At 43.8% G+C, this 69,918-nt stretch overlaps 4 protein-coding genes across 12 annotated transcripts; 1 reads left to right on the forward strand and 3 right to left on the reverse strand.

The window, feature by feature from the left end:
- Positions 1-1,076: 1,076 nt before the first annotated feature.
- CNGA4 (cyclic nucleotide gated channel subunit alpha 4) lies at positions 1,077-7,250 on the reverse strand. The gene is made up of 6 exons (XM_066360603.1): positions 7,101-7,250; positions 6,867-6,968; positions 6,583-6,689; positions 5,615-6,260; positions 3,558-3,907; positions 1,077-1,903 (listed from the first exon to the last, which is right to left on the reverse strand). Exons 1-6 carry the CDS (start codon positions 7,160-7,162, stop codon positions 1,443-1,445), a joined length of 1,728 nt encoding a protein of 575 aa, XP_066216700.1. The 5' UTR covers positions 7,163-7,250; the 3' UTR covers positions 1,077-1,442.
- Positions 7,251-12,375: 5,125 nt separating this feature from the next.
- Positions 12,376-38,903, forward strand: FHIP1B (FHF complex subunit HOOK interacting protein 1B). 9 transcript variants are annotated; one of them, XM_066366633.1, is made up of 13 exons: positions 12,384-12,471; positions 16,520-16,630; positions 24,492-24,820; positions 24,953-25,591; positions 25,943-26,101; positions 26,293-26,379; positions 26,587-26,787; positions 31,092-31,171; positions 31,364-31,569; positions 31,949-32,728; positions 35,565-35,743; positions 35,901-36,063; positions 38,378-38,903. In XM_066366633.1, exons 3-13 carry the CDS (start codon positions 24,683-24,685, stop codon positions 38,737-38,739), a joined length of 2,994 nt encoding a protein of 997 aa, XP_066222730.1. In that variant the 5' UTR covers positions 12,384-12,471; positions 16,520-16,630; positions 24,492-24,682; the 3' UTR covers positions 38,740-38,903. The 9 variants fall into 9 exon arrangements, with proteins under 9 accessions (XP_066222711.1, XP_066222755.1, XP_066222746.1 ...); XM_066366614.1 differs by lacking the exon at positions 16,520-16,630 and having other exon boundaries at positions 12,376-12,482; XM_066366658.1 differs by lacking the exon at positions 16,520-16,630 and having other exon boundaries at positions 12,376-12,482; positions 31,364-31,527.
- A 317-nt stretch (positions 38,904-39,220) lies between these two features.
- C1H11orf42 (chromosome 1 C11orf42 homolog) lies at positions 39,221-43,845 on the reverse strand. Its single transcript, XM_066360604.1, has 3 exons — positions 43,774-43,845; positions 39,607-40,402; positions 39,221-39,351 (listed from the first exon to the last, which is right to left on the reverse strand). Exons 1-3 carry the CDS (start codon positions 43,843-43,845, stop codon positions 39,221-39,223), a joined length of 999 nt encoding a protein of 332 aa, XP_066216701.1.
- Positions 43,846-48,106: 4,261 nt separating this feature from the next.
- Positions 48,107-49,069, reverse strand: OR52W1 (olfactory receptor family 52 subfamily W member 1). The gene has a single exon (XM_066360605.1). It carries the CDS (start codon positions 49,067-49,069, stop codon positions 48,107-48,109), a length of 963 nt encoding a protein of 320 aa, XP_066216702.1.
- Between the last annotated feature and the right edge of the window lie 20,849 nt (positions 49,070-69,918).

Consider the following 69,918-nt stretch of genomic DNA (forward strand, 5'->3'; position numbering starts at 1 on the left):
CTAGAGTTGTGACTGGGGTGAATGTGATTCAGAGATGACACCAACCCCTCCCTCCCCCAACGCTTTCTCTGCCTCAAACCTGCAGACCTTCCAAGTATGTCAAAGCCCTCAAAACTGTCCTTTCCAGTTGTCTCCAACCATGATATTCCACTCCATCTAGTCTTTATTCTTCACCCTATGCTTTGGAATATGACATAGAGAATTAGACCTGGGTGCCTGCCAGCATTAAGGCCAGCTCCAACAATTGGCAGAGTAGGACAAGGCCAGGTGAAGAGTCCTGGGAACTCATCTTCCCTTGGAATCAGTCCCGAATGCAGGCTACCCCTGACCTCAGGTCCCAAGGCGGGGTCAGAGGAAGGAAAAAGGAGCAGAGGTATCTGCACTGGCTCACTAAGCTAGACCAAATCCCGCTGAGCTCACAAGGTTGGGGCTACATGCTCTGCTATGAGCTGCAGAGGTCAGTGTGTGCATGTGACTATAAGTACGAAAGCATACACACTCTACAGCAGTGTGGTATATAAGCCTGCCTCGCCTTGCCTCAGTACTGATTCCTGATTCATCAGCTACCCCAGCCCCTTCGAATCCAACCTACCAGCTACTACACAGCCATGCCTTCAGCCTTGTGACTCAGAATTTAGAGAGAAGTCATCTGGCCCAATAGCCTTTTTCCATCAATCCCATAAATGCTTAGTGAGGAGGCAAATACTTTATTGAAGTGTAACTTGCAGGGTACATTTGTGACTCCATATTGGGGGCATTTAAAGGATATCTTGAAACAAGAGGGCTCTGGAATGCTTTTGTGTATCTACAAGTGTGTGCACACCTGTGGAGAGTATCTGTGTGTCAGTTGGTTTATGTTTGTCAGTCAATGTGTGTTCATGAGATACATGACTGAGTGTGTATATATTATCATATGGGTATAAAACATAGCCATGTTTGTGAGAAAGCATGTGTGCTTTGAGAATAAAATTTCCAGAGCATTTTATTTTATTTTTTATTTTTTATTTATTCATTTAAGAGAGGAGAGAGAGAGGGACAGAGAGAGAGAGACAGGGGGGAGGAGCTGGAAGCATCAACTCCCATATGTGCCTTGACCAGGCAAGCCCAGGGTTTCGAACTGGCGACCTCAGCATTTCCAGGTCGACGCTTTATCCACTGTGCCACCACAGGTCAGGCCAACCAGAGCATTTTATATGGGATGCACAGTCTTGGGGCCAGTGTATGCATGTGCAACTGGAGTGTGCATGTGTGTGTGAGTCGGGATATGTTGGTGAGTAGGGGATGAATGTATGCTGTACGCCTACCTCTCCAGTCGGGCATCTGCGGACCCAATTGACTCCCATCTCTGTAACCTAGCAGACAAGCGGCAGAGTTTCTGCTGGCAGGATTTCCTAGAACTTTGGATTCACTTGGAGGTGGGGGTCCTTGGGATAGGAATAGGGTCACTCTGGGTCTGGGCATCCCTCCTGGCCGGCCCCTCCCTCCTCATCCTTGGAGGGTCCCTCGCCAGGCTCGCCTTCATCATCAGCCTCGGTCAATTCCGCAGGCATCGGCCACTCTCGAGTGTGCCACTCCAGCCGCTCAATGCGATAAGCGATCTTGAGTGCGCTGGACTCCAGCTCAGCCAGGAGGCGAGCGAACTTGGTCTGCAGTTGGTCGAGTTGTTGGTCGAGGCCTCGCAGCCGGGACTCTGTGGCCTCCTGTAGGGCGATCTCAGCTGCCTCAGCATTTACGTCCAGCTTGTTCATTTTGAGCAGGATCTCACGACCCTTTTGCTCCATGATGGCCTGGGCCTGTGGATACTCACTCAGCACTTCCCGCAGGTCTTCTTTGCTCAGGCAAAACAGGTCCGAATAACCTAGACTTTTGATGTTGGCTGTGCGGTGGTTTCCAGACATATTCCCTGTGGCACATGGGCAGACAGATGAGAAGATAGTCAGCTGGGGATGTGAGGGTGGCATTTCACATCTGAACAAGGACCCCACCTCCCATATTTGTGCTTCTGAGTCTTTTTGCTTCAGTAATTCTTTTATTCAGTTATTTACTGAGGACTAATCTCTGTGCTTGGAGGGCATTAGTGACCTACCTCCAAGAAGTCACAGTCTAAAGGAGACAGATATTTAATTGGATAGTTACATAATGGTATAGCTGGAGCAGTGTGTACATATGCATCTGGTTCTGCGGGCGAAGAGCCCCTAATTGTAAGGTGGAGAACTCAGGGAAGCCTGGAGGAAGTGATGCCTGACTGAAGAGGAGGTAACTAGGGAGGGTGAGGTTGGAGCAGCTATGCAGAGGGAGGAACATCAACAAAAAGATGGAGGTTAGAGTTAGGTTCAAGCAGAAAACAGGAAGCAGTCTGAGTGGCTGAAGTGCGGGGTGTGAGGACAGGGGAAAGAGGAGGGAACAGCCAGATCTCATAAACCATGGCAAGAGTTCAGACCTTATGCTTAGGGCAGTGGGAAACTACTGAAATATCCTAGCAGGGGAGCTGCATGGCATCATTGGTATTTAGAAAGATATTGGTGGGGGGAGGGTGGGGGGGGGGAAGGGTAGGTTAGGTTGAATGCTGCAAAGTCTCACAGCTAGAAGGACCTTAGAAGAGTTAAGGGAGCTACCGTTTGTTGAGCACTTGCTACCTGCCAGGCACTACTCTGGTTGCCTCACTGATATAGCTCATTTAATCCTCACAAATTCCTTTTTGGATTTTTAATATCATTCCTATTAGATAGACGAGGCCTAGAAAAGGGACACAACTTGCCCAAAGTCAGGTAGACTGAGTCCAGAATGCAAGCTTGAGGGGGCCCTTGGAGTAAGAATGAGACCCCCAGGCTGAGATCGCATCTAGCCTGTCAGTCATGGGGCACTCATGCCCTTTCCAGGTCTCCCACCTCCTGTGGCCTCAGTGCCTACCTGTGATTAGGTATAACAGCTCCTCCTGCACAGGCTGATAAGAGGGATAAATGAACCAACGTACAGTATCTGGCCCCAACTGGAGTTGATGTTCAATAAATGGAAATTTTTTCCTTTCCATTGGCTGTGAGAAAGTGGTTCCCTTCCTTGTACTGACCCCAAGTGTGTATATTTACTACCTATGTAATCTTGGACAAGCTTCTAAACCGCTTTGGGTTTCAACTTCCTTACCTTTAAAATGCATACAATAGTACCTACATTCAAGTTGCTGTGAGAATTTAATGAGTTGGTACATTTGAAGTACTTTAAACAGGCATATAGTGAACAGACAATATGTATTATTGTTATTGTTATTATCATCATCTCTGCCACTTCCTCCTGGTTTGTTGGTGTCTTAGGTCAACATCCACAGAGCAGGTCTACTCTCTCTTCCAAGGACCCACCTACTCAATTATGTTGGCTCAGCTTCTTCTTAGGAAACAGACACTATATGTCCTGCTTCTGTCCTGAGCCCTCTAGTGATTCAGGCAAAGGCTACATCTTCTTAATCTGTAGGCTCTGAAGTATCACCTTGTCTCAGTACTGGTTTCTGCTGTCTCCCTCCCCCTCTTCTAGCCCTCTCTCGGAACAAGTGCTGGGGTGCCCACCTTTGATGTTGATGATGCTGATCTCCCCAAAGTAGAGCCCTGCACCAAGCACAGCATATTGTGTGACACCATCATCTGCCACCACAGCCAGTTGGCCCTCGCGGATGATGTACATCTCTCGGCCAACGTCCCCCTTGCGGCAGACGTATTCTCCTGGTGAGTAGGTCTGGGGCTGCAGCTTCAGCACCAGCTCCTCCAGCAGGCTGGCCTCACAGTTCTGGAAGATCTGCACCCGGCTCAGTGTAGACAGGTGTACAGACACAGCCACTTCTGCCCGCAACCGCTCTGGTAAGTGCTGTAAGATGGCTATTTCGTTGGTCATCTTCTTGTTGATCTGCAGGTGCTGGTACCTGGAGACAAGAGCAGAACCAGTTCCTCACCAGCTTCCTATGTGCCTCCCTCCATCCCTTCTTTCAGGGTTCAGTTCAGCTTCAGCCAAGAGCCCAACTACACTGAGATCTGATGGGGTCATGGGAATACTTGACAGTAGGCTGATGAATATCTCAGTCCACAGTTTCCTTTGGTCACAGATATGTTTTGACCTTTTTTCCCTTACCTGGGGCCTGACGACCTCCACCAGCAGACAATGAATAAGACACCTTTTATCTCCTGTCAGTTCTTACCCTATCCACCAATCAGTGATATCTTGTACCATCTGATATCCACTTCAATCACCAAACTTCATTTTCTTTCTTTTTTTGTGTGTGTGTGACAGAGACAGAGTCAGAGAGAGGAACAGATAGGGACAGACAGAAAGGAAGGGAAAGAGATGAGAAGCATTAATTCTTTGTTGCAGTCTCTTAGTTGTTCATTGATTGCTTTCTCACATGTGCCTTGACTGGGGGGGCTACAGCAGAGTGAGTGACCCCTTGCTCAAGCCAGCAACCTTGGGCTCAAGTCAGCAAACTTGAGCTTCAAGCCAGTGACCATGGGGTCATGTTTATGATTCCACGCTCAAGCCAGCGACCCCGTGCTCAAGCTGGTGAGCCTGCGCTCAAGCTGGTGACCTCGGGGTTTTGAACCTGGGTCCTCTGCATCCCAGTCCAATGCTCTATCCACTGTGCCACCATCTGGTTAGGGAAGCCCCATTTTCTCTAAAGACTTCTGTTCTAGTTGGTGACACTTCCTTTTGTTCAGCCCACTGTGTGAACTACCATGAGATAGTCAACCATTATATTTTTGGCTATTCCCTGGGGGAATTGCTCTTCTCTCTTCTGCCTTCCAGGGCCTTCTGAGCCCTACCCGGCAGTGGCAGTTCCCATCATCTAGGTCAGGGGTGGTCAATCTTTCTATACCGACTGCCCACTTTTGTATCTCTTTTAGTAGTAAAATTTTCTAACCACCCACCGGTTCCACAGTAATGGTGATTTATAAAGTAGGGAAGTAGCTTTACTTTATAAAATTTATAAAGCAGAGTTACAGTAAGTTAAAGCATATAATAATTATTATTTACCAAGTACTTTATGTCAGATTTTCACTAAGTTTGGCAGAATAAATCTTTATAAAACAACTTACTATAGTTAAATCTATCTTTTTATTTGTACTTTGGTTGCTCTGCTACCGCCCACCATGAAAGCTGAAACGCCCACTAGTGGGCAGTAGGGACCAGGTTGACTACCAGTGCTCTAGGTTATCTTTCCCTGTGCAGGAGTTTCTCTCCTTATCAGTCTCCCAGGCATTCCCAAACTATGGCCCCCTGAGGCCATTTACCTGCCCCCCAACGTACTTCTGGAAGGGTCACCTCTTTCATTGGTGGTCAGTGAGAGGAGCACTGTATGTGGTGGCCCTCCAATGGTCTGAGGGACAGTGAACTGGCCCCTGTGTAAAGAGTTTGGGGACCCCTGCACAGTCTAACCCAACCTCTCCCCTAAGTCCAGATCCGATTAGTGGGTGACATCATTTCCCAAGCCTTATCCAGTGAACTTCCCCCCACTCCCACCAATGAATGCCATGTTTTGATTGCCTTCCTGGCCCACCAGGCAACAAGAACACAGCCACTGCTTTAGAGTCTATCCAATACACCTTTCCCTGTCTTGGTCTGGTTCCCCAGCCCTCACCAGTCAATAACTCGCCGCTGGAGCTGGGGATTGACGTGCTGCAGCTTCATGTACTTCTTCACCAGCGCGTGGTCAGGGAAGAAAGCCGCATCTGCAGTGTTCATGTTGTAGATGACAGAGCTCATGCTACCCATAATGGTGGCAAAACCCATGACAGCCAGCAGAAAGTCGCCCACCATGAAGAGGTACTCCTCCTCCCGTGCTGGTAGCGGCGTATCGCCCACCGTGGTCAGTATCAGCGTGGAGAAGTAAAAGCTGTAGAGGTACTGGCGCCGCAGGCGCTCAAAGCCAGGTTGTGAGGGGTCTGGGTACACCCAGGCATCCCGCCCGAAGCCCAGGTATTGGGACAGGGCAAAGTAGAGGCAGCTGTTCCAGTGGATGACCACAAAAATGTAGAGCATCAGCTTGGCAATGCGAAAGGCGTTGGGGTAAGCTGTGCGGGTCTCTGTGCGGTCAAAGGCTTCAAAGAGGCGGGGCACACGCAGAAAGCGGTTCAGCCTTAGCGTGGGTGTGTGCGGGCCTAGCCGCATGTAAGCAATGTCGGTGGGTACCAGGGAAGCCAGGTCTAAGCAAAAGGTCCATGTGCGAACATAGCGACCTGCAATTCTACCCTTGTCTACCACCAGGATGCCCTGTTCCAAGAATCCTGGTGAGAGGAAGAAAAGGAAGGGGTGGGGTCAGGTGTGAGACAGGATCAGGTGTAGGGCAGAGTCAAGGCCTGCCTGCTCCAGTAATAAGGGTAAGTGTCTGCTGGCCAGGGCAGGGCAGGGCAGGGCAGGGAGGCAGTCATGAGGAGAGCATGGGGACAAGTATAATGCTGCTCCAGGGTTTCTGGTATGTGTAAGGAAGGTTGTCAAGCATAGAGGCACGTGAAAGTTTTGTCCGGGAGCGGGTCACTTTCTCGGTAATAAGATACTCTCTTTAGGAAGGGAACTTGGAACAAAAGGTCAGTTCTGGGACTCACTGACCTGTGTGGAAGTGTACCAGGATGTCCAGTACATACAGCAGGTCACTGGTGTAGTCGAGCACTAACCAGGCCACCAGATAACCATGCTGCAAGTCAGGAAAGCAGGCTCTGTGTGGCAGAGACAGAAAGGATTGACTCAGAGGCAGCCTCTGTGTGTGAGGCAGTCTCCCCAAGCCACTGAGCACTCCCCACTGCGCCCTTGCTTAGACCCCACTGCTCCCCCAGGCCTTACCCCCCTTTAGCCCTTGTCTCTGCTAAAGCCCTTCCCTTAGGATCTTGCCAGACCTGCACACGATGATGATGAGATTATACATTACTGGGAAGAGCATTGTGTTCAGCCACCAGTAGTAGTAATCCCCAGATGGGTCCAGGACAGGTAGCCTCTTCCTGTGGGCAAAGGAGAAATCGTGTTTCATTTATTTATCATTCAATGTTGAGGTGTGATGGGAGGCACCAAGAGAAATCAGGCTCCATCTAGTGAGGCAGACAGGTCTGACACAGGAGACCAGGATCTCTCACCTGTCCTTGGGTGGGGCAGGCGGGCTGGACTCTGTTGTCTTCACTTTGCTGTCCTGGCTCATGGTTCTGTGGCCTGGTGCCTGGGTGTGAGATATCCAGGGCCTCTGCTGGTAGGCGGCTTCGAGAGGTGGGAGCTATTGCCTGGGAGAGGCCGCCCTTAGTCTCTAGCTGTGACTCCTCTGTTTTTGGCTTCTGAAGATCTTAGCAACACAACTAGGGCCAGCTCTACTGAAGGGGAAGAGGCAGTGTGGCTCCAGCGCCCCGCCCTGTCTCCCAGGACCTAGGTTTACACATGCCTAACTAAACATCTCTAATGAGGTCCCTGGAGAAGGTGGGGGTGCATGCCTCAGAGATAAGGCTAGGCCTTGTCTCTACACTGCCCTCTCCAATACCAAACTGTACTACAGAGGGGTCTTCTAGTCAGAAGACCTTGGTGACAGTGTAGGTCCAGGCATTCTTTCTGTTTTACTTTGTGCTATTGCAGGAATCAAAGGAGGACAAAAACGTCTAGACAATTTGATGAAGGAAGTAGTATTTATTAAAGCCGATGGAGCACATGAGACTTATAGCTCCAAAACACAGGCTCCCTGAAGTTGATTTTCTTATGGGTTATATACCTTTACAGTATCCAAGCAATGGGCATGTGATTTCTTTGTTTAAGGTTTTCCAGGACTCAAGAAAAGGGGAGGTAAAGTTTCGGTGGGTCAGCAAGGGGGAAGGGGTTTCCAGATCACTGGCCATAGTTACATACAGATCCTACTATTCTTGCTTTATATTATAACTATGGGATATAGTTAATTTATTACTGTCTGACTTGGTTACCCCTGTTAGCTCCTTTCCCTTGTATTCTTTTCATTTTTTCCTTCTCAGGGAAGAGGGGCCTTGTCCCTCCTTCCTCGGTGCAAGTTCCCAGCTTGAATCTCATTATTTATTCATTTAAAAACTATTTATTGAAGGCACCTGCCTGCAATAATAATTCAAAAATAAATATTCATTTGTGTTAGGTATTGAACTTGTCTCCAGGGACAAATGTCTGTCACATCAGATGTGAGTTCTGTTTTCATTATCTGTACCCTATTTTATACCCACACCCACCTTATCTAATTCCTGCTGGATGAGTGGGATGGAGGCCATCTTGTGGAGTCTTTGCCCCTTTCCCTTCTTGTTACCTTTAGTACCTGGTCCCACCACCTATTCCATGTGTTTTCTAGATCTTCCAACTCTTTCATTTCCTTTTTGGTGAATATGCTAAAATCTCTCCCATAACAAAACAAACAAAAATCCTAAATCTTCTCTCTCAACTTCATGCCCCTTTTACTACTATCATTTTTAGTGCAGTCATAATGAGAACACCTGCTATGTGCCAGGCCAATATTATACTAAGTATTGGTATAATATTGGTAAGTGAGAAACACTCTTTGCCCTCTAGAAACTCATAGTCTTGTAGGGGAAATAGTTGAGTAAACACGTAATTATGCATCTATCTATCTGACAAGTACTTTATTAGGTGGGCACTCAGAGGGCAATTATAGTACATAGGAAGGTTCCCAACTGAGCCTGAGTGCTGCAGAATGAGTAGGAGTATAGAAATGGGAGGGTGAAGAACACCAGAGGCAAACTGCATAGAGCAGGGGTCCCCAAACTATGGCCTGTGAGCACCATGTAGCCCCCTGAGGCCATTAATCCAGCCCCTGCCACACTTCCAGAAGGGGCACATCTTTCATTGGTGGTCAGTGAGAGTACTGTATGTGGCGGCACCGCAAAGCAAGGCGTCGCTCACGTTCAGTACTACTTCCGGTGACGCGGGACATACGTGTTATGGCTCTGGAAGCGCATCATATCACTTGTTACGGCTAGCAGTGACAAATATGGAACCAGACATTGACCATCTCATTAGCCAAAAGCAGGCCCATAGTTCCCATTGAGATACTGGTCAGTTTGTTGATTTAAATTTACTTGTTCTTTATTTTAAATATTGTATTTGTTCCTGTTTTGTTTTTTTTTTACTTTAAAATAAGATATGTGCAGTGTGTATAGGGATTTGTTCATAGTTTTTTTTTATAGTCCAGCCCTCCAATGGTCTGAGGGACAGTGAACTGGCCCCCTGTGTAAAAAGTTTGGGGACCCCTGGCATAGAGTGTGCAAAGGCATGGGTGAGGGGGGAACTTCTATTGGTTTTTGAAGAGAACTTGAGGGGCTGGTAGTGAGAGATGAGGCTGAATGGTGAACAGAGGATAGCTCAGGGAGAGCTTTGTCAGCCATATTACAAATTTAGGATTATATCTAAAGGCAATGGAAAACCTTTGAGGTGTTCTGCAAAGTTAAGTGATGTGATCAGATTTGTGTTTTTGGAGTGTTTCTTGGAAGAAACACTCCAAAAATGTCCTCAACATTTTTAGATTTTTGAAATCCTCTTTTCTCATGACTTCTGTGACACCATAATTTCTTGGTTTTGTTTATTTCTTCTTAGCTTCTCCCATAAGCCTCTTTGCCAATTCCTTGTGCTGGTGTCTTTTAGGATGCTGTCCTAGGCCTTCCCTCTTTCCATCCTTCCAACTCTCTCTGGCCAATTTCGGTCACATACAGGATTTTGTCTCATCTGGTGACTTTCAAGAACTCTCTCTTAGTTGCAGACTTATCTATACCACTAATTGCTCACTGGATGTCCTTGCTTGGATACCTCATGTAAAGCCAGTAGGCACAGCCACCATCACAGCTGCCTGGCCCATGCAGGTTCACATTTGATTCAGACAGTCGGTAATGAAACAGCAGAGTCAAGAACTGGTGGGCCATCATCTTTAATCCTAGCTTGCACCTGGTGGGCAAGTAAAAACACACACTGGGCTCCAAAACACACTCATTCAGCACTCACAAAGCTACTGACTTACCCGAATTTCCTAAAATCAAAGTTTCTAGCTCACCAGCCCCATTCACCTCTGTTCCCCATCTCCTTCTCTCTGCACAAACTGGCTTCTCCCTTAGCACTCCACCATCTTGGCTGCTTCTCCTCTCCTCCACGTGGCCTTTACTCTGCTCTCCTACAGCATGGGCTCCTCTTAGAACGTAATCCCTCTTCTCCTGGAACAATGTGATTTCACTTCCTTTTAAAACCTTTTGGCGCAAAAGCCCTCCCCCAACACATATTAACATAATCACGCCCATCCCAAGCAATCACCTGGGCGACAGGCTTCCATGTGGGCAGCACCATCTTTAACAAAGTGAGCATAATATATTTTATCTGCCCAATACCCCACAGTCACCTTCATCCCATTGGGTCTGTAACTGAGCTCATTATCTTCCCTCACCTGGTTTTTCTCTTATAATCTCCATCTCTGGCCTTTCAACCAAAACATCTAGAACCAGTATTTATTATTATTAGCAGACATATAAATGAAGAAGCCTCCAGATAATTCCAGTCACCATCCTCAAGTCATCCCCAGGCATTTTAGCTTCTAGACATGATGGAACAGAGATGCCATTCCTGCTGTGTCCTGTTCGAATTCCCAGAATATCTGTGCATAATAAAATATTGTTTTGCACTGCTAAGTTTGGGATGGTTTGTTACATAGTATAATAACCAGAATGAACATACATTTAGAAAAGTACACATTTCCTAATTATACCTTTGATGAATTTCACAAAAGTGAAATTACTCATATAACCAGCATTCATATCCAGAACCTTCTTCTGCCTGCTTCTTGGTAATGTTTTTCCAAGGGTAATCACTATCGTAACTTCTAATACCACAGTTTAATTTTGGCTATGTTTGAACTTATATAAAGTAGGCACCAGTTTTTAACCCTTCCTCTTATTTTAATGTCCATGTCCATTTCTCTTCATCCTCACAACTCTTACTTGGAACTTTACCAATCTGACCATGTATAAAATTCTTTTACAGTTCTCTACTATTGCAAGGATAAAATCTAAGTTCCTTAACATAGCCAACAAAGCTCTCTAGTACCTGACCTCTGTCCACATCTTCAGCCTCATTTCACAGTGTTTCTCTACCTGTTCCCTAGGCTCCAGACATGTCGTACTGATTGTAACTCCCAGAGCACTGCTGACATGTTCATTTTTTCTTGCTTTGCTATATGCTGATCCTTTGGGCTGAAACTTCCATTTCTTTTAAAATACTTTTTATTTTCAACTTATTTTAGGCTTACAGAAAAGTTACAAAACCAGTAGAGAAAGTTCCTGTAAACCTCTTACCTACGTTCTCCTTATGATCTTCATATAACCAGAGTACAATATTAGAACCAAGGACTTAACTTTGATACAGTTCTTTCAATTACACTACACCCCTTATTTGAAACTTCCATATCTCCTACTTTATCCAACTGTAGCTTGTTTCACAAGACTGCTCAGACATCATCTTCTCCTGGAAGTCTTCCCTAGGTCGCTGCGTCCTTCTTTTCCCTCAGCCTCTATACACACAAATCATGCTAAGTGCTGTTCCTCCATGGCATTTATTACACTGTTGCAATTGTCTGGTTAAAGAGCTGAAATGTCTGGATGCAGAAGCCGGTTCTGATTGATCTGGATCCCGCCTGATGTGGAGGGGCTAATTTTCTGTTCCTGAGTGACTGAATAAGAAGGCAGTGCCCAAGGGATCACGGGGCAGCAAGTGTTGAGTAGCTGAGAGGAGCGGTCATCGCCAAGGACTATCCGAGCCCTGTGCTCAGTTGGAGCAAAAAATCATCTAGGACTCCGCTTTTCCACAGGCCCCGCCCACCTACAGACCCCTCCCCCCCACTGATCCCCCGCCTCGACCTACTCTTTCGTGCTCGCCCTGCCCCTCCCACGCCCACCCTTCTATTCCAAGCACCGCCAGGACCCGTGGCCCAGTTCCCTTCTGTGTCAGTCCCTTTGAGCCCCGTCTCTCCCCTGAGCCCCAGCGCTCCGGTCTTCCCCCCGCTCTTCAAGTCGCGGCCCTCCTTAGGTCCCGCCTTCTGCCCTCTGGTTCGACCTTTTCTTCCTAGGCTCCGCCCCTAGCCCTTGCGCCTCCGCCTCCCCAGAGATCTTCCCTTCTGACACACCGAAGTCCTTCAGAGGGGCGGGGCGCACAGCACGAAGGGGCGGGGTTTGGGGAGAGGCGGTACTCCTCTCTCGGAAGGCCGTCGGCGACCCCGCCCCTGCGCTCGATCGTTGCCAGGAAACAGGCATCGACGCTCTGGCTTGGCCGGGTCCAGCCAATGAGCTGGCACGCCACTGCCCAGTAGTGCGTCTCTGGGCGGTTACGTGTGGTGCGCGGGGGCGCGGATTGCGTGGGGCGCGGGGCGGGGCGCGGCTGGTGCTCCTGAGGAGCTATGGCGGCGGCCTGAACTCACCTAGCGGCGCTGTGGCGGTCGGGCCTGGTCAGGGTCGGTGTTCTGTGAGTGAACGGCAAGTATGGGCCGGAGGGCCCCAGGACTGCGTGAGGGAATGAGGAACTGGGCCATGATGGCCCCGGGTTTGGTGACTGAACAGGTTGTGAGGGGACAGGTTTAGGGGCTGGCATATGGCGAGGGGCCGGGTGTGAGTGCCTCAGGTAGGGCAGCAGGGTTAGAGCCTAAAGGTGGGTGGGCACGTAAGGAACTGGCTTGTATGAGGGGCTGCGGTGCTTTCCGAGGGGGCAAGTGGCAGGACCTGTGAACAGGAGGTGCAGGGGCTCCTATGGGCGGGGGAGGTTCAGCCCCGGGACCCAGGTGTGGGGGCAAGGCCGGTACGGGGAGGGGGAGAGGAAAGGGCGAAGGCGTGTGCATGCCGGCCAGTGGTGAATTGGTGAGGGAGTTGAGGGCAGGGCAAGGGAGGAAAGGCTCAGGTTTGTGAGACTTGGCTAAGGCTGAGAGCTTGGTTCTGAAGCCTCCTTCAGTGGCTTGCCCTGGCTAGTGAGAGCAGTAGTTCTAGATGGAGTAGGACAGCTTGGGTGAAAGTGTCATGCACTTGGCACTTCTGCCCCCAGGGGCCTTACATATTTTGCAGGACAAAAAAAAAGTCACTATGAAATAATTTTTGAGGCTTAGTCTTCAACAGAGTAATAATCACGGGGATCCCCGTTCCCTCAGGTTCCTCCTTGGGACTGCAAACTTGAAGATGGTGCCTCTCATGGAGGTTTTTGGACTAGGATTGCCTATGTTTTCTCTCCACCTGCTTCTGCACAACCCTACCCCTCTGCTGCTTCTCATCTGTGCTGAGCTTGGGGCTCTGATGTTTGTCATATATATTGGATCAACCACGTTCAGTTGCTAATTATACTTTACGGAAGGATTGTTATATACACCACTATATTTAGGTTCTCAAACAGAAAGGCTTTGCTCTAATATACTTACAGTTAAATTAAACAACAAGAAAAAGCTATTAAGGTAAATTTATGTTTAATAAACTGCTGATATTTACCATGTACACATTTAATGAGTTTTGGCATGTTTACATATGTGAAATCATCACCACTTTCAAGATAATTGAACATTTCCACCACCCTCAATGTCTTCTCCTGTACCTTTGCAGTTGGTTCCTTCCTTCACAACCTGATACTGGGTTCAATTTTTTTAGCATTTTACAGGTCTCCATTTCCTACCCACATGCACATGGAAATTTTGAGAGTCCTGGAAAACTGGGTTGGCCCTCAATGATAATACCACTTTCACACCAATAAATTTTCCTCTGCTGACAGTCTGCCATAAAGCCTAGACACCTTCCCCAGCATCAGGAAAGGCTAGGCCTTTCTAGATCCTTCTCTAAGAATGGGGACACTCCAAGTTCCCATTCTGTTCCAGCGTCTCAGCGTCAGAACAGGCTACCATTCTGTCCCATAATATGTTTTCGTTGCTTCTCTCTGCATACCAAACAGGTTTTCATGCAGCAACCTGCCTACATAGTCAGGACCCTATAGAACCTATGTCTCATAACAGGGTTTAAAGCAGTGGTTCATAAACACTGGGCCAAGGATTTTGCCAGTCCTTGATAAAGTTTTTATCCATCCAAGGTGGAAGGATGAAACATGAGTTTTCATGAAGAAATTTATTTTGAGATTATTATTTTTATTCTTTTGGTGTTAAAGTGCTCTCCCACTGATGAAATAATGTTGATAAAAAATGATGGATTTAAGGAAATGGTCTTATTTTTATCAAAATAAGAAGTAACCCTATATTTTAATATTTAAAAAATATTTCTACTGATTAATGAATTCCAAGAATTTAGAGTGATGATGTGGTTATTGTATTACGTTGAGGAAATACATCTTTATATAGTAATTCTGTAGAACTCCTGATTTCGGGACAGCATAGGTTTTACATTGCAATCTCAAATTTTACTGGATTTACATAGATAATCTTATGAATTAGGCAAGGGCAGTACTTATTATAGATGAGGAATAAAAGTCAGAAGCCAGAGGTCACATAGTGATTAAGTGCCAAAGAAGAACCCAGTTTTGGTCTCCTAAGAGTGACTTGGAGAAAGAAAGTTTGTAGTAGAGAATGAAGGTGATGTGGACCTTTAAAAGGCACATGATGTATATAGGGAGGGTTGTGATGATATGGAGGACATTATACTAAAAACAAGTATTTTTCATGATTTACATTTGTCCTATTTCTAAAAGATGAAAGATGGTTTGAGGGTGAGATAGGGATGAGGGTCTACTTAATATTGTGTCAGTGACATAGGAACAGGTATACACAGTATATGGATCACATTATGATAGTGATAGGATGAGTCAAGTCACATGTCAGAGGGTTCTTTGGGATTGTTTAAATTCTTGGTCATTTTGAAGAAAGCACTGGGTTTGGTAAGCTTATCGTTTGCTCTACTGAACTCTTCGTTGAATAGTGGTACATTAAGTATAATGGGTTTTGACTTATGACTTGTATCTCAGTGGTAGATGTGAGAAGATGAAACATAGATGAGGATGATAACATGAGATAGAAACATATTGTATGGAACCATTTGTTTCACATCTGTTAGTGCCAGGCATTCTTCTAAGTGCTGAGAAAAAAAATACATTCATTCATATATTAATTCACTTATTCATTTAGCAAATACTTCTTTAGCTTATAGTCTGCCCTGTAGTGCTCACATTTTATGAGATAGCAAGATAAGACATAATCCTCTGAGGTCTTAAGGAATTCTCAATCTGGCTGGGAAAGATAGACACATGAGAAAATCATTTCAGTTTAGAGAGAGAATATGAAATATAAAAATATAGCATAATGAGGTAATTACTTCTTTATATCTAGTCTCAGTCTTTCCCTATGTTCCAATTATACAATATATTTATATATTTAGTGATCTACTATACAGCTCCAAAGATATCTCAGATTTAACATGTTCAAAACAATTCATTGTCTTTGCTCTGAAAGCCTGCTTTTGCACCTTATGCCCCATCTCAGTCCAGGCAAAGATTTGGGTGTCATCTTTCATTCTTTCTGCTCCTTTACCACCTGCATTTAGTCAGTCATTAAAATCTTAATATATTTTCTTTTCTGTTATTTCTCTCCTCTTTACTTCCACTCCTACAACTTCACTATTAATTTACTTTAATTCTTCTTCATCTCTCATCTGGACTCTCCTTACCCCCCCCAACAATCTGGCTTCAAGCTTATGTTTTGTAGTCTGTTCCTAGAATGATCTTTCTAAAAATACAAATCTGATCATGGAACTCCTCGATTTACAAAGTTTTGGCTCTTTGTGTTTGTAGGACAACATCCAAATTCTTTAATATGGCATCATTTGGCCTCAACTCTCCAGCCTCATCTCCTGCCACTCCCTACTTTGTGTTCTAGCTTGAATAAATTGTTTACAGTTCTTAACAAACTTGTTACTTTTTGGGGCCTTGAAATATTTGTAATAACTGCTTTCTCTATTAGGAATGCCCTTTCTTCTCTGTACAATGAACTTGCCTCATCTTTAAGATCTAGTTCAGCCTCACCTCCTTTTGGGCATCTTTGGCACCCTCATCCAAAAAGGGTAGACATAACCGTGTTTGACTTGGGGATTCACTGTAGGAAATGGGAGTTATGATGTGACATGTGAGTTCCAAGGGCTCTGCTGGAGTCTTGAGTGGATTCCCTGTAAGAAGCAGAGGTGGTGCTGGGGAGAGGCGAGATAGTGAGTCTGTCTTGCAATATAAGTTGAGGGATAGTCAAGATATGTAAGATGAGCTCTAGGTTGGTAGGCTTCTTTGAGGTGGTCCTTCCCCACTCTCTGCTTTTGTATTCCTATGAGGTTTTAATTCACTTTCTACTTTCGCTATTAGGGTAACAGCCCATCCATACCTCTTATATCAGTATCAGTCATCTTGCCTAGGAAGAGTCATTTTAGGGAGAGAAACCTTACAATTTTACTTACCTGTTCTTAGAAGGTCATTCTGGTCACTTCCTGTCTGTTGTAGGTGTTAGCAAGTGTATCCCTGCCCCCAGCTCCTGTTTTCTCTTTGCCTCTCCCAGGGCAAAGGTTCATAAGTGCGGCTGAGCGACTTCCTGTCCTGTGCTTGCTGTTCTGACGTTGGTGAACGCTCTTGTTAAGTGTGCCTGTAAGGCTGTATTTTGGGCCCTAAGGTGAGTGCCTACCTTGGATTTTTGTGTCTCTGAAAGATTATCTCCTTTTTTTTTTTCCTGTGGCTGGAATCTGAAGGTAAATCTGTAAAGAGGGCGTCTACTTTTTTCTAGACTTTACTATGGGAGGAAGAGGTACAGTAATAGGATGGTGATTCCACAATCTATTTTGACTTGTTCTGAACTTTGCAGGGTCAATAGGGTAAAGAAGTCTGACTAGGTGATAAGGGCCACCAAGCTATGATTTTTGCAGTATGTGAACAGGACCCAGGTTAAGTGTTGACTTTTAGGTTCTGAGAACTGATTCTAGCCTGGCTCTTATCCTTGAGGTCTTTGTAAAGAGATGGGATGGGGTGAGGAAAGGTAGTGGAGATTAGTCCCTCTTGAGTCTGCAAGCAGTGCCCTTTGTTGGTCTGCAAGCAGTGCCCTTTGTTGGTCTGCAAGCAGTGCTCTTTGTTGGTCAAGCAGTGGAGCAGAAGTGGGCACTCCAGGTATAATGTAAGGTAGGTTTGTTAATCTTTGAAATTGAGTTCTAGAAGCTGGAGGCAATTTAGCTCTGGACATGTTAATGCCTCACTTTGCTGAGACTGGGTGCTTGGCCTTCAGCTGATTGGGTATGAGTGTGAGGTGGTGAGGATGGACATGTCAGGGCAGGTTAGATCTTTCTACTCAGTGAGAGATGAGGGCACTTGGGTCAAACAGGATCAGGAGTGGGAAGTGGGGAAAGGCAAATATCATTTACAGAGCCACCTGCTTTATGCCTGGAGCACTACATAGGTTATCTTATTTAATTCCTAAAACAGTAACAATACTTATTTTTATCAGAATTTAGAGATGAGGAAACTGAGACTCCAGTGTGTGAAGCGATTTATTTTAAGGTCACTTAGCTGGAAAATGGTGAAATGAGATTCAAGCCTTTGTTTGAGGGACTCCAGAACTCATCCTATCTTTGTTTCTTTTGTTTGACCTTAAGGCGCCCTAACTCTATTTGTTTTCAGTCCTCAAAGAGATGCGATTGAGAAAGAGGTCTCTAAACAGTAATACTTTTGTCTCAGTCAGGGTCTTCGCTGGTAGCAGATTGTACAAATTGGGTTTGGGAAAAACTTAATAAAGGGACAATATGTACAGAGATATGGGCAGAGTTTAAGGAATCCAACAAGGATGATGCATTATCTCAGGGCTAAGAACAGTGAGAGGGCAGGGCTAGTAAGGCTAGTAACAGGACACTTCTTATCAGATTCTCAGCTGTTGGCTTTGTTTTCTCCAGCCCATGCCTACTTGGGACTGTAGGCATAGGACTTTGGGCAGATGGGTAAGTCCCTTTTCTGGTGTGTTCCCGCTACTAAAAGTTCCTAGTCTGAGTGACTGTGTTATATGGTTTACGAAACCATTTGTGAAAGGCTGAGCATCCATTCTGTGGTTCTACCACCTTCTCACCCTTTCTCTTCTCCCCCACTCTCACTATCTTGGGTGGGTGACAGAGGGAAAGCTGGGTGGGGGTGGTAGTGGTAGATATTAGTGGACTTTCTGTGTGATTTTGGATTTACCTGAAGTGGCACCCATCCTTTATTACTATTGACCTCCCTTCTTTTTCTCAGACTAATCCTATACAGTACCTTATTTTTTGTCAGTTATTTGTATCTTATTTACTCATACTTGTTATTTACTTCAGACTTTTTTCCCTCACTTGACAAATACCTTTGAGGTCTCCATCCTAAAACCAAACCGAACCAAACCAAAAGAACTATTTCTCTTGACTCCCCACTGCCTCTCCCAGCTTCTTTAAACTATTGCCCTATTTTCATCTGAATAGCCAGTAACCTCGGCCACCATCACAGCCACCCTGTCCGTGCAGGTTTGCATTTGATTGGGACAGACAGTAATGAAACAGCGGAGCCAAGAACTGGTGGGCCATTACCTTTAACCCTAGCTCGCACCCGGTGGGCAAGAAATACACACAGTGGGAAAACACTTCCCTTTCCATTCAGGGCTCCCAAAGCTACTGATTCATCCTAGTTTCCTAGACTCAAAGGCCCCACCAGCCTTTTTCACCTCTGTTTCCCATCTTCTTCTCTTTGCACAAACTCTGTATAAACTGGCTTCTCCTTCAGCACTCTGCCATCTTGGCTGCCCCTCCTCTGCAATGCTGATGACAGAAACTGTGTGAGAGTGCCCCCGGTCTGCCTTGTTTTATAGTGTAGAAATTAAAGCCTTTAAGCCAGGGGTTGGGAACCTTTTTGGCTGAGAGAGCCATGAACACCACATATTTTAAAATGTAATTCCGTGAGAGCCATACAATGACCCGTGTACGTTATGCATTATCTAATAAAAATTTGGTGTTGTCCTGAAGGACAGCTGTGATTGGCTCCAGCCACCCTCAACCATGAACATGAGCAATAGGAAATGAATGGATTGTAATACATGAGAATGTTTTATATTTTTAAGGTTACTATTTTTTTATTATTAAAGATTTGTTTGCGAGCCAGATGCAGCCATCAAAAGAACCACATCTGGCTTGCGAGCCATAGGTTCCCGACCCCTGCTTTAAGCCAATATACAAATAAGGAAGTCTCTGATACAAAGCCACTCATCTGAGGCATAAATTGGATTCCTCATAAGAGTGCACCACTCCACGTCATGCAACAGTCAAGGGGTTGGGGAAAAGCTCAGTTTTGAGAGGATCTTAGTATTAAAAGGATGTTGAAAAGATGTTAGTATTAAAAGGGTGGGAAAGGCATAGGCTATAAGGACCTTGCGAGCTTACAGCCTGTCTCCCACACCCAATGCAAAAGCAAGCAAACATATACATCATATTTACAAACTTATTTGACTAACATCATCCTTTCCTATATTATTGACTTTTCCTGAAATTGCATCTTTACTTGTCTTTGGCTCCTAGTCATTCTGTAAGCAATTATTTCTTAAGTTTAAAACTTTTTTGCTAAAACTAGCTGATGAGTTTTAGTTTTCATTCTACTTAATCCCTCTGTAGACTTTACACTATGGGTACCTCCAATTTCTTGAAACTTTTTTTCCTTTGATTTTTAAATTACCACTCTTTCTTGGATTTCTTCTTCCATTTATAGCTACCTTCACGGTTTTCTTTAAAGTCTTCTCCTTTGCTTTCCTAAATCTTGGTTTTCCCCAGGATGTCACCCTTAGCTTTTTTTGTGATCTGCTGATCTCTGGATGATTCCACTTACTTTCATAGCTTCATTTACCACTTATAAGGTGGTGACTCCTGGTTTTATATCTCTAGTCTTGATTTCATTCTTGACCTCAAGTTTAATATTTTTACTTGCTTTCTGGACATCATGGATATCCTATAGGTGTGTCAAAACTTAGCATGTCCAAAACGGTACTCATGCTCTTTCTAAAACACAAGTTCCCTTTGTTTTGTGTTCCTAGTCTGTTAGTGGCATTATCTTTTTATGAAGTCACCTGTACTTCATATTAAGGCCTTCTCTTATCCTACATTCATTTGCCATGTCTTGTTTTTTCTATCTTATAGGTAGCTTAAATCTAGAGGCAGATTGTCTACATATGCTTCTCAGTCTCACACTTGCTAGCTAGCTTTGACAATTTATTTAACCTTTCTAGGCTTTGACTTTCTTTTTTTTTTTTTTTTTTCATTTTTCTGAAGCTGGAAACAGGGAGAGACAGTCAGACAGACTCCCGCATGCGCCCGACCGGGATCCATCCGGCACACCCACCATGGGGCGACGCTCTGCCCACCAGGGGGCGATGCTCTGCCCATCCTGGGGGTCACCATGTTGCGACCAGAGCCACTCTAGGGCCCGAGGCAGAGGCCACAGAGCCACCCCCAGCGCCCGGGCCATCCCTACTCCAATGGAGCCCCGGCTGCGGAAGGGGAAGAGAGAGACAGAGAGGAAAGCGCGGCGGAGGGGTGGAGAAGCAAATGGGCGCTTCTCCTGTGTGCTCTGGCCGGGAATCGAACCCGGGTCCTCCGCACGCTAGGCCGACGCTCTACCGCTGAGCCAACCGGCCAGGGCCTTTTTTGTTTTTTAATTTCATTTTTTTAATAGAGAGAGGAGAGAGGCAGAGTGGGGCAGGGAGCGGGAAGCATCAACTTGTAGTAGTTGCTTCTTGTATGTGCCTTCATCAGGCAAGCCTGGGGTTTCAAACAGACGACCTCATCATTCCAGGTCAATGCTTTATCCACTGTGCGACCACAGGTCAGGCTAGGCTTTGATAGTTTTCATTGTAAAATGGAGATAATAGTACATTTAGGATATTTATGAAGTTTAAATGAGATACTATGTGTGGTGCTTTCATTTTTTATTTTTTATTTGGTGAGAGGAGGGGAGACAGAGATTGAATCCTGCATGTGTCCTGATTGGGAACTATCTGGCAAGCCCACTAGGGATGATGCTTTGCCCATGGAGGGGGGGTGTTTGCTCCATTGCTCAGCAACTGAACTTTTCTTAGTGCCTGAGGTAGAGGCCATGAAGCCATCCTCAGCGCCTGGGGCCAACTTGCTCCAACTGAGCCATGGCTGCAGGAGTGGGGTGGGAGAGAGAGAGATTAAGAAGTGAGAAGGAGTGGAGAAGCAGATGGGAGCTTCTCCTGTGTGCCCTGACCGGGATTTGAACCTGGGACATCCACATGCCGGGATGATGTTCTACCACTGAGCCAACTGGCCAGGGCCCATATATTAAAAATTTGTTTTCTCCCTTTATTTGAGAGTTAAAGGAGGTGGGGAATATGAGAGTGAGAGTAACATTAACTCATTGTTCCACTTAGTTCTGTTTAGTTGTGCATTCATTGGTTGCTTCCTGTATGTGCTCTGACCAGGGATCAAACCTGCTACCTCGGTGCACAAGGACAACCCTTTATCCACTGAGCTACCCAGTCAGGGTTACATGTAGTACTTAAAATAGAGCCTGGCACATAGTAAGTACTCAATATGCCATATGTTAGCTGTTATAATTATTTTAAATTTATTATCATTCAGTTCTACAAGCATTTTTGAATGCCAGATATTATGTTACCACTGAATTTCAAGGAAGAATGAGTGATATGGTCACTTCTGTTAAAGAGCTTGATATATGTTAATGGCAGAGATATTATAGGTGTAAATAATTTCAGTATGGGCCATGCTAATGTAGAGGTGAATCTCACATTTACCTTTCTACCTTAGTTCATGCCATTCTTTTTTTTCTTCTTTAAAACACTGTTGAAACAGATTCTTACAGATTGTCCACTGCCATTGTCTCCTCCACCTTATAGTGCTGTCTGACATATTTTTAAAGGCAAATTTTATATATTGTCATTTCTTTGTTTGAAAACTTCCTTTGTCTCCAGGGTGTCCATAGATAAGATCAAAACTCCTTAGCATGATATTTAGTGATATTTATAACCTTCACCCATATTTATCCTTCAATTCAATATTGCATCTTTCTTCTCTGGATAGTCTGTAAGCTGCACCAAACTTGCAACCGTTCTTCAAATTTGTCATGTTCTTTCAGAGTGTCATATTTTTGTACATACTGTTTTTCATATGAAGAAGGCCTTTCCCTCTGTTCTCTTTGTGGCCAGTATCTATTGTTAAAGCTTTAAGTTAGATATCACCTTTCCTTTTTTTTGTATTTTTCTGAAGTTGCAAACGGGGAGGCAGTCAGACTCCCGCATGCGCCCGACCGGGATCCACCCGGCATGCCCACCGCTGGGCGATGCTCTGGCCATCTGGGGCGTCACTCTGCTGCAACCAGAGCCAGTCTAGCGCCTGAGGCAGAGGCCATAGAGCCATCCTCAGTGCCTGGGCCAATGGAGCCTTGGCTGCGGGAGGGGAAGAGAGAGACAGAGAGGAAGGAGAGGGGGAGGGGTGGAGAAGCAGATGGGCGCTTCTCCTGTGTGCCCTGGCCGGGAATCGAACCCGGGACTCCTGCACGCCAGGCCGATGCTCTACCACTGAGCCAACCGGCCAGGGCCTAGATATCACCTTTCTAAAATCTTCTTTTAATCTCCCAGGCAGAATTAGTTACTTTCCTTTATGCCCTTGTGACACTTTTGTAAATACCTGTTTATAATAAATACTGGAGTTTTTGTTTGTGTTCCCCCAGCAGTTTTAACTTATCCTTGTATTTCTCGTGCTTATGTAACACCGTGCCCAGTACTTTATCTGTGTGGGTATACATTGAGTTAATCAGTGAGTGAAGTTTGTTTGCTATTTAGGACTGGTCCCACCCGTTATAAGACTGTTTCCTATTCTATAGAAGGTTTCCTTAAACATAATTGCTACATTTCTTTAGTTGTGAACTGGTAATGGTCATAGAGAGTATTTGGGTTTGCAGGGTATGGCAGTGTGGGGCTTTTGCCAGGTCTCTGGGTTTCTTTAACCCTTGTTGAGTATAAAGAGGAAGGACAATGGAACCACACCTTTCCTCTGAAGTTTTACTTTCTTGAAAGACAATAATTCTGAGAGGGGTGCTGGGTGTGATGGAGAAGGAACTGTGAGGCAACAGCTGTTTTGGTACTCTTCCCCTTTCTTTAGTGAGGGTGTCCACAGGAGTGAGTGTTGTCCCCAGGAGTGAGTGTTGTATGTATCTGACAGGAGTGGAAATATGTGTGTATATGGGAGAGTGTTCATGTGTTCCTTGGTAGAATGAAAATTATTTTGCTCTTTGGGTTGGCTTTGCATTTCCACCTTTTAGGAGTATTCAGATAATGATCTCTTTGCCCATTTTCTACTAGTGGGCTTCTAGAGAGAAAACTGTGTTTGGTTAAGCAGAACAAAATTTCCTCAGCAGTGCCAGAGGGCTGGAGGCAGATTAAGACTTAGTATTCAGATAATGATCTCTTTGCCCATTTTCTACTAGTGGGCTTCTAGAGAGAAAACTGTGTTTGGTTAAGCAGAACAAAATTTCCTCAGCAGTGCCAGAGGGCTGGAGGCAGATTAAGACTGGGTCATTCATTCATTCATTCAAGCATATATACATTCAACAAATATTGAGTCTTTAGGTACTAAGGATACAACAGTAAATAAAACAGATAAACTATGTGCTCTGTAAGCTTACATTTCAGGGGGGAACATAGAGAAATAAATAATTTCAGGTAGTAAAACTATTAAGAAAGTAAAATTAGGAAGCTAGAGAGTAAAGGTGGGAAGATGTGCTATTTAGATAGAATTGTTAAGTGAGGCCTCTCTTAGGAGATGGCATTTGAAAAGAACCGAGTGATGTGAGTAATGTGAAGATCAGGAGAAGAGCATTCCAGCAGAGGGAATGGGGAAGTATTCACAAAGGCTGTATGAGTAAACTATGAGTGAGGAGGAAGATGATACGAGTTTATACAGATTAGGTTATATAGGGCCCTATAGGCCAAGGTAAAGATTTGGATAATCACTAGTGTGATAGGAAATCATTGGAGGACAGTCAGCAGAGTAGAGATATAATATAATTTAGGTTTTAAAAATATCACTCTGGTTGCTGTGTGGAGGATAGACTCTCAGGGGACAAGATTGGAGGCATGGATGCCAGATTGGAAGCTATTGTAGTAGTGAGATATGTTTTGAAGGTAGAGATGATGGAGTTTGCTGATGAACTGGGTGTTAGAAGTCAGGAAAAGAAATGAGGATGATATCCAGGATTTTAGCCTGAGCACGTAGGTGAATGTTGATATTTATTGAGATAGAGAAGGCTGGGGGAGTAGTAGGTTTAGTGGTAGAAATTAGGTCTGATATAGACTTGTTAAATTAAAGATGCTGATTGTGTGTGTGTGTGTGTGTGTGTGTGTGTGTGTGTGTGTGGTTTTCATTGGAGTGGTGGTTCTGAGTTCTTCCTGCCGGGTAAGTGGAGAGCTGCAATCTTCTGTTGATCCCTTTCAATATCTCTTTTTGAATTAGATTTGCAAGTCTGGACTGGTCAATAACCTCTGGGCTTGCCACTCCAGCCTGGTGTATCTTCTGGCTCCATGGCCAGCTACTGGCTCCTACAGACCTGATGAAGTTGACTGGAAACATAAGTGGAGAAAGTCTCCAGCTGGCAAATTCTCAGAGATTGGTCCTCTGGCCGCTGGCCCTGCCCAGCCTGCCTCATGGAGAGGATGAACTGGCTGAGCAGACTGGCCTCCCGGGGCCCTGGCCACCGTGTGCCTCAAGGGGCCAGTTTGCAGACCCCTGTCATGGCTGACCCTGAGACCTGCCTTATGGTCTTCAAGAATCACTGGTCCCAGGTAGGAGACTATATGCCGGAGGACCTAGTCAACCGCTTCCTTGAATTCTTCTAACCTTCTGTGTTTTCTCAGTGTCCCCTTTAGTCACCTTACCATCTTAGATTCCTTTTGTCTTCTGTCCTGTGTCCCCAGGTGGTGCGAATCCTGGAGCGGCAAGGACCTTGGGCAGCCCCAGGGGGTGCAGATGATCTCAGTGCAGTGCGCAACCATACTTACCAGATGTTGACGCTGCTGGCAGAGGATCGCGCAGTCCCTGCATCCCCCACTGCCCCTGGGCCCCTTCTGGAGTTTGCTCTGCATGAGGATCTGCTAACCCGTGTGTTAGCATGGCAGCTTCAATGGGATGAGCTTGGGGATGGGGTTGAGGAACGGCGGGCTGAACAACTGAAACTATTTGAGATGCTGGTGAGCGAAGCTCGTCAGCCACTGTTGCGGCATGGTCCAGTTCGTGAGGCTCTGCTGACCTTGCTGGATGCCTGTGGTCGCCCTGTGCCCAGTAGCCCAGCACTGGATGAAAGCTTGGTGCTACTTCTCAGCCAGCTGTGTGTGTGTCTGGCCCGGGAGCCTTCATTGCTTGAATTCTTCCTGCAGCCACCTCCTGAGCCTGGAGCTGCCCCCCGTCTCCTCCTATTTTCTCGCCTCGTTCCTTTTGTCCACCGAGAGGGCACCCTGGGCCAGCAGGCCCGTGATGCTCTACTCCTGCTTATGGCTCTGTCAGCTGGGAGCCCTACCGTGGGCCGCTACATCGCAGATCACTCTTACTTCTGCCCGGTCAGCACCTCCTGGGATGGGGGTTAGGGTATGGTATGTGGGCATTGTACAGGAGATGTAGAGGGTCTGTGTATCTGGGCTTTCTCCTCAGGAACTAGCCCCCTGGGTTTGAAAGTAGTGCTGGGAGTTGGGGTGGGGATGAAACATGGGCTTAGGTAGATAGGGCAGGTACTAAGGCTCTTCATGGGCCAAGGTTCCTGGTGATGCTCTAGAACATTGGGTAGCTAAATATCTGCTCAGGTAATAGGTCTTCCCCCTACTCCAATCAAAACTCTGGGCTTGTAGCTCCCCTGTGCCCCTTTTTCATATTGTCTGAGTTTTTGGTAACCTATCCTTGGTGATGGCCCCCAGGTGCTGGCCACAGGGCTGAGTGCCCTGTACTCATCACTGCCCCGAAAGATTGAAGTTCCAGGTGATGACTGGCACTGTCTGCGACGGGAGGACTGGCTGGGAGTGCCAGCCCTTGCACTCTTCATGAGTTCTCTAGAGTTCTGCAATGCAGTCATTCAGGTGGGACTGGGATTCCCAGGAGGTCTGGTCCTTGGACATTCTAGGGGTATGGGGTGGGAGGAGGTGCATTCCCTGGAGTTCCACTATTCTCTCATCTTGGGGGTAGGCTGCCTACTTGTGTTGTACCATTTGACTCCCTTTCAGACAGTGGTCCCCCTCACAATCCTTTCCTCTTTCTCGCACCCCTACAGGTGGCTCACCCTCTGGTGCAGAAGCAGCTGGTTGATTATATCCATAATGGGTTCCTGGTACCTGTCATGGGCCCTGCTCTGCACAAGGTGAGAGTCATGGGTAGCAAGACAGAATAGAGGATTAGGCTGACGGGTGGCAACTTTAATGCCAAGACCAATGTGGGAGACAGTGGGCTAGGTACTCCTCCCTTTTTCCCTCTCTGCTCCTGGTTCCTCCGTAAAACTCAGGGAAAATGACTCAGTATATGTGCATGGAAGCCTAAATTTCTAAACTTTCCCTTCCCCTTTGTCTAGACCTCTGTGGAGGAGATGATCGCCAGTACCGCCTATCTGGAACTTTTCCTCCGGAGTATCTCAGAGCCTGCCTTGCTCCGTACCTTCCTGCGATTTCTGCTGTTACACAGGCATGACACCCACACCATCCTTGACACACTCGTTGCCCGTATTGGCAGCAACTCCCGGGTATGGCCCCTACCTCTGTCCTGGCTTACTTGGGTGAGCCATCTTCTCTCTCTGAGCTGTGTTTTGGGGGGTGTTTCCACCCTTCTTTACCCTTCGTCTCCAGCATTTACTCTAGTATTTAACTTTTAACTATTTTGGGTACAGATTTTAATCTATGCCCCTGCTCTTGTAATATATGACTCTAGAGCACAATTTCCTTTTCTGGATAACTTGGCTGCTCATCATGGCTCTAACCTTTTGTCATTTTGCTATACTTGTGATGTAGCATTGACATGAGGTTCTTTTCAGCCATGTAGTGCTCTGGCCTGTTGTGGTGACTCAAGATCAGTTTCTCAGGTTTTGTGCTTTGATAGCTGACCCAGTTGCTACTGGTATGCTTACCTTTCCCCCCCCCTTTAGATTTTCTGCATTTGAACTGTTATAACTTGGGGCATCCATCCACCTACCTACATCCATTCTTTCTCTTGAACATCTGTATTGAATGTTCACTATGTGCTGTATTGTTCTCTGGTGCTGAGTATAATGGTAAACAAGATAGACATGTTTGAGGATTTCATGGAGCTTCCTGTATGGAGGAGGTAAATAAAGCAAACACAATACTGAAAGAATAGAAAATTGTGGTAATTATAATGAAAAACCAAACAGGGTGATAATAAAATAAGATGGTGGTAAAAAAAAACAAAGCAAAATCAAAAACCTTTCTGAGCAGGTGACATTGAGCTGAGACTTAAAGGTCATGAGGGGGAAATGGGAAAACTGTCTAGGCCAGGGGTCGGGAACCTATGGCTCGCGAGCCAGATGTGGCTCTTTTGATGGCTGCATCTGGCTCGCAAACAAATCTTTAATAAAAAAAATAGTAACGTTAAAAATATAAAACATTCTCATGTATTACGATCCATTCATTTTCTACTGCTTATGTTCATGGTTGTGGGTGGCTGGAGCCAATCACAGCTGTCCTTCAGGACAACATCAAATTTTTATTGGATAATGCATAACATACACGGATTGTTGTATGGCTCTCATGGAATTACATTTTAAAATATGTGGCGTTCATGGCTCTCTCAGCCAAAAAGGTTCCCGACCCCTGGTCTAGGCAGAGGGAGCAACATGCAATGAAAACAAAAGGAGAAGAGCTTAATGTATTTGAGGAAATGAAAGACCAGTGTGACCAGAGGTGTAGTGAGCCAAGGGGAATAAGGGAATGAGATGAAAGTAGAGAAGTAGGTAAGATCATTCATGACCTTGTAGACCAGGGGTCCCCAAACTTTTTACACAGGGGGCCAGTTCACTGTTCCTCAGACCGTTGGAGGGCCGGACTATAAAAAAACTATGAAAAAATCCCTATGCACACTGCACATATCTTATTTTAAAGTAAAAAGACAAAATGGGAACAAATACAATATTTAAAATAAAGAACTAGTAAATTTAAATCAATAAACTGACCAGTATTTCAATGGGAACTATTCTCCTCTCACTGACCACCAGTGAAAGAGGTGCCCCTTCCGGAAGTGCAGTGGGGGCCGGATAAATGGCCTCAGGGGGCTGCAAGCGGCCTGCGGGCCGTAGTTTGGGGACCCCTGTTGTAGACCATGGTAAGAAGTTTGGACTTTAATACGAATGTATATAAAGTAGAAGTAAATAGTTACCAAGTAATAAAGACCTGAAGTCTTTCTGGGGGAATAAAGCATTAGTTTAGACATGGACATTTATTTTGGCTCTGGAACCATTTTTGTTTCTTTTATTACAAATAATTGGAGTTCTCTGGGTCTTTGTGTTTAAAACAAGTTCTTGGGTTTCTAAGCATTGTAGAAAACTCTTTTAGATAATTGAGGTACTTGGTAATAGGGTTCCAGGTAGATGGCTATGTTTTATATAGGTGAGGTTTCTGAATAGCTAAGTGAGTGTATGTATGAGATAGTCTGCTCTTACTCTGCTGGGTAAAATCATGATACATGCCTTGTTTAAAAATTATTGGTATAAACCAAAAGAGAATAGATATCAAAGCTTTAATTTTACAAAGATATAAAAAATTTTTATTTCTCATTATGGTGATATTAGACCATGGTCTTATATTTATTTGACCTCAGGAAATGTCCTGTTTATGTTTCAACGGACAGCTGATTTTCTTCTTGGGGTTGACCCCCCCCCCCCCCCCCCCCCCCCCCCGTGCTAGCCTCTATCCATCTTGCTTTTGTCTTAATCTTATCCTAATTTCTTTGATTCTCCATTATGTAGATCTGCAGTCTTTAGCATATATTTCTATTAGTCTCGCATTTGGTTCCCTGGTCTGAGGAACCTTTTATATTCTTGGGGTATTTCTTCTTGGTTCCTGGTTCTTTAAAGAAACAGATCTTTTCTGATTTCAGGATGCCTGTGTTGGTCCGGCGGTCCGGCAGATGCATTCCTTTCCACTGTTTGGCCTTTTTAAGCTTGATTCTCTTGGCTTGACTTTGTAACTTCTGTAGCCTCTTTTGTGGCTTAAAGTAAATCATGCTGGCTGGCCAGTGTGTGTACTTGGACACTTGTATTAGTTTCCTATTGCTGTAATAACAAAATAACAAAAACATAGTAACTTAAAACAATGCAAATTTTTTATCTTATACAGTTAGTTCTGTAGGTCATGTATTCCATGATCTCTCCAGGCTAAAATCAGTGTTGGTGGGGCTACATTCCTTTCTGGAGGCTGTAGGAGAAGATCCATTTATTTGCTAGTTTGGGTTCTTGGTAAAATTTATTTCATTGTAGTGATAGGACTGAAATGTCTGTTTTCTTGCTGGCTCTCAGCTGAGGACCATTTATAACTTCTAGGGGCCAACTAATTCTTGGTTTATGGCCCCCTTCTTTTATCTTCAAAGCCATCAGTAGTGAATTGAGTTCCTCGCATGCTTCAAATCTCTCTTCTCTTTTTTTTTTTTTTTTTTACCCAGCTAGGAAAAGTTTGTTGTTGTTAAGCAGTTGTGTAATTTGATTGGGACTACCTTGATAAGCCAGGATTAACTTCCCATGTCAAATTTTGTAACCTTAATTATATCTCCAAAGTCCCTTCTGCCATGTAAGGTAAAATATTTAGTTTCTGAAGATTAAGACCTGGACATATTGAGGGAGGGGCATTTTTCTACTTATCACACAACCTTTCAGTGAATGTGAATATTTTCATTGCCAGTTAAAATGCACACTTATGGTAAATCTCCTAAATACCTGTGCTCTTTAAAATGTGAACTGTTGTGACACTTTTTTCCCACCATGACTGGCTTTTAGTTCTCATTTAGTAAATGACAAGCACCTAGACTGTGCAGGTAGTGCCCTAGATGAGCGATTTTCAACCTTTCTCCTCTTACGGCATACAAATTAATTACTAAAATTCTGTGGCACACTGAAAATATATACTTTTTAACGATCTGACAAAAAAAATAGGTATGATTTTTATTAGTTCACACTGAACAGCTATTGTATTTGGCTGTTGTAATTTCTTTATTTGACAATTTAAGGGAAAAGAGGTCAATGTCCCTGACTAATCAGATATTGCATGTTTTAAAAATTCTGTGGCACGCTGGTTGAAAATCGCTGCCCTAGAGAGAGACCCAATAGTTGTCTTCAGGGAGCTCAAGGTATCTGACATACTTGCCATAAAGGTTAAGTTTCTAGAAAGTGCTGTGGGGATTCAGAGGAGTCACGAGAGCTTATGTGCGTCTGTTCTCTTAGTCTATCCTGAGGCTAACTACCCTTCTTCCTTTTCTAAAACAAAAGGTTTCCTCTATTGTGGACCCACCTGTTTTTTCCTTTTCCTGTCAGCTGCCTTTGAGCTTTCCTTTATCCCACCTTCTGAGAGATAACACTGGTATTGGAAAGGTGACTCAGACTCCTGTTTACAGCCCAGTCCACTTCCCAGCTGGTATTCCTCCAGGTTCCCTCTGTTTTCTTGTTGGTAGGCACTCAGTTACTGTGCTGCTACAGTCTCTGCTGACAGGCATTCACCTGGTTACCATGTTATTGTCTTCTGTTAGTCATTTATTCAGTCCTCATGGGTATTCATTCCACTTAAGTATTGCTGGAATCTCTGCTGACTGGTATATATAGCTAGAGAGTTGGCTGACATTTGTATGGCCTACAGAAATAGGTTGAATTTGACAGATGGTTTATTCTTATCTGTTAATAGTGAAGTCTTGCCCATGAACATCACGTGATCATTTATTGAATGACTGCTGTGTGCCAGGCCCTGTGCACATTGTTTTTCTAGGAGTGGTTGGTTGGACCTAGGGCTTGGAGGGGGGGTCCCATTTGGTAAACATCTTGGAGGGTAGAGAGCTCTTATAGTGACTCCCTCCATCCTCCCCCAGCTCTGCATGGTCTCTCTGAGTCTCTTCAGGACCCTACTGAACCTTAGCTGTGAGGATGTCCTGCTGCAGCTGGTTCTCAGGTACCTGTGGGGTTAGGGCTGAGGGATGGCGGGTCCTGAACCCTTAGGGCCTTGTGCATTGCTGGGGCAATGGGTTATATTGGCGTTGCTCATGTGGTTCCCTACTCTTGGAGCCACATCCATTGACCTGATGCTCTCCCAAGCCCTTCCTTCCTGATCTATCCTGTGTCACTTTTCTGCTGTGTTTCCCAGGTATCTTGTCCCATGTAACCATGTGATGCTGAGCCAGAAGCCAGCTGTACGTGATGTGGATCTATATGGACGAGCAGCGGACAAGTTTCTCTCCCTAATCCCACGCTGTTGTCGGCATCGTGCCCCCAGCCCACCCCGTCCAGAGCATGCCTCGTGGGCACGAGGTGGGCCTAACAGAGAGTCAGGGAGAAGGGAGGATACCACGGGTATGGCCTGGATTCTAGGGGAGCCTAATAAGTTGTGGGGGAGGGAGGTGGCCATGAGTGGCATTCTATCTTTGGGGAAGTCAGTGAGGGGTCTTTCAGGATAGATCCTTAACTGCACCAAAGAAATTTAGCTTCTGAGCAAATTTAGTTTCTCTCTAGTCAGTATTCTTCCTGTTTCGGTTGTTTATTTGGTATTGGTGGTGGTGAGATGGGGTGGTGGATAAGGAAAAGCTTCATTTGGAGGATGGAAAGTCAGCTGTCTGAATTGATCCCATGTTTCTACTATCGCATTGCTCTGTCTCTGTTTCTCTAGGTGTCTTAGCTCTCCTTCTGGACCTCTATGTCTTTGATCCTTCTTATGTTTTCCCCCCATCTGCAGGCCCTGGAAGCCCAAGTGTTGACTCCTCTTCTGTGGTAACGGTACCCCGGCCTTCTACGCCATCTCGTCTGGCCCTTTTCCTGCGACAGCAGAGCTTAGGTGGCACTGAGTCCCCAGCCCCAGCCCCTCACTCACCAGGGCTTGCTGCTTCCCCGGCCTCCAGCCCTGGCCGACGGCCCAGCCCTGCAGAGGAGCCTGGTGAGCTGGAAGACAATTACCTGGAGTATCTGCGTGAGGCGCGCCGTGGTGTGGACCGCTGTGTCCGAGCCTGCCGTACCTGGTCTGCTCCCTATGATGGCGAGCGGCCCCCTCCTGAGCCCAGTCTTGTTGGCTCCCGGACTAAGAAACGCAGCCTGCTGCCTGAGGAGGGCAGGGACAATGTAGGGGAAGGGGAGGAGGAGGAGGCGGGGAATGGAGGACTGCCTGTGGGTGCAGCAGGGGGCCCCGGCCACCTGCCTTCTCCTCAGCTCAATGGGATGCCAGGACCATGGGCTGAGGGGGCCAAGAAAGTTCGTCGGGGGCCACAGGAGGGAGCTGGGGACCTGCTAGAGGGTACCTCTGAGGGCATGGCAGGCCTAGAGGGCTTTGGGCAGGAGCTTCGGGATCTGGAGGTGGCATTGAGCAATGGGGGGGCTAGCTCAGAGCCTCCCCTAGAGCCTTCACTACCTCTTGAGGAGGAGGAGGCCTACGAGAGCTTCACCTGTCCCCCTGAGCCCCCTGGCCCCTTCCTCAGCAGCCCTTTGCGGACTCTCAACCAGCTGCCAAGCCAGCCCTTCACTGGTAAGCTACTTACCCTAGGCCTTCTCCTTTGTGTACTCTTTGCATGTTTCAACGTGTTTGTGCTGGTTTCCGAGACTTCTTGGTGGTATCATTTCTGTATACTAGCCGAGCTTTCTCATTCATTTTGCTTGGGTTCTTTCCAGATACATATCATGTCATATGTGTGACTCTGTGTCTGTGTGTACATCTTCCATGCTTTTGCTGTTTTGAGAATTGATGTATGTCTGAGCCTTGTATGCCTGTTCTATTTGCATGTTCCTCTTACCCGCTCTGGCTATTTCCTAGGGTTTGTGATCAGGATATTTTCTGTTTGGTGTTTCCTGGTGAATCACAGCAATATGTCTGAACCATGTGGAAGACATACCTGCTGTCCTGTGTATGAGGCACCTCTTTGTAAACCATGTTGTTCCATGCTCTTCCTACCATATATCTGTTGGGGTCTTAGCTCTTTTGTCAGCTCTTCTGTGGCCCACGATCAGCTCTTTTGGTGTTCTTCCTTACTCAATTCTGGCCTCCTTTCTCCCATTCTCTTCACAGAAGGACTCAATTTCAAGTTTCTCCTATTCCCTGTCCTTGTACATGGTTGGTTGCCATGACTGTCCAGTAAGACTTTCTTAAGGATTTATGGGCAGTAGTAAGGAATGAAGAATGAAATACCTCTCTAGGGAAGATGACAAAGCATGGCTCTGAGCTCCTCAGTTGAGTTCTTTTGGTCCCTCAAGGGTGCCCTTGGAGCTAGACCTGACCTAAGTGGCTGAGCTAACTCCTCTTTGTTTTGCATTGAGAGCCAGTTCTACCCAACCCAGCCCTCAGCTGGTTCTTATTCTTACTCCACACCCTGTGTGAGGGGGAAGAAAAATAAAAAGAAACACCTGTGGGAAGCAGTATAGTGCTTTGGACTGGATATACCTTGAGTTAAGGTCCTATCTATGCCATTGCCACATGTAAATCACTACGATGCTGGTCCATTGTGAGAACTCAGCACAAGGTCGCTTTTTACTAGGATTATCATCTCTTGAGTGCATGGCATGTAAGTTGACCATGGCAACCACCCTTCTCTGATTGTTTGTAGTCAAGTTGTTGTGCCTTGATTAGTACATGTTCTAACTGGGCATGGGATATGCTGCGATCCTGTTTGCACAGCATCGGGGGTTCTGCTCTGGGGTCATGATTACTTCCTCTTGCAAACTATAGAAAATATATCTTTTTATTTATTTACTTAGTCTTTGCTTTGCTTCTTACTGCTCGGCACCACCAGAAGGTGGTGTGCAAGTGGTACCACATTCTTTTAGTGAACTATTAAAATGACCCCTGAAAGTACAGTTTTTGGTTTTACCACTTTTTTTTTTCAGAGACAGAGAGAGTCAGAGAGAGGGATAGATAGGGATAGACAGACAGGAACAGAGAGAGATGAGAAACATCAATCACCAGTTTTTCGTTGCAACACCTTAGCTGTTCATTGATTGCTTTCTCATATGTGCCTTGACCGAGGGCCTTCAGCAGACCGAGTAACCCCTTGCTTGAGCCAGTGACCTTGGGTCCAAGCTGGTGAGCTTTGCTCAAACCAGATGAGCCCGCATGCAAGCTGGCAACCTCGGGGTCTCGAACCTGGGTCATCCGCATCCCAGTCCGATGCTCTATCCACTGCGCCACCACCTGGTCAGGTGGTCTTACCACATTCTTGAAGCATTAATTTAATCTCTGTCCTTTTACTTCTTTGTAAAGTCATCTGAGCTTTTTGAATTTTCTCTTATAAGAAAGTGCCAGGAAATGAGAAGAAAAAAAGGACAGAATTACAGGTATTTTAGGACCCTGTTAAGCTAGAGTTATTTTGGAGCTAAGGCTAGTTATGTGCATCTGGAGTGGAGAATGTTCTGGAATTTTTTTACAGGATTTATTGCTTCTTGCCTTTCAATGTTCTCCTGTCTTAATTCATAGTGCAGTTCTTAGGCACACTCCTTTTCCCCATAGGTCCTTGGTCAGACTGTGATTGTCTGGAGTGCTGGTTCTAAGGCTCTGGCTCATTTGAGACCAGTTTTCCCAGTGGGCCATTCTTATTTTTTTGTTGTCCTCTCCCTCACCAGAGTCTGCCCTGAATTGGTTTTCTCTGGCTCTGAACTTTTTCATCTTCTCGATTCCCAGCTCTGGAAGAGAGCTGCTTTAGTTTTTGGTCCTCCATAGGTTTCTCCCCTGACTTTAAGTTGGCCCATGTTGTCACCTTTTTTTGCCTTTGCTACACTTGCTTCTTGCTTTCTTTTAGACCCAAGTCTAATGTTATCCCTTGTTCTGTGTGCAGCCTGATTCTTTTTTTGGTTGTAATCAGTTTCTCACTGCTTTCTTCTATTGAGCCTCTCAGATGAAGCTTTCAAAAAAACTGCAAAATAGAGTACTATGTATCTTATAGTTATTTGAATACTTATAATTTGCTAGATTTTGGGCTAAATGCTTTATATTAGTCTCTCTCTTATCCTCTTAATAACCTTATGAGGTGAATACATATATATTTTTTACCAAGTAGGAAACTATGCTTGGAGAGTTTTGATCCATCCAATAACTAGTAAAGGGTAAAGCTGAAATTTGAAACCAGGTCTTCTGACTCCAGAGCTTACGATCTGGCTCTTCAGCTCAAGTATGTGTAGTTAGTATCTGGACTCTTATGGGTTCCTGTGGTGCCTGCCATTTTATATTCTCCAGAACAGGTAGTTACAGGGTATTTAAACATACCCAGAGTCTGACAGATAATTTTCATCTAGTCGTGGGGGTCTTTTGTTTTTGGGAAGAATGCATGCGATGTGCATTGTGTTCAGGCCTTGTATCCTTGTGCCCACCTCCCCAGGCCCCTTCATGGCTGTGCTCTTTGCCAAACTCGAGAACATGCTGCAGAACTCCGTCTATGTCAACTTCCTGCTGACAGGGCTGGTGGCCCAGCTGGCCTGTCACCCCCAGCCCCTGCTCCGCTCTTTCCTGCTCAACACCAACATGGTCTTCCAGCCCAGTGTCAAGTCCCTGCTGCAGGTGTGCGATGCATGCATGCATGGGTGCGTCCAGGCTCCATGATGGGCCAGGTCTGCAGCTGGAGTGGCCCTGGGGGGCTGGGAACAGGCCCGTTGGGACTAGAGAGGATTGTGTCAGTCTAGACTACTGAGAAATGTCATGAAGTTGTGCTTTGTAGGTGTTGGGCTCTGTGAAGAATAAAATTGAGAGTTTTGCGGCCTCCCAGGAGGACTTCCCGGCACTGCTTTCTAAAGCCAAGAAGTACCTCATTGCTCGTGGCAAGTTGGACTGGGCTGAGGGCCCTGCAGCAGGACCTGCTCCTCGCCGCTCCGATGCTCTGGGTGAGTCCTACCCCACCACCCCTCTCCTGACCCTCTCTACACAGCTAATTAGCCTAGGTTAATTGAACACTTATTAAGGGTAAAGCCTTGTGCTAGGAACTGGGAACTTGAAGAAAATTGAATCTTGATGTTTGTTCTTAGGCTTCTGGTCAACAGATTATACACTTCTGTCTACTAAGAACTAAATTAGCAGTACCAGCAAGAACTGCTTCAGTAGTTGGGGACTGGCAAGAGGACAGAGTAATGTCTAGGTTAGATACTGTTGCAGCTTGGTAAAGGTCATGGCATTCTACATGGGTCTTGAGAGATTGTGAGTAGGGAAAGGAGTGGGATGGCCTTATTCCTCTGTTTAGGAGACAGTATGAACTATTTAGTTGGAGTAAGGCATTTGGAAAGTGGTGGAAGAGTTGGTAGTAAAGCTGAAAGATTTAACCAGAGCAGAAGATTCTCAAAGTAGAAGTTGGGCTGGGTAGAAGTTGGGATCTTTTAGGTAGTGAGAAACCATTGGAGGTTCTTAGATTTGAGAGTGAAGAGATAAGTTTATTAGTTCATGTGCTAGGTGAATTGGAACTAGGAGAAAATGCAGTTAGGGCAAGTAGTCAGGAAGTAACCTTTAAGGCCTGAATTGGAATAATGGAAATAGAAAGGAAGAATTTGATATGATAGAAATGGGTTGGGAGTATTGTCAGAGTTTGGTGAGTGGTTGTGGGGAATAAGGAAGAAAGATGAGCTAAATATGACCAACTTTTAAATCTAGATCTTTCATCAACAAATATCTGAGGACTTGCTGTATGTGCTATGTATCATTTTTGGTGCAGGAAAGTCAGGGAGGTAGAAGATGAGATCTCTGCCTTTCAAGAGCTGACAGTCTATAGAGACTAGAGGGATGTCATTACCAAGGGAGCAAGGTCCCAAAAGTGGTGTGATCCAGACCAGCAGGAAAAGATGAACTTTGGATAGGTACAGAAGGGAAAGCTAGGGAATTGAAGTCATCCTGTGTTAATCAAAGTAGGACGCAAAATAATATGCCAAGGGTAAGAGAGCAGATGTAAGATGGGGCTTAAGGAGAAAAGTACATGGGTTGGGAAGAGTACCAGAAGACCTGATGGTTTTCTGATGGTCTAGTACTGTGACTATTTCTTGCTTCCCCATTCCTGGTACTGTGTTCTCTTTGAAGGGCCCAGGGATACAAAGGTAACTAAGACAGAGTTCAAGCACTTTAAGCTCACAGATTAGTGTGCGAGGTAGATGACATATAAACAAGTTATTGATACATTGAGATTAGGGTAGTAAAATGGAAAATCAGTGGAGGGCATATCAGAGGAGATTTCTCAAAGCGATGGGGATAGTGAAATTAAGCCAAGGATGAAAACAGTAGGGAGAGCAAAATTAAGGCAGGGAGGCTATAAAAGCATGCCAAGAGCTTGGAGGGTTCCAGGAAGAGCAGACAGGTGTGGATGCAAAAGCAGGGTGGAGTTGAGAGAGTTTTGAGAAGAGGTTGGAGGAATATGAACCTAGTTGTGAAAAGTTCTGAATACCAAATTTAATTGCTCTGTCTAGCATCACTCTGTAGCCAATATTGGAGGTAGAGAATGGGTACCATATGATCTAGAGACTAGATCCCTGGAGTGTAGGCCTTAGATGTGGACATAGGTCCGGAGCCAGGAATCTAAACCAAGAATTAGGGGAAGTAGGTCAATATCTTAAGTGGCTCATTTGAGTCTAAGGTGACATAAGGTCTGGCCACGCCAGTGGGAAGGTGGCTTTGGTGAATAAAGGAGAGGGATTTGTAGAAGGTGAAGTGGCACAGGGAGCAGATCTTGGAGAGACAGTGGAGTATGACAGAAATGATGGTCACTGAACTATGGGATTGCACATACATCGTCTGTGAAGGGGCAGAAGATGTGGGTCAGATGATACAGATAAGCAGGGGAAGGTGGAAGAGGTTGACTCATACAGAAGGGTGATAGGAAGCATGAAGTAAAGGCATGTTATGGACTGAGGAGAAATAGGTTGGTGATGGCATAGTGATTGGAAAGAGGAGAGGTAAGAAATCCCTCAGGGTCAGGGGGCGTGGAAAAGGAAGGGATCCTGGCTGGGAATGAAGTGGCTGAAGTGACTGACTGCGAAGACTGAAGATAATGGTTTGCTGAGTGGGGAGGCTGGATAGAAGGAAGGTTGGGAGGCAGCATTTTGGTGTTGAAGTCCTAGTCAAGAAGTCCATATACGTAGAGAGGTGGGGAAATTTTGTCTCTTAGACCGAGGGAGTTTGCCTGACCTATGCACCTTCACAGTAACCCCTGTTTATTTGCAGTGAAGAGCCGGAGGCCGTCCTTGGGGGAGTTGCTCCTGCGGCATGCACACAGTCCGACCAGGGCCCGGCAGGCAGCACAGTTGGTTCACCAGCCTGGGAGAGATGGCACAGGACTTGGCCTAGGTGGGGGTTCCCCTGGGGCTTCAACTCCGGTTCTACCCCCCCGGGGTGGGGCCACTGAGCGCCAAGGTGAGGCTCTGCGAGTCAAGAATGCTGTCTACTGTGCAGTCATTTTCCCCGAGTTTCTCAAGGAGCTGGCTGCCATCTCCCAGGCCCATGCTGTCACCTCGCCTTTCTTGTTGGATACTTCAGAGGAGGGAGATGTCCCTCTGGTCTCAGGCTTCGGGCCCCTCAATCCTTAACTTTCTTTCATGGACAATCAGGGCCTTGAATGGCCTGGGTTGGGGCCAGGTTGCAGGCTCCTTTTTATGTTTGGAGGGAGTGGCAAGAAGACTTTTTAATTTATTTGAGATGAATGTTTTATGGAGAACTTGTTGCAATATGTATAAAAGGGAAATCTCTATTCTGTGCTCATTCTTCTTTCCCACCTTTTTTCTTTGGGGCTGGGTCTCAAAAAGATTGTATATAGATGGGGAGGCGTCAGGGATATTTTCTTGTGAAAAAATTGATGCCAAGGTTTTAAGGTACTCTATTCCCTTAGATGGTGAGGGGACATGAAGCCTAGGAATAAAAGTAGGGATTTTCCACCTTCTCCAGACCCCAACAGGAAATAATGGTAGGGGCCCAGAATGGTTTGGGGGAGCAGCAACTGATGTTTATTGGGGACTAGTATCCCTATGCCAAATCTTGGGGGCCGTTCCCCCTGCATCACTTCCTGCAGCTTCAGTCGTCGCTGTCGAACTCTGAGGACAGACCCTGCAGCAGGGGCAGGGACATGGAGTGCCGGTCGGGGTCCCCGGGGCCCCCACCCTGGGCTCCTGGTGGGGGGTTGCGGGGGCTGAAGAGCCAGTTCTCTGCCAGGGTTGGGGATAGTTATAGCTTGACTCATGCCCTGGTCTGTTTGCCTCCCTGGTCCCACCCTCTGGTTCTCTGCTGTGCCCACCCCCACACCAAGACCATGCTTCCATCTCACCGTCCCCTGTGTCCTGGCTCTCACTCCATCCCCCTCATTAGAATATGAGTATCCATCACATTCCTGGGCTATACTCCTCATGCCCTCTCCCTCCACCTTGTCCCATCCCTTTTATCTTCATTCTCCCCAGTAGTACCTGACAGCATCTGGGGCCCCCTTCGGAATGGGTTTCGACCCTTGTAGGAAACTCTGGTGAATCTGCCCTCTCTCCCTTCTTGGGGAGGTGGTGTGGATGGGGCTGGGACAGGTGGGGGCACATCAGCTTGCGGAGTATCCTCAGGGACCAATGGGGGTGCCAGAGATGGCATGATGTTGAGGTTGGGTCTGACCCAGTTGGTCCCATGGAGCAGCGGGTCTTTAGTGAGGGCCTTTTGTGGTCCCAGCACTCCTTTGGGCTGCAGTGAAAACTTGAGGCATGAGAAGGCAATAGGCAGTGACCGTTGTAACCGGAGCATCTGGGGTTCGTGGCCTGTAGGCAGCAGCCCCAGCTGCATCCAGGAACAGGAGAAGACCTGGTAGATGACGTAGATGCTGTGGGTGCTTCGGAGCCAGGGAAGAGTCTTCTGTAGGCTCACCTGCCCTGGCGGCAGCAACAGGAAGGCCACCTTCTTGCGTAGGCCACCCATATGTAGGTGGATCCGGCAGGGCTGCCCATCCAAGAGTCGCATTTCTTCATAGGCTATATCTGCTCGGCCGTTCGGTGAGTATTCCCGAGTACAGTGGGCAAAGGCACCCTCAGACCCTACCTGCTCCAGGAGATTCGTTAGCGGTCCCACTGGTTTTAGTGCCCGCCGGCCCTGCCGACCTGTCAAAGCCAGACGGGTGTGTCCTGGGCGGGACTGCTTCACTAGCACACCCAGAAGGTCATAGCAGGCAGCATCCGACAGGAAAGGTACTGCCACTACAGTGGCCCCAAAACGCTCTTCGATCACCTGTAGGTGGCCAGTTTATGGAACTGAGTTAGATCAGGAGTTTTCTGGTAGCCTACTCTAGATTGACCCTCCCACTGTCACAATGTGCTCAGAAAGTCCTACTTCCTGCTTACTTCCCAGTTTTATCCTGTAGTTTACTATGTGCCAAACTTCTAGGTACAGGGAATACATAAAAGAATGTGACTTTATCCTTGTCTGAATAAAGCTCAGTGTAATGAAGAAGACAAAAATATAAACAGTAGTCAGCTAATTAAAATAATAGCAAGATGTGGAGGACATTAGAAGTGATTTAACAGCCTGTCTCTGTTAGAAGAGGATCAAAAGATTTCTACATGGTAATACTTGAACTTTGAAGGGATTAGCCATATAGTAGAATGAATGGTCATTTCCAGGAAGAGGGAACAGCTAATGAAAAAAACCTGAGGTTATAAACTAAGAGGGGTACATTCAGGAACATGAAATTTCATACTGTATACATGTAGGGTATTAGGAGGGACAGGCACACAGGAACTTGATTATGAAAGGCCTGTGTGAATGCTAAGTGATGGGAATTTTACCTTGAGGACAATAGGAAGCCACTTGAAGGACTCTGGTTAAGGGCAAGATCAGAGACGCATTTTTAAAAGCTAATTTTGAGTAAGAAGGCATAAAATAAGGAGAGAAAAATTAGTTAAGAGTATTATAATACTCCAGAAAGACAGACATGGTGAGCCCCTCAACTAAAATAATGGAGGAAGATACTTAGGTTGTAGAATTAATGGAACTTGGTCTCCTAAGAGGTGTGGGAAAAGGACTCCTCAAGGTTAGTCTTAGGTGATTGGTTAGATGGGTGTAGAAAAATAGGTTCGGAATGTCCATTCTTGCACGTCTGTCACCCCTGAATATGCACCTTCTGCCCTAGCTACAGGGGATAGTTCTTTTAGGGATTTGAGGCCTCATCTTTGTAATGCTAGTTCTAATATGCTTTCAGAGATTCCAGTTTCTCTTGGTTTTGTCTTTTTATCTTGGCCTTTTTGGATTTGGTAACCCAGTTCTGGAAAGTTTAACTTTATGAACAACTGGGAAACCCTGTAAAATCCTCTCTAGTAATTGTAGTTAGATATGATAACTCATCTCGGGTATTGTTGACTGAGGCTTCTGGCTCCATGTCCTGCTAGGGAGCATATAAAATGTCTTCTTTGGGCCCCTTTCATGTTAGAGCTCTATTCTTCAAATGCTGTGTGCTTTACTCTCCCCCTCTAGCCCCCAAAATCTATGTGTCTATGCCTTTACTGCTGGCATTGTTGCCTTGGCTGGCCTTCCCGTGGAGTTCACCAATGGTCCCTTAAGGCTGATCTGCTTTTCACTATATAGTTTGGCAGTGCTGCCTGCTAGTATAAGAAGAGGGTAGCTAACTGATGGAGTTGTGTTCATTTTGGACAAGCTGAGGTAATTTGAAAACCTAGCCAAGGAAATAACTTGTGCTGTTCCTTGGTGGAAATTCTACATGGAAAAATTTCCCAGCATTTCTTCTCCTTTGCTTCATTGAGACATGGAACACGTACTTGTGGGTGGGGGTATCAGGCAGAGGAACAGGGCTCAGAGAAAGGCCAGTTGGGTTTCCAGGGATGAGAGCAGAGCACTGGTGGGTTGATATTTCTGTGTAGAATGTTCTGCCCCATGACAATGAAAGCACAGTCACCAAGCATAACTTAAAAATCTTACCCTAGTTGCTCCAATAGTGCCCAGGAGTCTATGCAAATAAGACAAATGGGAGTGTCTCTAGAAGAGGGCCCTCTAACAGGGATGTGACATTTAAAACACCTGGTTCTTATGGTCTAGGTTTCTGCTAAAAGTTGAGTCCTGAGTTAGCTGGAGACTCTCAGAATGTAGACATGAATTTGCCATGGAGGTTTAAGTTCTTTTTCTTACCTTTGAGAACCTGAGTGATTATCCTAAAATAGGAAAAATAAAGTGCTCAGTTTTATGCTAGGGTGACTGTTCTTCCTAGGTTCACCATTTGAGACCACTGCCTGTTCCCACTGCACTTTTACTTCAAGGTAGATGTCTATGGAACTTAGAGGCCTGCAAATTTAATTTAGATCTCCCAGGGCTAGCCCAGGAGAGTGATGGTGGATGATTATCTTCCTGGATGTACCTTGGCGAATTCTGAATGAGGAGCGCTTAAGGCACCTTCTGTTTAGCCAAATGCTGTACAAAGTGATCAATAAGCAGCAGTTCTGGATAGAGATAAACTAGGTCACTCAAAGGTGTCCTCCCTGAATTTGTCCTATAACCAGTGATTTATCCTGCATGTCTCTACCCTCACTTTCCAGACAATTTTCTTTTTAAATAGGATTGGGAGTTTTTCTGACACTCAGAGATTGTGTAACTTTCTAATAGTTGACTACTCCATTTACTTTCTCCGTAATTCTGATCAGTCTAGTCCAGGACTAACTTACACTGCTGAAACCAGTTACTTACTTGGGAGGACCTTGCCTCTCATGTTTCTGCTTTCTTGGGAAGCTGACCCTTGCGATGAGCCCCTAGTCTATTTTGAATGGGAGCTATGTACCATTAAGACTGATTTTAAATATGGTAGGTACTACTTTAAGATGCTTGTTTTAAAGTTGGTGCTGCCTTCTACAAGTACTTTTAACTCCACTCTCCTTCAGATCACGTAAATTCTCACCTCAGAAATTTGTGGCCATCTAGAATTGGTGGGATATATAAATATTTTCTACCTGCAACTCAGATACAGTTGAGGTCTGATTGCTCCTTGAAATCAATGTATTTGGCTCAAAGGCCAAATTTCTTTCTGTGGAGGGAATATTCATGAAGAAGTCAAAGATAAAGAAGGCTTAAAAGGCCTTTCATGATTAGCCCCTATAACTCTGACCTCAGTTTTTACCACTAATCCTTTGAATCCTGTTATAGAGGACTATTTGCTGTTTATCAGTCCTCATTTTTCATTTTCCTCTCCTGCCTGTGATTAGTACACTGTTCACCTACCTACCCACCACTCATTCAAGGTGTGTATTAAGCACTGCTCATGTGCCAGCTATTCCTCTTCCCTCTGTGTGTGAATAACTCCTACATGCTCAGATGGAATGTCACTCTCTTCCTGACCTCCTAAGTCCCGCCTCTCCCTGACTTAGTACTTCTCCTCTCTGCTCTCATAGCTCTCTATACAATCCAGGAAACTTTCTTACTGTTTTTGCAATTGTGATTCAATTGGACAGTTTGTGCAAAGCATTCAGTGCAGTGCCTGGCACATAAGCAAGCACTGAGTAAATGCTATTATTACCTTCAGGCTTCCTTACTCATAAGTTACTCAGATTTATCTAGGTCACACTTTGTTACTTTCTCTTTACCCCTCTTACTTTACCAACCTTATCTTTGATGAGGGTCCATGTGGCATCAGCTTCATCCAGTGTTATCAGGTGGGGGGTACCAACCAACATGGTGGGATATGGGAGGGGTTAGGCAGGGCAGTGGCTGCTGCAGGAAACCCAAGCGGCCCAGGGAGGTGAAGCCTGGCCTTAGGCTCTGACCTCCTACAGCATGAGGTCATAGAGATCTTGCCCGGTGATGGGGCCTTGGGTGAGGAGAGGGCAGTCACTTTCCTAGCCTCACTGTTCTCACAGCCTGAGTCCATTCTCTTGAGTCACCTATCTATTCTGCTTTAGGGAAGGAAAATTTAAGTACCAGTTAGGGTGTCTATGTATAATTCTGTGTGTGTGTGTGTAGTTTATTAAGAAAAAAGGATCAGGTCGCTTCTCCCTTCGGCAGCCTCCTTGGAACAATTTGCTATCTTGTCACCTTCAGGTGACATCTTTGCGAGGTTGCATAGGGGTCCTGAAACACATGGGAGAAGTATAGATCAGAACATAAACTGAGAATCAAGTAGTGGTTCTCAGTCTTGGCCATGCTTTGGAATGAGAGCTTTAAAAATTACTGATGCCTGGATCCTAGCCCCAGAAATTCTGATTTAATTGTCTGGGCTGTGCCTGGGCATCAGGATTTCTAAACGTCAGTCAATTTTAATGTGCAGCCTGGTTGAAACCCATTATTAACAAGTGAGTTACATTGCAGTGAAAACCAGGTATATGTGTAGGCGTGTACCATACCAAATGGTGACAGTGTGGAGGATAATGTAATTGGGGTTCTGTTGCCTTAGTAACGAGAGAACTTTCAGGAGGCTGGAATTACCCAGGTAAATTGTGGATTTTTTTTCTTCGTGCTCTACTCCTTGTCCTGGGCTGTCCCTCCCCTACTACAGCCCTAATCTGTATGTGATTTCCCCTTGTGTATGTCTAGAGATTTCTTGCTCTTTCTGGAAAAGGAGTGGTTTTTCCCATTCTGCCCCTTTTCTATGTAGAGAGTTCTCGAGTACCTCTGCAGTCTTTTGTGTGCCCAGGAAGACCTCATGTGTGAGGGTCATCCCTGTCCTGGCTCAATGTGGAGCTATCCCACAAAGTCAGCCATCGTCTGTGCTGGCTGAGGTGGTATGAGATGGGGTACAGGAAAGGGTCTGGCAGGTAGGAGAGAGTGTTGCCAAGAAAATTTCCTAAAAGAGATATCACTGGGCAGGTCTCCCTAGACAGCTAATTAGGGCTGTGGGTGCCAGGTCCTGGGCAAAGGTTTGACAATGGGCACGAACCTATGCCTGGGAGAGGAATTAATATCAAATATTTGTTAACTTCTTATGTGTTAGGAGCTGTGCCAAACACTTTGAGAGCATTATCTTAGTTAATCCTTATAGTAACCTCTTGAAGCAGGTACTATTATTTCCCCATTTTACAAGTGAATGAACAGGCTTGGAATGATTAAATTAGTGCAAGTCTGCCTGATTCCAGCTTTTGCTATTAAGCAGTAAGTAGTTCCTTTTGATGAAGGGAGGACCCAACATATTCCTTATGCTCACCTGAGTGTGTGATGGGAGGGGTGCGTTCTAGATGGAAGCGAGCAGTGGTTGGAGTAAAGAGGAAATGGGCGGGATGAGACAAAAGCTGCAATAGAACAAATCAGAAACCCCATTTCCTGTTGAGACAACTGAAACCAAGTCTCTTCCTCCTGATTCCCCATTAGCATATTTTAAATTGTGGTTTACAAGGAGAGATCATTTGGTGGTGTATGGTTAGTACCTCTGTTGCCTGTGAAAAGGAATTCTGAGTTAGGTAGACAGGTAGAGAGAGAGACACACACAAGATCGAGACAGATGAGTAAAACTGAGTGGAAGGAGACAGATGCACAGGTACAGAGACATAGCCCCGTGAGATTCAGGGCAGTTCCCTCTAATCAAACTCATCAGTATTTCTGCAGCTAAATATATGAACAGTCACACTAAGATAAATATAAATAACTGAACGGTTCAGGTGAAGTTCTGGGCCACAGTTATGAAAACACTTGTTTCTTCAGAGATTTTAAAATTTTGCAATTGTAGATAAGAGATTATGGGTTTATAATTGCTCTCAGGTTGTTGTGAGGAGCAAGAGAATGCTGTAAAAACCTTCTAAACACATCACATGGTAGGTATGAATACAATCTTAGTGCAAAACAATATACAAATATCCAAGGGGGTGGATTTTTGGCTTGCAAGGAAGAAAGTTATTACAGTGAACAATGCACAGCTTTGGAATCAGCTGCTCTGGGGAATTGTGCACAACCAGGGGTGAAAGTGTCTTAGAAGAGAGGCTTCTTGTGCTGGGAGGGTGACAGAATTCATTGCTTATCAACGTTGGCTGCCTGTAATTTCCTTTTTCTGCATCAGAGGGGAAAGGCAAAAATGGTGTGCTTTTGTGTATGTGTGACATAGGATTGTCACCTACATTTTTTAATAGTGTAATATCTTATTGCATACATCATTGTTGACATCTCTGTTTTGTCAGGATAAATTTATTGAAGAGGAACCCCTAAGAGAAGGATATGGACATCTTAAAGACCAGTGACCCATTAGGATTAGAATTTTTTCACAACTATCTACAAAATCATTGGAGGGCTTTTTAACTCATAACTTCATGAAACTGAGCTCACACGTGGGTTGAGGAAAAGTGTAGATTTCTTCCTCTTCCACTTGGTTTCAATGTGACAGTACCTCTGAAAACCATGGCTTCTAGACTCCCTCTTCCATTCCTTGAAACAAGGGCCTGATGAGACCCCATGTGTCCCTGTGGATCAGTGGTCCCCAACCTTTTTTGGGCCACGGACTGGTTTAATGTCAGAAAATATTTTCACGGACCAGCCTTTAGGGTGGGATGGATAAATGTATCACGTGACCGAGACAAGCGTCAAGAGTGAGTCTTAGATGGATGTAACAGAGGGAACCTGGTCATTTTTAAAAAATAAAACATCGTTCATACTTAAATATAAATAAAACAAATAATGTAAGTTATTTATTCTTTCTCTGTGGACTGATACCAAATGGCCCACGGACTGGTACCAGTCTGCGGCCTGGGGGTTGAGGACCACTGCTGTAGATGGCATCCACCTGCTTTTACAGATTTGCGGCCTCCTGTGGGGTATACCACACGGTGGTCCAGTTATCTGCTTAGTGGTTATTTTCATACCTGGCTTCAGGTCTTTATGGCTAACTCCAATACTTGTGGTTATGAAAGTTACCCTGGAGTGCTTGGGTCTGCTTGTGCAGCCTGCAGCTTTCTATGACCTTGTAACAATGACTCCCTGCCTTATGTCTGAGGTTATACTCATTCTGGACTCCACGCTGGCGTGAAAGATCTTTTGTGCAATGCCCCCCTAGTGTGGAATGGAAAGTGAACCCCCTGTTGAGCAACACCACAACACTTCCTGTTATCTCTATTCTCTGGCAATAACTATGTGAAATATTCCTATTTCATCATATTGCACCAACACATGTGCGAATGAGGATTTTACTTGGTAATTCTACATTCTTGGTGAGGATGCACCAAAGGGCCAATTGGTAAGAATCTATAGTGATTCTGGACCTCAGACAAGCAGGCAACGTGGTTACAATGACTTTTTGGGATATCAGAATTTATTTCAGTTGGACTTCTGAATCCTGAAGCTACAGGCCCAGGAAAAGAACCTCTAGCCATTAACTCTTAAGACTTTGGCAGTGGAGTAGGGGGTAGGGGTTATAGTGATGACACACAAAACCAAGAGGATCTTCTGGACTAGGAATGTTTTAAATATCAGTGTTGTGGTGGAACCGGGACCCCAGGACACATTATCCAGATTCTCAGAGGGTGGGGGATAAGCCTGTATGACTCCTCCCTAAGGACTGGCTGAAACAATCTGGCTCCAGGTGTAGAGAGGGCTGTGATTCCAGACAAGTACTAGTCTCCAAAGTCAGTGTTCCTCACTCAGACTCCTAGATTCAGGATCTGTGGAGGACTTTTTGTGAGGACTTAGGTTAGGTTAAGATGATGGAGAGAAGCAAAGAAGGAAGTTTTCTTTAAGTTAAATCTTGTGTATTATGACCCCACAGCAATGCCCGATCTTATTTTTCCTACATGGTAACCCAGAGCCCCCTGCCTCCTGCTTCCCCCTAAGCAGGATATGTGGCTAGGCTCAAGTTCACATTCCAGTGGTACACATAGTAGGGGCTTCACAGCAAATATCTGTTAAATGATTATCACAGTCGTGCAGATATTGGGACAAACAACATAATCCATACCTCCAGAACCCAGATTCTCTGAACGTCCCCCCAGCTCCACCTTCAAGCTTCATTGTTTTCACTGCCCATTAGAACTGGCTTTTTCTAAATATGAAGGTTTCCAGAAGACGGTTCCTGATCTGCCTGGTGCGAACCCCATAGATGAGAGGGTTAAGGGCAGGTGGCAGTAGCAAATAGATGTTAGAGAGAATGATGTGCATGGGCTTTGGGACAGTGTGACGACCAAAGCGGTGTGTGAGGTAAGAGAAGAGACCAGGCACGTAGAAAGCCAGAAGGACACAGATGTGGGAACTACATGTACCAAAGGCCTTAGCCCGGGCCTCCTTGGTAGGCAGTCCCAACACAGTATGGGCAATGACACCGTAAGAGCCAGTGATGCCCAGAATATCTACACCTGCTACAGCCAGTGAGAGCACCAGCCCATACAACTTGTTGGCCTGTGTGTTCCCAACTACCAGCTCCACCACCGCCATGTGTGCACAGTAGGCATGATCTATGGTTTTGGCTCGGAAGTGTTCAAATCGTGCCACCAGCAGAGGAAAAGGCACAACAATAGCCACAGCTTTTAGTGCCAGTGCCAGGGCTGTGTAGCCCACACGAGCTTTGGTGACCAGGATAGGGTAGTGCAATGGACGCCCTACTGCCACAGCACGATCACAGGCCATGGCCAGCAGTATACCAGATTCCATGGCAGTCAGTGCATGAACAAAGAACATCTGGACCAGGCAGACAGCATATGGAACAGGGCGGGGCCCAAGCCACAGCACAGCCAGCAACCCTGGGGCTATTGATGTGGCTAAGCCCAGGTCTGTGGCTGCCAGTGTGGCCAGGAGTAGAAACATGGGCTGGTGCATTGTGGAATCTACCTGCACCATTGCCAGCATTGCTCCATTGCCCAGCAGGGCCAGCAGATACATGGGCCCAAAGGCCAGTGTCAGCCAAGCCTGGGCAGACCCTAGCCCTGGAATGCCAGTCAGTAGGAAGAAGGCTGGGCATGGGAAGGTGGAGTTAAGCTGTGGAGCTTCTGCCATCCTATGGGGGGCAAAGCTTTAGGTCCAATGGGGGCATGACTTCTGATAGGAAGGACAAAGGGAGGGATTTTGGGGTGTCACAGTAGCACAGAGCTACCATAGGGCATGTGGGGTAATGCAGGGCTGGGAGGATTATGGGGTTATATTTGTTAGTTGGGGTTTTGAATGGATAATCAAAGTCATAACCCAGCTAGGATGGGAGAATTCTTTGCACTTGAAAGCCCATGAGTGTCCTGACCTATGGTGGTGCAGTGGATAAAGCAACGACCTGGAATGCTGAGGTCGCTGGTTTGAAACCCTGGGCTTGCCCGGTCAAGGCACATATGGGAGTTGATGCTTCCTGCTCCTCCTCCCTTCTCTCTCTCTCTAAAAGTGAATAAATAAAATCTAAAAAAAAAAAAAAAAAATTAAAAAAATACTTTAAAAAAGAAAGCCCATGAGTGCAGGTGGAGAAATGGGACAGTGATAGTGAGGAAGGGAGTTGGTCACCTTCTGTCGTGGCTGGTACAGTCAGAGCCCTTCAGTTGGAAGTCAGCGAGAGTGGAGCTGAGATGAATGTTTTCGTTTCTTAGGGTCCAAACAGAGTCTGTCTCTGGCAATGAGGAGAAAGCCAGTGCTGGGTGGGGATCAGACCTCAGGCTGGTCCTGTCTCTGATTGTATCTTTTAGGCAGAACTTCGGGGCCTCAGCTTCCTCACCTCTAGAATGCAGGTGGGCATAAGTGTTGCTCAGCTTTAAACTGGGCACCAGTCCTCCAAGAAGAAAGCGAAGAGTAGAGAGAAAGGGAGGAACAGGAAGAGGAGGCCAGTGCGATCTGGAGTGAAGCTGGAAGCCCGGTGTGACAGGAGGAAACCCGTAGGTGTTTGGGGTGTGGGGTGCCGACGTTTTCTTTTAAGTTGATGCTGAAATAGTGAACTTGAACACTGTCTGGAGAGTTGAAATTGAGCCTGAGGAAGAATGGAGAGAGAGATGGTAGCAAAAAAAGAAAACTCTCTCTTCCTTTTTTAAATTCCATAAGGGGGGTTCCCACTAGAGTCTCATTCCTGGTGTGCCAGAGAGCGTGGTGACAGGGGAGGAAATGGCACTCAATCCAGAGTAGCAGCCACAGGAGGAAGAAGCATCCCTGATGCTGGAGACGTCAGTGTGAGTAGAACCGATTCCTCCAGAATCTTGCCCACAGCAGAAGCTTGTAACTATTGAATGAATAAATGGAGGAAGAAAACACCAGATTTGACCGGGGAAAGATCCTGAGCAGGGTGTGTTGGCAGCTTCTCTTTGCCCTGACCCATGCCTGTGGGGCCCTTTATGTTCTACCTGCTTCCCTCAGGGCCCTTATCCCTCCTACCTGTGCTACATTAACTCTTCCTGTTCTGTCTTTGCTCAGTGCTGATAGGTCTGTAACTAAGGACGCAGAAGAGTAAGGAGGCGGAGATGGGACAACAGGGAAAGAGACTGACTTAAAGGAGTGGAAAGTTCTGGGGAGGAGGAACACTTCCTCTGAGAGGTCTTTGCTGGAGAGAAGCCCTTGCTTTATTCTTTAATAGCATCCCCTCTATTGTAATTATTTGTTATTTTACCCACTAGACTGGAAGAGTTGGAGGCAGTGCTTCTTATGAGCCCCAATATCTCCACTACTCATCACAATGAATATTTATTGCTTTTAATTGTGGGACAGAAGTGCTGGACCAAACAGCTTTTGCTGACTCACAGGGGCTCCTACAGTTTCAGGAGCCTTAGGTATCCATGGTGATGAGAAAGAATTAGTTGCCATCAACCACAAGTCCACTGAGTGACTTTCTTCTATAATAAGACATATCCTAAAAACCATGACACTATGCAAGATAATGCAATAAAAAAAACAGGGCTTACATGAAAAATGGGAGGAGGGGCACAACATTCAAAAACTTCATCAATGATATAGTTAAACAGGATAGGAACCTAATAAAAATGGCAGCACATATTAAATAAGTAGAAAGTACATAAATACACCAATTAATATGACACTTCACCTTGAAAAAGACCTGGAGTTTTCCCTGTGGAAGCCAGTGTTGGGAGCAGCTTGTGAATTAATGTGAAGAGGTAGGAGAGACTGATCTGAAATCAGGTGGAATGCTGTAACACCAGATATGGATGCATGTGTCTCATAACACCAGTGGTGAACTGAGGCAGCTGACGAATGTTGTGTGTGTGCATGTATGCTTGTTGCATTTTCCTATGCAGTTTGGCTCAGCTTGATGCAGCTTTTCATAGTCACCTCGTTTCTCACAGATGAAATCACACATAAGCAAATGGCAATCACATTGTGCTCAGTTCCCTATATATCAGTTGGTTGGAACAAATTATAATAAAACTGAATCTCTTTTGTGCCTGGCCCCATGCCTCATGGTGAGCATACAATGGCAATAGCAAGACCCTGCTGCCCTCCAGGAGCTCATAGTCTAGTGCAGTGGCCCCCAACCTTTTTTGGGCCACGGACTGGTTTAATGTCAGAAAATATCAATATTTTCACAGACTGGCCTTTAGGGTGGGATGGATAAATGTATCACGTGATCGAGACAAGCGTCAAGAGTAAGTCTTAGACGGATGTAACAGAGGGAACCTGGTCATTTTTAAAAAATAAAACATCGTTCATACTTAAATATAAATAAAATGGAAGTAATGTAAGTTATTTATTCTTTCTCTGTGGACTGGTACCAAATGGCCCACGGACTGGTACCAGTCCGCGGCCTGAGAGTTGGGGGCCACTGGTCTAGTGGACACAGTGAAAACTATTAAAGTAACTGTCAACTCAGGGCAGTACCAGATATGGTGGGAGCACAGCAAAAGCCTTTATTCACCCTTCCTGGGGGAGTCAGGGAAGTCTCTGAACAACAGTAATGACTACAAACCTCTGGACTATCCTATGTACAGGCGCTGCTCTTTCCTTGTAATTGTAGGTACAATTATTTTCCCCATCTTTGTATCGATAAAGAATCAAGGCACAAAGAAATGAAGTAACTTGTCCAAGGTCACCAAGCTAGAAATTAGGAGTTAGGATACTAGCTTAGTCTGGCTCAAACATCCCTGCTCTTAGCCTCTTCAAACATTTCCACTGAGATTTAGCACATGAGTAATTTTCTAGGAGGAGTTCAGAAGACAAATTGGCAGGTGGTCCTAGGATTGCTAAATGGGGAGATGTAGAAAGAGCTGCAATTATTTGTTAGTAGTTGGTGAGCTCTCAGCCACCGAAGGAACAGATGAGGTCTTGGGAGGTGGGAGCAGTGGGTTGAGAATCTGAAAGTAGAGGGTTGGGAAAATGTGCCCTCGAATGCCATTACATTCAAACAGCCTCAAGAGAACACTAGCAGTATTTGGCTCACATATGCCTATCCTGGGCACTCTTCGTACAAAGATTGTTTATAAGATAAATCACACATCCCTTAAGCTCAGCAAAACTGAATTCATTAAGTTCCTGCAAATCTGTTGTATTTTGTATTTCCCACTCTAGTAATCCAGGATGTGTTGTAGGATATCACTAACTTTGTAGGAAATTTTCTTTGTTGGTCTCCCAGGCCCCAGCCTAACATTAGAGGAGGTTTCTGAACATATGTTGGGGATCACTAGTCTGGTCTTCTCCAGTGATGTCGACCATTAGAAGAGGGTATTTGACAATACACCTGTTACCGTCTGAGACTTAATGTCAGAGCCTGCTCCCCAGAGGTGGGTGCCAGCCCTCTGTGGGAACTGAGGGTGAAGTGGAAGAAGGAGGGAGGGTTCATTTGCTCCTGAGCTGGGATGAGAAATAAGATAGGAGAGGGCTCTGTTTGGGAACTGATCCTGATTTTCTCATTGCTTTGACCAATACAGGTACAACCAACACCTGGTATAGAACAGGTTTCTGAAATATCAGCTGGTGTCCATGTTGGTCTAAGGTTTTCTGCTTACAATGACCAATGTACAACAATGTGTAAGGGTAGATTATCCATTTGCATAAAAGATCCTATCAGAAAAACTTGGGTCCTAGTGGTGCCACTCAACACTGAAGCCTCTTCTAGAAACCTCCTAAGGCAAACTCTCAATTGTTAGGTATCAATTCTTGGGTCAGTAGTCCAGGCTTCACCTTCCCTCAGTTTCTGGAGGGGTAGAGGGACTCTATAATCCCAAGGTAAAATCTGGTGGCACTATCCTATGGGGATGTGGAATAAGTCATGAAACCTGCCATTCCATTCTGTATAATAGGTCTTCTAGTTTCATTCCTCCTCCATCTGAGGCTCCCCATTTCTCCCATGAGAATGTCTTTAGTATTCCATAATGCTCTGGGGCATTGGGAGTCCCCAATCCCTAGAATAGTGGATGTTCTGGCACTGAGGTAGAAGAGCTGGGAGAGAAACTGTTCTCTCTCTCTGTTATAATAGAATCTAGTAGAAGTCACATTCTGATAAGAGTACGGAGTAGGTTAGATCTGGTTTTTATCTATTCTATAATATTGTCTGCTCTTAAAGTTTTCTTCTTCCTCTGCATTTGGGTTATTTCTTTGGACTGACTCCATCTTTGACCATATTTGGCAGTGACTGTATTGTTCTCCTGCATGCTTAGGTCATAGTTCCCATCCCTTTCTCCCAGGCAACACTGTAAGACAGTAAGAGTGGGTTAGCACCCTGAAACCTCCTTAATTTACCCAGTCATCTATTCCTTCAGTGTGAGGCATGGAAGAGGAATTAAAAATTTTTTTTTTCAATCACAGTTATGAGTCCATTTCTGTTTTCTTGTTTTTTTAGATACAATTTTTGATAGATATGTATTTATTACTACTTTATTTTTCATTTAAAAATCTCTTCCTTTTCTCCTCATCCTCCTCTTCCTTCAACCTTTCAGAGTCTACTTTTGTCCTTGCAGCTTAGCTGTTTCTCCTGAAGACAGCATATAATTGGGTTTTGCTTTTTAATCCAATCTGCTACTCTGTGCTTCTTCATTGGTGAGTTCAGTCCATTTGCATTTATGATAATTATTGACATGTGAGGATTTTCCATAGCCATTGTATATTTTGTTTTATGGTAGCTCTGTGTCTTGTTTGGATCTTTTGTGTTTCTGTTAGTTTTGTTTGTTGGTATCTTATGCTTATTTTCTCTATTTCTTCTTTTTTTAAGCTGTGTATTTTAGTTTTGGTTATTTTCATGGGTGGTTATGGTTAGGTTATTGAGAAAAAGTTTCATATGTACAAGAGTTCTTTGCCTTATGAGTGCTCCTGCGCGCCATCCTCCTTTGCAACTTCAGAACTTTATCCTCTCTCCTTGTGTGTTATTGTTGTCACAGATCATCCTTGTTTATATTGTAACTTTATTGGAGTTTTAGCTGTAGTTTTGTGTTGTTTTGTTCTTGGTATCCAGTAGAATAACCCCCTGAGTATTTCCTGCAGTGGGAGCTTTCTGGTGATAAATTCCCTCAGCTTCTGTATATCTGGAAATGTTTTTATTTCTCTTTCATATTTGAAAACTTTGATGAATATAGTATTCTTACTTGGTAATTCCTCTCTTTAGGTACCTTGAATGTTTGGGTTCACTCCATTCTGGCTTGTAGAGTTTCTGCTGAGAAGTCTGATGTAACCTGATGGGCTGTCCTTTATATATTAGGTTTTTTTTTTCCTAGATGCCTTGAGGATTCTTTCTTTGTCATTGATTTTTGACATTTTTATTACAATGTGCCTTGGAGAAGGCCTGTTTGTGTTGAGGTAACTAGGTATTCTGTTTGCTTTTTGGATTTGGGGCTCTAACTCTTTCCATAGGCTTGGGAAATTCTCATCAATTATTTGTTTGAATAGATTCTCCATTCCCTTCTCCCTCTCTTCTTCTTCCAATATACTCATTATTCTTTTTTGTGTGTGACAGAGACAGACAGAGAGAGAGAGAGAGAGAGAGAGAGAGAGAGAGAGAGTCAGAGAGAGGGACAAATAGGGAGAGACAGGAAGGGAGAGAGATGAGAATAATCAATTCTTCACTGCGGCACTTTAGTTGTTCATTGATTGCTTTCTCGTATGTACCTTGACTGGGGGGCTACAGCAGAATGAGTGACCCCTTGCTCAAGCCAGTGACCTTGGACTCAAGCTGGTTAGCCTTGCTCAAACCAGATGAGCCTGCACTGAAGCTGGCAATCTCAGGGTTTCAAACCTGGGTCCTCTCTATCCCAGACCGACACTCTATCCACTGTGCCACCACCTGGTCAGGCTACCCATTATTCTTATATTGCTCTTTCTGTTGGAGTCAGACAATTCTTGTAGCACTCATTTTAATTTTAATGGGGTGACATTGATAAATCAGCGTACATATGTTCAGAGAAAACATCTCCAGGTTATTTTGACATTTGATTATGTTGCATACCCATCCCCCAAAGTCTTCTGTCACCTTCTATCTGGTTTTCTTTATGCCCCTCCCCTCCCTCCACCCCCTCCCTCTCCTCCCACCCTCCGCAGTAACCACTACACTCTTCTCCATGTCCATGAGTCTCATTTTTATGTCCCACCTAGGAAAGAAATAATATAGTTTAGTTTTTTCTGATTTACTTATTTCACTCAATATAATGTTATCAAGGTCCATCCATGTTGTTGTAAATGATCCGATGTCACCATTTTTTATGGCTGAGTAGTATTCCACAGTATATATGTACCACATCTTCTTTTTTATTTTTTTATTTTTATTAATTTTAATGCAGTGACATTGATAAATCAGGGTACATATGTTCTGAGAAAACATCTCCAGATTATTTTGACATTTGATTATGCTGCATACCCCTCACCCAAAGTCAAATAGTCTTCTGTCACCTTCTATCTGGTTTTCTTGTGCCCCAACCCTCCCCCTTCCCCTTCCCTGCTCTCTTTCTTTTCTCGCCCCCTCCTCACCCCTCCACCCCACCCCCTGTTACCATCACATTCTTGTCCATGACTTTGAGTCTCATTTTTATGTCCCATCTATGTATGGGTTCATATAGTTCTTAGTTTTTTCTGATTTACTTATTTCACTCCATATAATGTTATCAAGGTCCATCCATGTTATTGTAAATGATCGATGTCATCATTTTTTATGGCTGAGTAGTATTCCATAGTATATATGTACCAGAGCTTTTTAATCCACTCATCCTCTGACAGACACTTGGGTTGTTTCCAGATCTTCGCTATTGTGAACAATGCTGCTATAAACATGGGGGTGCATTTCTCCTTCTGGAACCGTTCTATGGTGTTCTTGGGGTATATTCCTAAAAGTGGAATGGCTGGGTCAAAAGGCAGTTCAATTTTCAATTTTTTGAGGAAGCTCCATACTGTTTTCCACAGAGGCTGCACCAGTCTGCATTCCCACCTGCAGTGCAGGAGGGTTCCCTTTTCTCCACATCCTTGCCAGCACTTATTCTGTGTTGTTTTGTTGATGAGCGCCATTCTGGCTGGTGTGAGGTGATATCTCATTGTGGTTTTAATTTGCATTTCTCTAATGATTAGTGATGTTGAGCATTTTTTCATATGCCTATTGGCCATCTGTATATCCTCTTTGGAGAAGTGTCTATTCATTTCTTTTGCCCATTTTTTGATTGGATTGTTTGTCTTTCTGGTGTTGAGATTTACAAGTTCTTTATAAATTTTGGTTATTAATGCCTTATCAGACGTACTGTCAAATATGTTCTCCCATTGTGTAGTTTGTCTTTTTATTCTGTTCTTATTTTCTTTGGCTGTGCAAAAGCTTTTTAGTTTGATATAGTCCCATTTGTTTATCCTGTCTTTTATTTCACTTGCCCGTGGAGATAAATCAGCAAATATTAATATATCGCTGCGAGAGATGTCTGAGAGCTTACTGCCTATGTTTTCTTCTAAGATGCTTATGGTTTCACGCCTTACATTTAAGTTTTTTATCCATTTTGAGTTTATTTTTGTGAATGGTGTAAGTTGGTGGTCTAGTTTCACTTTTTGCAAGTACCTGTCCAATTTTCCCAACACCATTTGTTGAAGAGGCTGTCTTTACTCCATTGTATGCCCTTACCTCCCTTTGTCAAATATCAGTTGTCCATAGAGTGTGGGTTTATTTCTGGGTTCTCTGTTCTGTTCCATTGATCTATGTGCCTGTTCTTATGCCAGTACCATGCTGTTTTGAGTACAATGGCCTTGTAGTATAGCTTGATATCAGGAGTGTGATACCTCCTCCTTTATTCTTCTTTTTTAAGATTGCTGAGGCTATTCATGTTCTCTTTTGGTTCCATATATATTTTTGGAATATGTGATCTGTATCTTTAAAGTATGTTATTGGTATTTTAATTGGCATTGCATTGAATTTATAAATTGCTTTGGGTAATATAGACATTTTAATGATGTTTATTCTTCCTAACCATGAGCACGGTATATGCTTCCACTTGTTTGTATCTTCCTTGATTTCTTTTATCAATGTTTTATAATTTTCCGAGTACAAGTCTTTAGTCTCCTTGGTTAAATGTACTCTTAGGTACTTTATTTTTTTGCTTGTAATAGTGAAGGGGATTATTTCCTTAATTTCTCTTTCTGACTGTTCATTGTTTGTGTATAAAAATGCCTCTGATTTCTGAGTATTAATTTTATATCCTGCTACTTTGCTGAATTCATTTATCAGGTCCAGTAGTTTTTTGACTGAGACTTTAGGGTTTTCTATATACAATATCATATCATCTGCAAATAATGATAGCTTTACTTCTTCTTTTCCAACTTGAATGCCTTTTATTTCTTCTTCTTGTCTGATTGCTGTGGCTAGGACTTCCAGGACTATGTTGAATAAGAGTGGTGAAAGGGGGCACCCCTGCCTTGTTCCTGATCTTAAGGGGATTACTTTTAATTTTTGCCCATTGAGTATGATGTTGGCTGTGGCTATGTCATAGATGTCTTTTATCATGTTGAGGTATGTTCCCTGTATTCCCACTTTGTTGAGAGTTTTGATTATGAATGGGTGCTGGTTTTTATCAAATGCTATTTCTGCATCTATTGAAATTATCATGTGGTTTTTCAGCTTCCTTTGGTTTATGTGATGAATCACATTGATTGATTTGTGAATATTGTACCAGCCTTGCTTCCCCAGAATAAATCCCACTTGATCATGGTGTATGATTTTTTCCGTATATTGTTGGATCCGGTTTCCTAATATTTGGTTGAGGATTTTAGCATCTATATTCATCACGGATATTGGCCTATCATTTTCTTTCTTTGTGTTGTCTTTGCCTGGTTTTAGAATCAGAATTATGCTCACCTCATAAAAGAAGCTTGGAAGTTTTCCTTCCTCTTGAATTTTTTGAAATAGCTTGAGAAGAATAGGAGTTAGTTCTTCTTTGAATATTTGGTAGAATTCACTTGTGAAGCCATTAGGCCCAGGACTTTTCTTTTTTGGGGAGTCTTTTGATAACTGTTTTGATCTCATTTGGTGTAATTGGTCTGTTTAGGTTTTCTGATTCTTCCAGATTGATTTTTGGAAGATTGTATGTTTCGAGGAATTTTGTCCATTTCATCTAGGTTGTTTAGTTTTTTGGCATACAATTCTTCATAGTATTTTCTTACAATATTTTGTATTTCTGTTGTTTCAGTTGTTATTTCTCCACTCTCATTTCTAATTTTATTTATTTGAGTCCTCTCTTTTTCTTGGTGAGTCTAGTTAAAGGTTCATCCATCTTGTTTACCTTTTCAAAGAACCAGCTCCTGGTTTCATTGATCCTCTGTATTGTTTCTTTAATCTCTATGTCATTTATTTCTGCTCTGATATTTATTATTTTCTTCCTTCTACTACATTTGGGCTTTACTTGCTTTTCTTTTTCTAGTTCTTTTAGATGCAGGGTTAAGTTGTTTGTTTGAGCTTTTTCTAGCTTCTGAAAGTGTGCCTGTAGTGCTATGAACTTCCCTTTCAGTACTGCTTTCACTGTGTCCCATAAATTTTGAGTTGTTGTATGCTTATTATCATTCATTTCTAGGATTTTTTTTATTTCTTCTTTGATCTCATTCTTAATCCATTCATTATGTAACAACTGGCTATTTAGTTTCCATGTGTTTGAGAATTTTTGAGCGTTTCTGTTGTGGTTGATTTCTAGTTTCATGCCATTGTGATCAGAGAAAGTGCTTGATATGATTTCAATCTTCTTAAAGTTTTTGAGACCACTTTTGTGCCCTAATTTGTGGTCTATCCTAGAGAATATACCATGCGCACTTGTAAAGAATGTATATTCTGCTGCTTTAGGGTGAAAGTTTCTGAAGATATCTATTAAATTTAGTTGATCTAGTGTGTCCTTTAAGTCTGCTCTTTCTTTGTTAATTTTCTTTCTTGAGGATCTATCTAGTGATGTTAGTGGGGTATTAAAATCCCTTACTATTATAGTATTGCTGTTGATCTCGCTCTTTATATCCATCAAAGTCTGCTTTATATATTTAGGTGCTCCTATATTAGGTGCGTAGATATTTATAATAGTTATATCTTCCTATTGGATTGCTCCCTTTATCATTATGTAGAGGCCTTTTTTATCTCTTACTATATCCTTTGTTTTAAAGTGCATTTTGTCTGATATAAGTATTGCTACCCCAGCTTTTTTTTCATTTCCATTTGCATGAAATCTTTTTTTCCATTCTTTTACCTTCAGCCTATGTACATTTTTTGTATTAAGGTGTGTCTCTTGTAGACAGCATATGTACAGGTCCTGTTTTCTTATCCATGCAGCTACCCTATGTCTTTTGATTGGATCATTTAATCTATTTACATTTAAGGTTATTATTGATATATAGTTGTTTATTGCCATTTTATTCTTTAAAGGTGTATTCCTCTTTTGCTATATTCTTTTCCCACTTTGATCTGTTTACACCATGCCCCTTAACATTTCCTGCAGCATTGGTTTGGTTGTAATGAATTTGCATTTTTTTTTGTCTGGGAAACTTTTTATTTCTCCTTCAATATTAAATGATAGCCTTGCTGGATAAAGTAGTCTTGGTTGTAGGTTCTTGTTCTCCATTACTTTGAATATTTCTTGCTATTCCTTTCTGGCCTCAAGTACTTTTGGTGAGAAGTCTGATGTCATCATATGGGGGCTCCTTTGTAGGTGATAGCCTTTTTTTCTCTAGCAGCTTTTAATATTTTCTCTTTATCACTTAGCTTTGGTATTTTAAGTGTGATGTGTCTTGGTGTAGGGTTTCTCTTTAATGGAGTTCTCTGTGCTTCTTGAACTTGTGAGAGTTTCTCCTGCATTAATTAGGGAAGTTTTCAGCTATGATATAATTGAACAAAGTTTCTATCCCTTGTTCTTTCTCTTCTTCTTCAGGAACCCCTATAATGTGGATGTTATTTCTCTTCATGTTGTCACAGAGCTAAGACTTTCCTCAGACTTTTTGAGTCTCTTTTCTTTTTCTTCTCTGCTTTCATACCTTCATTCCAATTGTCCTCCAACTCGCTGATTCGATCCTCAGCTCTATCCATCCTGTTTTTAATTCCTTCCATTGTGGTCATCATTTCTGATATTGTATTTGTCATCTCCGACTGATTCTTTTTTAATATTTCAATATCCTTTTTTATACTTGCTATTTCTTTATTTAGGTGTTCATAGTGACCATCCATTGTTGTTCTAAGATCCCTAAGCATCCTTACAATCATTATTTTGAACTCTGAATCCAGAAGTTTGGTTATTTCTATATCACTCAGTTCATTTCCTGGATGTTTCTCTTGAGGTTTCATTTGGATTGCACTTCTCTGTCTTCTCATTGTATCTGTGTATTTGGGTGTTTTGTTTGTAGAGCTGGTTGAGTCTAGGCTTGGTGTTGTCTGACTCCAGTTTTCAATTGTGTTATTTCTAGATCTTCTTGGGTTGGCATCAGCTATTATTTGTAAATCTAGTTTGGGCTGCTTTGAAGTCTTGGTTTGTTTGTTTTCTTAACAGGTGATTGTCTTGTTTGCTGATTTCAGCAGAGGGCTTATTTGAAACTGTATCCAGGAATGCGGTGGGTGTGACCTGAGCTCTGAAGTCCTCTTCTGTTAGTTAATCTCTCTGGGGGCGGGTTGCTTTCTCAGCTTAAGTAGGGGGAGGTGTATCTCAGATCTCCATGGAGACCTGAGTTACTGCCCCTCCTCCCCACTTCTTGTTTTCAGCTGTGTCTTGTTGCATTGATTGGAGCTGGAGAGATGTCTGTATCTCTGTGACCTGGAAGTACTTTTGTATTTTGCTTTGTGGAAGGATCAGCCCCTCCCCCAGTTATGGCCGCCTCCAGCACTGAATGAGTCAGCTTTTCTGGTCGTCACCTGCATTCCTTTCCACCTAACCATCCATCTCTCTCTTTCTCTCCTTTCTTTTTGGAAGACAAGCGGGCCCTCTCAACACACCTCATTCCCTGGTCACCAGGCAAGTGGCTGTGAGCAGTATTTACTCCTCTTTTCCTTGGAGTGAGAGCCCAGCCTTACCCCCCCACCCCCAGTTCCTGTAAGCAGGGGAGATTCAGGCGCTCTCTACCAGGTTTGTTGTGGCTTCTTCTTTGCTCCTTGGTTTTTGAGAGCTGTTCTTGTAGTCCAGATTTGGTTTTTCATGCTGATTGTTCATAAATTAGTTTATAATCCAGTTCGGTGGTGTGAGCTGGGAGTCTATGCATCTGCCTACTCTGCTGCCATCTTCAGGTCCTCTCTCCTGTACCACAGCTTCTTTATCCAGTTATCTATTGAAGGGCTTTTTGGTCGTTTCCATGTCTTGGCCACTGTAAACAATGCTGCAATGAACATGGGGCTGCATGTGTCTTTATGTACCAATGTTTTTGAGTTTTGGGGGTATATACCCAGTAGTGGGATTGATGGTTCATATGGTTGTTCTATTTTTAATTTTTTGAGGAACCACCATACGTTCTTCCACAATGATTGTACTACTTTACATTCCCACCAACAGTGGATGAGGGTTCCTTTTTCTCCACATCCTCTCCAACACTTGTTATTACCTGTCTTGTTGATAATATAGCTAATTTAACAGGTGTGAGGTGGTATCTCATTGTAGTTTTGATTTGCATTTCACTCATTTTTTAAAACTCTTGAGTTTCTCTCTTCTTCCCTCTGTATAACCTCTAGTTACCTGTTTTCGATGTCACTGATTCTTTTTTCTATCTGGCCTGTTCTATTAGCTAAACTTGCAAGCTTGTTTTTCAATTCATGTATTGAGTTCTTCATCTCTGTTTTTAAAATTTTAGTCTACTTGGTGAGGTACTCATTTTGTTTTCTTAGCTCAGTAAGTTGCCTATCAGTGTTTTCTCGCATCACATTGAGTATTTTCAGAACTTCAATTTTGAATTCTCTATCATTTAACTCCTAGGTTTCCAAGTGATTGAGATTTCTTTCTGAAGATTTTTCATTTTCTCTCTGAACTGCGTCTCTTTTTTGGGTAGTCATGGTATTCCTTTTTTTACTTCCTTGAGGGCATTTGAGAATGGTACTGTTAACAAATCAAGCAAAAAACAAGAACACAAAAAATAGAGATAAAAATAAATTTAAAAATAAAATAAAATTAAAATAGAAATTAAAGAAAAAAAACACAAAAACAAAGGAAATCAATAATCAAAAACAAACCAAACAAAAATGTTTAGAACAAAAAATTTTCCAGAGGGTTTTTTTTTTTTTTTTACCTTTCCAGTATGTGGTGTTGGATGAAAAGTTTTAGCTCTGTAAAATCTCAGGCTGAACTCTCCTGAGAAGCCGCTGTGGCAAAGGTGGAGGTGGAGCTGCGATCGTGATGGTGGATGGGACTTGTTGTGGGGGCTTTATGGCTTTAGCAATGGCAATCTCAGACCTCGGGGTTCCTCTCCCTGCATCATAACAGAGCAGGGGACCAGACACAGAGCACCTGTTTTTCAGCTGTGGGGTATGTCTCTGTCACTTTCTGTACCCAGGAGAGGAGGAAGGTGGTATCTGGGCAGCTGGGTCACACTTTGTATTTTTGTGTCTCTGTCTTAGAGTGGGCTGTGGGCAGACCATGCGAACACTGGCGGTGACCCCATGTTGTGCTGCTTTGGTTCAGTATCACACCAAATTCCCTCCAATCTGTCCACTCCTCCTGGCAGAAGGAGACCCACTCACTCCAGGTTTTACCCCTCTCTAGAGCCCCGGCGGATGAAAGCCCAGGCAGTCTGGGCTGCCTCTCCCTTCTCTGGAGCCTGACTTTGAGTGCTTATTATCTTCTGCCCCCTGTTTTTTTTTACCCTTTCCAGCTTTGGTCGATTGGGTGCATGAAACTTTCAGGCACGCCTGTGAGCCCAGTTGAAGTTCCTTTGCTGAGTTATAGCTCTTTAACTTGTTGAAATTTCAAGGGGAGAGACCAAGGTTATCTCTTACACTGCTATTACTCTAATGTCCTTCTATCTTTATTTTTATGTTTCATATCTCTAGTTCCAAGTTTCTCTATTCTTCCCAAAAGTTCATTGCACATCCTTAAAACCAGTGTTTTGAACTCTGCATCTGGTAGGTTGCTTGTGTCCATTTTGTTTTGTTCTTTTTCTGGACTGTTGTCTTCCACCCCCCCCCCCCCCCCACTTGGGATATTTCTTTGTCTCCTCATTTTGGCTGCCGTCCTGTGTTTGTTTTTATGTATTAGGTAGAGCTGCTATATCTCCCAGTCCCGGTAGAGTGGCCTAATGTAGTAGGTGTCCTGTAGGGCCCAGTGACTTAGCTTCTTGGTCACCAAAGTTGACATTTGAGATGCATCTCCCCACCCCCATGGGCTGTGTACTCCCTCCTGTTGTAGTTGAGACAAACTTGCTGCTGATGTGGCAACAGCTGGGATGACTGGTTGAAACCACTGTGGAGGATCACCTGTGCAGGAGTTGATTCTACAGAGTAGGACTAGCTTCAGCAGGGCTCTGGTGCCTGCTGAGTTTGCCCCTTGACTGTGTTACTTGTGGACGTGGTTGGCTGGTACTTTGGCTCTGAAATCTCCAAGAGGTGCAGGTCAAGGTCAGCTGCTGCTGACTGTGCCCTACTAGGATCTACAAAACAACCTGCAGATGACTTCTACCTGTGCTGGATTTGGAGGTAGCCAGGAGAGGCTAAACTGCAAACCAAGGCTAGCTGCTGCTAATGTGGGGCCTGGGGCCACTTAGCAAGAGGTATAGGGCATGCTGAGGCCATATTTTAGGAAAGTCCACAGCATGAGCCAAGACAGGCCGATTGTATAGAAAAACCACTGGAAACAGGTTGGATGGGTATGCAAGTTGGGTGGGGTGGGGTCTCAGGGAATAAGCAGGGTGAAACAAACAGTTTTAGCCAGGTTGATGGAGACTCAGTAATGCTGCCTGCCTGCTGGATCTGCAGGGGGAGGGGCTCAGCAAGGGAATAATGGCCTCTGCCAGCACTTCTGCCTGGGAGAAAGCTGCCCTTTTAGGACTCGCTCTGATGCCAGACAATTCAGTTCCTCTTTGTATGTCAGAAGCACCTATGAGCTGCTAATCCAGTGCTGGAGCTCAGAGTGAGTGAATATGAGTAAGTCCATGTACTGGCTCTTTAAGAGGAATACCTGGGACTCAAGCAGCTTTCTGTCTCAGACACAATCTCTGATGATTTTCACAGCAAGAAGTTATGGGAATGTCTCTTCCCAGCACTGGAACCCTGAACTGGGGGCATGGTGTGGGGCAGGGACCCCTCAACTTCTCAGGAGGGACCACTGCAGTCTAGATATTCTTCCCAATTTTTGTCTGCCACACATAGGTGTGGGACCAGGCCATTCTGTGTCTTTGCCCATCCTACTAGTCCTGACATGATTTCTCCTTTATATCTTTAGTTATAGGACTCTGTTCAGATTTCAGGGGTTTCTGAATGATGGTTTTTCTGTAGTTGTAATTTTTATGTGTTGTGGGGGGATGCGAGTACTGCATTTTCTTATGCTGCCATCTTGACCAGAAGCTCTGCATGTTTAGTTTCATAAGAAACTGCCAAATTTTTCCAGAGAGGACATATCAACAATGTATGAATGAATTTCCATGCATTCTTGTCAGTGTTTGGTGTTGTCATTATTTTCTATTTTCAGCTGTTCAAGAGGTAGGTATTGATATCTCACTGTAGTCTTAATTTGTATTCCTTTCATAGCTGGTGACATTGGACATTTTTCATACACTTATGTGCCCTCTATATATCTTTTTCAGTGAAGTGTCTTTTGCCAATTTCTAATTAGATTGTTATTTTTAATGTTGTTCTGAGAGTTCTTTATATATTTTTAGATACTAGTCTTCTGTTGAACGTGTGGTTATTTCTCAGTCTGTAAATTGTCTTTTTATAGGGTTTTTTCAGAGAGCAAGTTTTAACTTTTGACAAAGTCCAACCTATCATGTTTTCCCCTTTTACAGATGGAGCTTTTGGTGTCAAGTTAGAGAACTCTTGGCATAAACCTAGATTCCAAAGATTTTTCTCCCTTGCTTTCCCCTCAAAATTCTGTAGTTTTATGTTTTTCACTTGTCTGTGATCCATTTTGAGTAAAGCTTTGTATAAGGTGTGGGGTTTATTTCAAGATACACTGTTTTGCATATGAACAACCAATTGGTCCAGCATCATTTGTTAAAAAACCTATTGTCATTGTCTGTTAAGCTGCTCTTGCACCTTTGTAAAATATTAGTTGAACATTTTTGTGTGGATCTATTTCTGAGTTCTATATGCTGTTATATTGATCTGTGTGTCTGTCCCCCTGCTAATACTATACTGTTTTGAATACTGTAGCTATATAGTAGGATGTAGCCTCAGCTAAAGTAATTCTTCATGTGTTATTCTTCATTTTTTCCCCCTTTTAGCTATTCTAGATTTTGTGTCTTTCCATGTAAATTTTAGAAGAAGCTATGTATAAAAAGATTTTCTTTCTGGAACTTTGATAGGCTTGCTTTATGTTTATAGACCAATTTTGGGAAAACTGTTTTCTTTAATGTGTTGTATCTTCAATCACAAATACAGTATGTCTCTCCATTTGTTTAGGTCTTCTTTGATTTTTTATTAGCATTTGTAATATTCAGCATATAGATTCTATGTCTGTTTTTAGTTTACATAAGTATTTCATTATTTGGAAGTGATTGTGAATTATGTAGTATTTTTATTACCACTTTATTGAGGTATAATTGACATGTTAAAAACATTTAATGTATACAACTTGATGACTTTGAGTATAAGTATACACGGGGTCCTTGGGTTATGACACTCTTGACATATGATGTTGAGAGTTTATAACACTCACTCCCATAAACACTTAAAAAAATTGAGATGTGAGTGTTTCAGCTTATGCCATTAGTATTGTACTTACGGACTATGTGGGTAAACTAGTTTGGTTGTGCATGGTGGAAGAATACACAGTAATGTGGCATGTGAGCAAGAGAGTTGGCATCCCCCAGTATGATTACCTATTACCATTTGGTCTGTTAAAAATACAAGTGTTCCATTTGTGTTAGGCTAGGTTACATAACTGTCATAGGAACAGAACTATGTCATAACCTGAGGACCCGTGGTAAACCCATTGAAACTTTCACCACCCTCAAGATCACATCAATCTTCTCTTAAAATTTTCTCTAATCCACTTTATTAATAATAATAATATTATTATTTTTTTAGTGATAAAAATATTAATATTTAACAGAGCCCCTGGCTGGTTAGCTCAGCAGTAGAACATTGGCCTGGTGTGCGGAAGTCCCAGGTTTGATTCCTGGTCAGGGCACACAGGAGAAGTGCCCATCTGCTTCTCCACCCTTCCTCCTCTCCTTCCTCTCCGTCTCTCTCTTCCCCTCCCACAGCCAAGGCTTCATTGGAGCGAAGTTGGCTGGGGTGCTGAGGATGGCTCCATGGCCTCTGCCTCAGGTGCTAGAATGGCTTTGGCCGCAACAGAGCAACACCCCAGATGAGCTGAGCATCACCCCCTGGTGGGCATGCCGAGTGGATCCAGGTCTGGCACATGGGAGTCTGGCTGCCTCCCCGCTTCTAACTTCGGAAAAATACAACAACAAAAAAATTTAACAGAAGATTGATACTCTTAGAAAATTTTAAGTATAGGAGACAGTACTGTTAGCTATAGGCACTATACTGAATAGTATATCTCCAGAAAAAATTTATTTTGCATAACTGAAACTTTGTATCTTTTGACTATTGCCTTCCCCATTTACCTTTACTGTAGCCATTAGCAACCACTATTCTACACTCTGCTCTATGAGTTTGATTATTTTGGTATTTATATAGATTATTTATATAGATTAAATATAAATTTATATAGATTAAATAGAATAATTTATATAGATTAAATATAAATGAGATCACAAAGTGTTTGTCTTTCTGTGTCTGCTTATTTCACTTAGCATAATAACCATCCATGTTGTTGCAAATGGAAGCATTTCATTCCTTTTTAAGGCTTAATAATATTTTCTTGTATGTATTTACCACATTTTCTTTATCTTTTCATCTGTTGTGAACATTTAGGTTGTTTCCACATATTGGCTATTGTGAATAATGCTGCAGTGATGTGGAAATATATGTTTGAAATCCTGACTTTGATTTCTTTGGATCAATGTCCCGAAGTGGGATTGCTGGATCAAATGGTAGTTCTAATTTTAATTTTATGAGAAACCTCCATAAAATTGTAATAATGGCTATACCAATTTACATTTTTGCCAACAGTGTACCAGGGTTCCCTTTTTTCACAAAATTGCCAACATTTATTATTATTTTTTTATACAATAGCCATCTTGACAGGCGCAAGGTGATATTTCAGTGTGTTTTTGATTTGCATTTTTCTAATGACTAGTGATGTTGTATATCTTGCCACATACTTGTTGGCTGTTTGATGTCTTCCCTAGAGAAATGTCTACTTGTCCTTTTTTTTTTTTTTTTTGTATTTTTCTGAAGCTGGAAACGGGGAGAGACAGTCAGACAGACTCCCGCATGCGCCCGACCGGGATCCACCCGGCACACCCACCAGGGGTGATGCTCTGCCCACCAGGGGGCGATGCTCTGCCCCTCTGGGGCGTCGCTCTGCCGTGACCAGAGCCACTCTAGTGCCTGGGGCAGAGGCCAAGGAGCCATCCTCAGCGCCTGGGCCATCTTTGCTCTAATGGAGCCTTGGCTGCGGGAGGGGAAGAGAGAGACAGAGAGGAAGGGGGGGGTGGAGAAGCAAATGGGCGCTTCTCCTGTGTGCCCTGGCCGGGAATCGAACCCGGGTCCCCTGCACGCCAGGGCCTACCTGTCCATTTTTTAATTGAGTTGATTTTTTGATGTTATTGAATTGTATGAGTTTCTTATATATTTTCATATTAACCCTTTATCAGATACATGGTTTGCTAATATTTTCTCCATAGGTCACCTTTCTATTGTGTTGATTGTTTTCTTTGTTGTGCAGAGCCTTTTCATTTGATATAATCCAATTTGTTAATTTTTACAATTGTTCCTCATACTTTTGGTGTCATATTAAAAAATTCATTGCCAAGATCAGTGTAAAGGGGTCGCCATGTATGTTCTAGGAATTTATGTTTTCAGGTCTTACATGTAAGTCTTTAATCTACTTTGAGTTGATTTTGTGTATTATCTAAGAGTCCAAATTCATTCTTTGTATGTATATATTTTCCCAACATTATTTATTGAAAATATTTATTATCTATCTATCTATCTATCTATCTATCTATCTATCTATCTATCATCTATCATCATCTATCATCTATCTCATCTATAATGATGGGATTTATTATAGGAATTGACTCACATATTTATGAATGTAGAGAAGTTCCATGATCTGTGGAGAACCAGGAAAGACATTGGTGTAATTTGCTCTGAGTCTGAAGGCCTGAGAATCCAGGGGCTGATATTTTAAGTCCTAACCTGAGTTTGAAAGCCTGAAAATTAGGACTGCTGATGTGAGGGCAGGCGAAGATGAATGTCTCAACTCAGAGAGATTGAATTTTCCCTTCCTCCGCCTTTTTGTTCTATTCAGGCTTTTAACTGAATTGGCTGATGCCCACCTGTGTTGCTGAGAGAAATCTTTTTTATTCAGTCTACTGATTCAAATTTTAATCCTTTTGGGAAATATCTTCACAGACACATCCAGAAAAAAATGGTTTTACCAGGTATATGGGCATCCCTTAGCCCAATCACACTGACATAAAAAAATTAAACATCACACATTTTAAGAATTTTTAAAATGTGTATTTTAAATTTGTTCAGGACTGCTTAGAAATATAGAAAAATTACATAAGATAAAAATAGAACCACTATAATCCCAACAAAAGAAGTCACAACCATTATTAACTTATAGTGTTAATAATAATAATAATTACTATAATTATTAATAATAATAATTATTATACTGTTTTAACTTCCCCACCTTTTTCTATGTAAACCAATAAATTTCAATGATGTAAGCATGTTTCTTTTTTGGGACTCACACATGATAATGTTGCTGTTACATAGTGCTTAATTAAAATATTAATGGTATTGTGACAAGTTTTATTTTCCTTAAAAAAATAAAATTGAATTTTCTAAAATGTAGTGTTTTTAAACTTTTATCTTTAAAAATTTTTATGTTTGTGACCCCAGAGAACATTTTCCAGTTTCTACAATAAATAGCAATATTAAGTGAGAAAATGAATAGTAGTATAAAGTGATAAAAGTAATAAATAATGTGACCAAGTCAGTAGTCAATATAATTATGCTCTCATACTTCCTTTGACTTAAATGTTTTACCACATACATTAAGGAGAACTTTAAAAACAATAGCCTGAATTAACTATAAATTTCAGTTGAATACATTTGTGATTCTAAAGCTTAAATGTCAAAATTTTTGTAGTACAAATTATGTACTCTTGTAGAAAAAATTAGAATATAGAAGTAAGTCAAAGGGAAATATAGCACTCCTGATATCCCCTCTGAGAAAGCC

Source organism: Saccopteryx leptura, chromosome 1, assembly GCF_036850995.1.
Source record: "Saccopteryx leptura isolate mSacLep1 chromosome 1, mSacLep1_pri_phased_curated, whole genome shotgun sequence".
NCBI lineage: Eukaryota > Metazoa > Chordata > Mammalia > Chiroptera > Emballonuridae > Saccopteryx > Saccopteryx leptura.

Bases quoted from the DNA above. Each gene is read 5' to 3' on its own strand.
- CNGA4 (XM_066360603.1), bottom strand. From the start codon at position 7,162: ATGAGCCAGGACAGCAAAGTGAAGACAACAGAGTCCAGCCCGCCTGCC. The intron at 6,690-6,866 runs GTCTGGCAAGAT...TCTGCCACACAG, and splicing joins CTCATCATCATCGTGTGCAG to AGCCTGCTTTCCTGACTTGC. The intron at 3,908-5,614 runs GTGAGGGCTGGG...TCTTGTCTCCAG, and splicing joins CAGCGGCGAGTTATTGACTG to GTACCAGCACCTGCAGATCA.
- FHIP1B (XM_066366614.1), top strand. From the start codon at position 24,683: ATGGAGAGGATGAACTGGCTGAGCAGACTGGCCTCCCGGGGCCCTGGC. The intron at 31,570-31,948 runs GTATGGCCTGGA...CCCCATCTGCAG, and splicing joins GAGAAGGGAGGATACCACGG to GCCCTGGAAGCCCAAGTGTT. The intron at 36,064-38,377 runs GTGAGTCCTACC...GTTTATTTGCAG, and splicing joins TCGCCGCTCCGATGCTCTGG to TGAAGAGCCGGAGGCCGTCC.
- C1H11orf42 (XM_066360604.1), bottom strand. From the start codon at position 43,845: ATGTTGGTTGGTACCCCCCACCTGATAACACTGGATGAAGCTGATGCC. The intron at 40,403-43,773 runs GTTGGTAAAGTA...GGCCACCTACAG, and splicing joins GGACCCTCATCAAAGATAAG to GTGATCGAAGAGCGTTTTGG. The intron at 39,352-39,606 runs GTACTACTGGGG...CAACCCTGGCAG, and splicing joins GGGGCCCCAGATGCTGTCAG to AGAACTGGCTCTTCAGCCCC.
- OR52W1 (XM_066360605.1), bottom strand. From the start codon at position 49,069: ATGGCAGAAGCTCCACAGCTTAACTCCACCTTCCCATGCCCAGCCTTC.